The sequence below is a fragment of the Lissotriton helveticus genome (genome assembly GCF_964261635.1).
Source record: "Lissotriton helveticus chromosome 1_1 unlocalized genomic scaffold, aLisHel1.1 SUPER_1_unloc_39, whole genome shotgun sequence".
Lineage (NCBI taxonomy): Eukaryota > Metazoa > Chordata > Amphibia > Caudata > Salamandridae > Lissotriton > Lissotriton helveticus.
The window spans coordinates 1,272,980-1,345,068 of record NW_027611680.1 but is presented as its reverse complement, the minus strand read 5'-3'; the positions used below and the strand labels follow the sequence as shown (position 1 = coordinate 1,345,068).

At 48.1% G+C, this 72,089-nt stretch overlaps 1 protein-coding gene across 1 annotated transcript; it reads left to right on the top strand.

Moving 5' to 3' along the window:
• Positions 1 to 24,447: 24,447 nt before the first annotated feature.
• On the top strand, positions 24,448 to 71,459 carry LOC144806000 (uncharacterized). The gene is made up of 4 exons (XM_078672459.1): positions 24,448 to 24,526; positions 54,562 to 56,814; positions 56,900 to 56,989; positions 70,933 to 71,459. The coding sequence occupies exons 2-4, from the start codon at positions 55,698 to 55,700 to the stop codon at positions 71,457 to 71,459; spliced, it is 1,734 nt and encodes a 577-aa protein (XP_078528585.1). The 5' UTR covers positions 24,448 to 24,526; positions 54,562 to 55,697.
• The last annotated feature ends 630 nt before the right edge of the window (positions 71,460 to 72,089 follow it).

Genomic DNA, 72,089 nt, shown 5'->3' with positions numbered 1-72,089 from the left:
AGGCTGTTTTCGCAACAGCGAGAGAGCCCAACGAGGATCGTTTGGCCATGGCCAAATCCTGCGAAACCCTTCGTTCCGGCAGGATTATGCCCTGGTCAATTGCCTCGTTAGCCCTGGTAATAAATTGGTCAATTGGGCCAGTTATCTGAGCAGCACCTTGTGCTGTTTTACTTCTGGTACCTCTGGTTGTCATGGTCAGATTGCGAAACTATCAGGGATGGTACAATATAACAACAGATGTAAGAATGGTAATTGTCCAATAGTGATAGACAGAATGTTTTCGCAATGCAAATGTTAATAAGGTGGCCCAGTCCAGTCTTACCCGGTCTTTAACGGGCTTAAACGGGCCCGCCCTTGGCCCGGGCTTCGCCCGGCGTCCCGCGAGGCGGGGCTTACACCCTTCTTATGCGCCTCCTGGCGCTGTCGGCTGATGTCACTGCCGCAGAGGATGCCGGGAATGGTAGTCCCCGCCCGAACTCCGCTCGGCGGTCTCGCTGGTGAGTTGTTAGGACCAGCGGGACGGCGGGAGGCAGGCAGGGGGGTCAAGCAGCTTTGGGAGGAAACTTGTGGCACAGACGACCAGCGTCCGTAGATCGATTCTGAAACTTTGCAAGAAAGAGGTCCCAATCGCCAGGGGCTTACACCCTTCTTATGCGCCTCCTGGCGCTGTCGGCTGATGTCACTGCCGCAGAGGATGCCGGGAATGGTAGTCCCCGCCTGAACTCCGCTCGGCGGTCGCGCTGGTGAGTTGTTAGGACCAGCGGGACGGCGGGAGGCAGGCAGGGGGATCAAGCAGCTTTGGGAGGAAACTTGTGGCACAGACGACCAGCGTCCGTAGATCGATTCTGAAACTTTGCAAGAAAGAGGTCCCAATCGCCAGGGGCTTACACCCTTCTTATGCGCCTCCTGGCGCTGTCGGCTGATGTCACTGCCGCAGAGGATGCCGAGAATGGTAGTCCCCGCCCGAACTCCGCTCGGCGGTCGCGCTGGTGAGTTGTTAGGACCAGCGGGATGGCGGGAGGCAGGCAGGGGGGTCAAGCAGCTTTGGGAGGAAACTTGTGGCACTGACGACCAGCGTCCGTAGATCGATTCTGAAACTTTGCAAGAAAGAGGTCCCACTCGCCAGGGGCTTACACCCTTCTTATGCGCCTCCTGGCGCTGTCGGCTGATGTCACTGCCGCAGAGGATGCCGGGAATGGTAGTCCCGCCCGAACTCCGCTCGGCGGTCGCGCTGGTGAGTTGTTAAGACCAGCGGGACGGCGGGAGGCAGGCAGGGGGGTCAAGCAGCTTTGGGAGGAAACTTGTGGCACTGACGACCAGCGTCCGTAGATCGATTCTGAAACTTTGCAAGAAAGAGGTCCCACTCGCCAGGGGCTTACACCCTTCTTATGCGCCTCCTGGCGCTGTCGGCTGATGTCACTGCCGCAGAGGATGCCGGGAATGGTAGTCCCCGCCCAAACTCCGCTCGGCGGTCGCGCTGGTGAGTTGTTAGGACCAGCAGGACGGCGGGAGACAGGCAGGGGGCTCAAGCAGCTTTGGGAGGAAACTTGTGGCACTGACGACCAGCGTCCGTAGATCGATTCTGAAACTTTGCAAGAAAGAGGATACTCAAGACCTGGCTGTTCGATCAGTAGCGGCCCCCCTCACCTCCCCAGCGCCTTGAGGCCCTTGCGGGTATGTAGTGCGCTTTACAATTGATTCACAAACCCTGCAATAAGTGGTGATCATAGTCAGTGGTTGCGCTATGCCCAACCAGGCGAAAAGAGCCAGCCGTCCAGGAAAGAGGCCACGGCCACCACAGGACCCAGCACTCACCGTTAACTCCATGACCGACAGGACACAACATGCCACCACGAAGGCGGCATGTCAGTCCCTACATGCAGCCTTCGTTAAAAAATTTTACTGCTCCTGAGCAGAGCTGCCCTGTTCTGTTATGGGCGGCATAGGGGCAGTCGCGCCCAGCAGGCACAACCTGCATTGTGGGCGAGAGAAAGCTGCAGAAAGGACTGTCCTCTGTCCCGGCGCACGAGCCGAGCGAGTCACCTAAAGGCAGGATGTGGTCAGCACAGAGCCGGCACCTGGACCGTGCCCCGACCCTGCAGCCACCTCACTCTGAGAAACAAAACTGCAAGCACATGGCTCCCCAAGCAAGCACACGCACCATAACCCGTGTGGGCTCCTTGGATGGAAAACAGGTCCGCACGGAGATTGGTTATAAACAGCCAATTACCTGCATCCAAACTGCCTCCCCAGCTGACAGCCGATCCTCCCAGTCTCCCCAATGTGAACGATATCTTAGAAATAGCCAACTCCCCCAAAAGGACACAGGGATTAGAAGTCATATGCCCAGAGTCCCAGGATGCGGAGGCCGAGGCTCGGTCCTGGCCCCCCTGCGCCAAGGTGGGTAGTCTTGGCAGTAAGGCCGTATTATCTCGCTCATTGGTCGGCTTTCTTATGAACTCAGATATTGCATCATCATACCGTAATATGTTGCATACCCTCTATTAAAGATAGGATTTAAACGATAAAGCATTTCTTTAATATATAAACATACTGCATCCGAGGATGAAGCACCGCCCAGACTTTTATTGTAGGCTTAATCAAGTGATACCGACAACGGGATACAAAAGTTCTGACCTGGAGCTGCACAAGGCGACACATACATAGAAACGACCAATATTGCGCAAAATTGGAACCAGCATTCGCCAGCGCTCCGTTACACATGAGACACACGCTAAGGACCGCAATCCTATCACAGAGACGACCCACATGTCAATGGTAAATGTTCGTTCTCCTCCCTGGCTCTGTGAAACTAGACGAAGGCTAGGCAATCCTGGAGCCCCTCCCCCCTGCCGTTCAAAGCGATCAAAGAAAAACAAGCATTTGCAATGCAATAGGTCTCGCATTTGCGAGACTTTGAGCTACTGGTACTTGTAAATGGCAAACCTTTTATCTATGTGTTAGTTTTGAAAACATAAATAAAAGGCATTGTCATTTACAATGCCAATAGCTTAAAATTTCGCCAATGCGGGACCTATTGCATTGCAAATGCTTGTTGCATCCAGTAAGCTGTTAAGGACAGTGGATCTGATCTATTAAAGGGATTTGGAATAACAAAGCATGCAGTTCCCCAAAACATAATCAAGGCCAGCAGTATATAAAGCGTATATATAAATTACCAATCGCAATTGCCCTTCCAAGTGCAATTCCTGGTGGTTTGAAAGGAGGGGCTCCCAAGGGAGGGTGTCTTGCCTTATGACTCCTCCCAGGGGGTGGAATGACCATTCACCAACCGGAAGCTGTCAGTGAAGAGCAGCTTCACCTTATGAATGTGTCACGCGCAGCAATCCAGAGGCCCTCTGCATTCGCCCCAGTGCTCTGGGATCCTGATTAAAGGGACAGCTGCTGCAATAAACATGTTAAAAATAGCATTATGCGAATGTGAATGCAGGCATAGAGCTGTGTTGTTCCTCGCAGGCCTACCTGCCTGAATTCACAGACCTTTTGGTTGGATTCGCGTTGCTTTAGTTCTAAAATTTTAAGTGCCGGCGCCCAAAGCGCTACCCGGACAGACACATGCAGCCTATAAAATGCCAACATGCCGAATACTCCTGAATCCACCTCAGGCCTCTTTGATTCGTTACCAGGCACTCCCTGCCCTGTTATATCACTGCTGAATCCACCTCAGGCCTCTTTGATTCGTTACCAGGCACGCCCTGCCCTGTTATATCACTGCTGAATCCACCTCAGGCCTCTTTGATTCGTTACCAGGCACTCCCTGCCCTGTTATATCACTGCTGAATCCACCTCAGGCCTCTTTGATTCGTTACCAGGCACTCCCTGCCCTGTTATATAACTGCTGAATCCACCTCAGGCCTCTTTGATTCGTTACCAGGCACGCCCAGCCCTGTTATATCACTGCTGAATCCACCTCAGGCCTCTTTGATTCGTTACCAGGCACTCCCTGCCCTGTTATATCACTGCTGAATCCACCTCAGGCCTCTTTGATTCGTTACCAGGCACTCCCTGCCCTGTTATATCACTGCTGAATCCACCTCAGGCCTCTTTGATTCGTTACCAGGCACGCCCTGCCCTGTTATATCACTGCTGAATCCACCTCAGGCCTCTTTGATTCGTTACCAGGCACGCCCTGCCCTGTTATATCACTGCTGAATCCACCTCAGGCCTCTTTGATTCGTTACCAGGCACGCCCTGCCCTGTTATATCACTGCTGAATCCACCTCAGGCCTCTTTGATTCGTTACCAGGCACGCCCTGCCCTGTTATATCACTGCTGAATCCACCTCAGGCCTCTTTGATTCGTTACCAGGCACTCCCTGCCCTGTTATATCACTGCTGAATCCACCTCAGGCCTCTTTGATTCGTTACCAGGCACTCCCTGCCCTGTTATATCACTGCTGAATCCACCTCAGGCCTCTTTGACTCGTTACCAGGCACTCCCTGCCCTGTTATATCACTGCTGAATCCACCTCAGGCCTCTTTGATTCGTTACCAGGCACTCCCTGCCCTGTTATATCACTGCTGAATCCACCTCAGGCCTCTTTGACTCGTTACCAGGCACGCCCTGCCCTGTTATATCACTGCTGAATCCACCTCAGGCCTCTTTGATTCGTTACCAGGCACTCTCTGCCCTGTTATATCACTGCTGAATCCACCTCAGGCCTCTTTGACTCGTTACCAGGCACTCCCTGCCCTGTTATATCACTGCTGAATCCACCTCAGGCCTCTTTGATTCGTTACCAGGCACTCCCTGCCCTGTTATATCACTGCTGAATCCACCTCAGGCCTCTTTGACTCGTTACCAGGCACGCCCTGCCCTGTTATATCACTGCTGAATCCACCTCAGGCCTCTTTGATTCGTTACCAGGCACTCCCTGCCCTGTTATATCACTGCTGAATCCACCTCAGGCCTCTTGGATTCGTTACCAGGCACTCCCTGCCCTGTTATATCACTGCTGAATCCACCTCAGGCCTCTTTGATTCGTTACCAGGCACTCCCTGCCCTGTTATATCACTGCTGAATCCACCTCAGGCCTCTTTGATTCGTTACCAGGCACGCCCTGCCCTGTAATATCACTGCTGAATCCACCTCAGGCCTCTTTGATTCGTTACCAGGCACGCCCTGCCCTGTTATATCACTGCTGAATCCACCTCAGGCCTCTTTGATTCGTTACCAGGCACTCCCTGCCCTGTTATATCACTGCTGAATCCACCTCAGGCCTCTTTGATTCGTTACCAGGCACGCCCTGCCCTGTTATATCACTGCTGAATCCACCTCAGGCCTCTTTGATTCGTTACCAGGCACTCCCTGCCCTGTTATATCACTGCTGAATCCACCTCAGGCCTCTTTGATTCGTTACCAGGCACTCCCTGCCCTGTTATATCACTGCTGAATCCACCTCAGGCCTCTTTGATTCGTTACCAGGCACTCCCTGCCCTGTTGTATCACTGCTGAATCCACCTCAGGCCTCTTTGATTCGTTACCAGGCACGCCCTGCCCTGTTATATCACTGCTGAATCCACCTCAGGCCTCTTTGATTCGTTACCAGGCACGCCCTGCCCTGTAATATCACTGCTGAATCCACCTCAGGCCTCTTTGATTCGTTACCAGGCACTCCCTGCCCTGTTATATCACTGCTGAATCCACCTCAGGCCTCTTTGATTCGTTACCAGGCACTCCCTGCCCTGTTATATCACTGATTCGTTACCAGGCACGCCCTGCCCTGTTATATCACTGCTGAATCCACCTCAGGCCTCTTTGATTCGTTACCAGGCACGCCCTGCCCTGTTATATCACTGCTGAATCCACCTCAGGCCTCTTTGATTCGTTACCTGGCACGCGCTGCCCTGTTATATCACTGCTGAATCCACCTCAGGCCTCTTTGATTCGTTACCAGGCACTCCCTGCCCTGTTATATCACTGCTGAATCCACCTCAGGCCTCTTTGATTCGTTACCAGGCACTCCCTGCCCTGTTATATCACTGCTGAATCCACCTCAGGCCTCTTTGATTCGTTACCAGGCACTCCCTGCCCTGTTATATCACTGCTGAATCCACCTCAGGCCTCTTTGATTCGTTGCCAGGCACTCCCTGCCCTGTTATATCACTGCTGAATCCACCTCAGGCCTCTTTGATTCGTTACCAGGCACGCCCTGCCCTGTTATATCACTGCTGAATCCACCTCAGGCCTCTTTGATTCGTTACCAGGCACGCCCTGCCCTGTTATATCACTGCTGAATCCACCTCAGGTCTCTTTGATTCGTTACCAGGCACTCCCTGCCCTGTTATATCACTGCTGAATCCACCTCAGGCCTCTTTGGTTCGTTACCAGGCACTCCCTGCCCTGTTATATCACTGCTGAATCCACCTCAGGCCTCTTTGGTTCGTTACCAGGCACGCCCTGCCCTGTTATATCACTGCTGAATCCACCTCAGGCCTCTTTGATTCGTTACCAGGCACTCCCTGCCCTGTTATATCACTGCTGAATCCACCTCAGGCCTCTTTGATTCGTTACCAGGCACTCCCTGCCCTGTTATATCACTGCTGAATCCACCTCAGGCCTCTTTGATTCGTTACCAGGCACGCCCTGCCCTGTTATATCACTGCTGAATACACCTCAGGCCTCTTTGATTCGTTACCAGGCACGCCCTGCCCTGTTATATCACTGCTGAATACACCTCAGGCCTCTTTGATTCGTTACCAGGCACGCCCTGCCCTGTTATATCACTGCTGAATCCACCTCAGGCCTCTTTGATTCGTTACCAGGCACGCCCTGCCCTGTTATATCACTGCTGAATCCACCTCAGGCCTCTTTGATTCGTTACCAGGCACTCCCTGCCCTGTTATATCACTGCTGAATCCACCTCAGGCCTCTTTGATTCGTTACCAGGCACGCCCTGCCCTGTTATATCACTGCTGAATCCACCTCAGGCCTCTTTGATTCGTTACCAGGCACGCCCTGCCCTGTTATATCACTGCTGAATCCACCTCAGGCCTCTTTGATTCGTTACCAGGCACGCCCTGCCCTGTTATATCACTGCTGAATCCACCTCAGGCCTCTTTGATTCGTAACCAGGCACGCCCTGCCCTGTTATATCACTGCTGAATCCACCTCAGGCCTCTTTGATTCGTTACCAGGCACGCCCTGCCCTGTTATATCACTGCTGAATCCACCTCAGGCCTCTTTGATTCGTTACCAGGCACTCCCTGCCCTGTTATATCACTGCTGAATCCACCTCAGGCCTCTTTGATTCGTTACCAGGCACGCCCTGCCCTGTTATATCACTGCTGAATCCACCTCAGGCCTCTTTGATTCGTTACCAGGCACTCCCTGCCCTGTTATATCACTGCTGAATCCACCTCAGGCCTCTTTGATTCGTTACCAGGCACTCCCTGCCCTGTTATATCACTGCTGAATCCACCTCAGGCCTCTTTGATTCGTTACCAGGCACGCCCTGCCCTGTTATATCACTGCTGAATCCACCTCAGGCCTCTTTGATTCGTTACCAGGCACGCCCTGCCCTGTTATATCACTGCTGAATCCACCTCAGGCCTCTTTGATTCGTTACCAGGCACGCCCTGCCCTGTTATATCACTGCTGAATCCACCTCAGGCCTCTTTGATTCGTTACCAGGCACTCCCTGCCCTGTTATATCACTGCTGAATCCACCTCAGGCCTCTTTGATTCGTTACCAGGCACGCCCTGCCCTGTTATATCACTGCTGAATCCACCTCAGGCCTCTTTGATTCGTTACCAGGCACTCCCTGCCCTGTTATATCACTGCTGAATCCACCTCAGGCCTCTTTGGTTCGTTACCAGGCACGCCCTGCCCTGTTATATCACTGCTGAATCCACCTCAGGCCTCTTTGATTCGTTACCAGGCACTCCCTGCCCTGTAATATCACTGCTGAATCCACCTCAGGCCTCTTTGATTCGTTACCTGGCACGCGCTGCCCTGTTATATCACTGCTGAATCCACCTCAGGCCTCTTTGATTCGTTACCTGGCACGCGCTGCCCTGTTATATCACTGCTGAATCCACCTCAGGCCTCTTTGATTCGTTACCAGGCACGCCCTGCCCTGTTATATCACTGCTGAATCCACCTCAGGCCTCTTTGATTCGTTACCAGGCACGCCCTGCCCTGTTATATCACTGCTGAATCCACCTCAGGCCTCTTTGATTCGTTACCAGGCACGCCCTGCCCTGTTATATCACTGCTGAATCCACCTCAGGCCTCTTTGATTCGTTACCAGGCACTCCCTGCCCTGTAATATCACTACTGAATCCACCTCAGGCCTCTTTGATTCGTTACCAGGCACGCCCTGCCCTGTTATATCACTGCTGAATCCACCTCAGGCCTCTTTGATTCGTTACCAGGCACTCCCTGCCCTGTTATATCACTGCTGAATCCACCTCAGGCCTCTTTGATTCGTTACCAGGCACGCCCTGCCCTGTTATATCACTGCTGAATCGACCTCAGGCCTCTTTGATTCGTTACCAGGCACGCCCTGCCCTGTTATATCACTGCTGAATCGACCTCAGGCCTCTTTGATTCGTTACCAGGCACGCCCTGCCCTGTTATATCACTGCTGAATCGACCTCAGGCCTCTTTGATTCGTTACCAGGCACGCCCTGCCCTGTTATATCACTGCTGAATCGACCTCAGGCCTCTTTGATTCGTTACCAGGCACGCCCTGCCCTGTTATATCACTGCTGAATCCACCTCAGGCCTCTTTGATTCGTTACCAGGCACGCCCTGCCCTGTTATATCACTGCTGAATCCACCTCAGGCCTCTTTGATTCGTTACCAGGCACGCCCTGCCCTGTTATATCACTGCTGAATCCACCTCAGGCCTCTTTGATTCCTTACCAGGCACGCCCTGCCCTGTTATATCACTGCTGAATCCACCTCAGGCCTCTTTGATTCCTTACCAGGCACGCCCTGCCCTGTTATATCACTGCTGAATCCACCTCAGGCCTCTTTGATTCCTTACCAGGCACGCCCTGCCCTGTTATATCACTGCTGAATCCACCTCAGGCCTCTTTGATTCGTTACCAGGCACGCCCTGCCCTGTTATATCACTGCTGAATCCGCCTCAGGCCTCTTTGATTCGTTACCAGGCACGCCCTGCCCTGTTATATCACTGCTGAATCCACCTCAGGCCTCTTTGGTTCGTTACCAGGCACGCCCTGCCCTGTTATATCACTGCTGAATCCACCTCAGGCCTCTTTGGTTCGTTACCAGGCACTCCCTGCCCTGTTATATCACTGCTGAATCCACCTCAGGCCTCTTTGATTCGTTACCAGGCACTCCCTGCCCTGTTATATCACTGCTGAATCCACCTCAGGCCTCTTTGATTCGTTACCAGGCACGCCCTGCCCTGTTATATCACTGCTGAATCCACCTCAGGCCTCTTTGATTCGTTACCAGGCACTCCCTGCCCTGTTATATCACTACTGAATCCACCTCAGGCCTCTTTGATTCGTTACCAGGCACTCCCTGCCCTGTTATATCACTGCTGAATCCACCTCAGGCCTCTTTGATTCGTTACCAGGCACTCCCTGCCCTGTTATATCACTGCTGAATCCACCTCAGGCCTCTTTGATTCGTTACCAGGCACGCCCTGCCCTGTTATATCACTGCTGAATCCACCTCAGGCCTCTTTGATTCGTTACCAGGCACTCTCTGCCCTGTTATATCACTGCTGAATCCACCTCAGGCCTCTTTGATTCGTTACCAGGCACTCCCTGCCCTGTTATATCACTACTGAATCCACCTCAGGCCTCTTTGATTCGTTACCAGGCACTCCCTGCCCTGTTATATCACTGCTGAATCCACCTCAGGCCTCTTTGATTCTTACCAGGCACTCCCTGCCCTGTTATATCACTGCTGAATCCACCTCAGGCCTCTTTGATTCGTTACCAGGCACGCCCTGCCCTGTTATATCACTGCTGAATCCACCTCAGGCCTCTTTGACTCGTTACCAGGCACTCCCTGCCCTGTTATATCACTGCTGAATCCACCTCAGGCCTCTTTGATTCGTTACCAAGCACTCCCTGCCCTGTTATATCACTACTGAATCCACCTCAGGCCTCTTTGATTCGTTACCAGGCACGCCCTGCCCTGTTATATCACTGCTGAATCCACCTCAGGCCTCTTTGATTCGTTACCAGGCACTCTCTGCCCTGTTATATCACTGCTGAATCCACCTCAGGCCTCTTTGATTCGTTACCAGGCACGCCCTGCCCTGTTATATCACTGCTGAATCCACCTCAGGCCTCTTTGATTCGTTACCAGGCACGCCCTGCCCTGTTATATCACTGCTGAATCCACCTCAGGCCTCTTTGATTCGTTACCAGGCACGCCCTGCCCTGTTATATCACTGCTGAATCCACCTCAGGCCTCTTTGATTCGTTACCAGGCACGCCCTGCCCTGTTATATCACTGCTGAATCCACCTCAGGCCTCTTTGATTCGTTACCTGGCACGCCCTGCCCTGTAATATCACTGCTGAATCCACCTCAGGCCTCTTTGATTTGTTACCAGGCACGCCCTGCCCTGTTATATCACTGATTCGTTACCAGGCACGCCCTGCCCTGTTATATCACTCAAATGTTTTTGCTTCCTTCCTTGTTAATTGTTTTTTCTGTATTTCTCTTCCTCTGTCCTTCTGTTATGTGTGGTTTTCCTTTGCTTTCTCTCAGGAAATGTCTGACGAGGAGAAATAAGTGCTGGTCCCCAAAACAAAGCTCCTGTGCCTCCCTCCGGCAACCAAATTGAGTCCTGAGAATTCCCAAATCGAATCCTGCCTCATCAATGTGAAAGAGGCAGTATTTGGGGATCCTACTGAATGGTTAGATTCGCGCTGCGACAGATTATTACATCACAGGGCAAAATATCTTCTCTGTTTGGTAGCGAGTCGATGAATAGAAAGGAGAAGCTGCTTTGAGACCTGAGAGTCATTCCTCAGGCCCTCAGTCCTGCTGCATCAGACCTTGCAAAGCAAATGTGAACAATGAAGCCATAACCACAAGAAAACAAGCCACTGCGGATTCTTCATCATAAAAAGACAATATAACAAAATAACACCATTTTACATATTTCATCCATTAATACTACTCCAAGGTTAAAAAATGTGAATTCACAATGTAACACCATCACAATAATAAATACATCCATATAAAATAACATTGTCATTATTAAATTCAGTTAAAAATATATTAAACCTTTAACCCTGCAAAAAGACTTAGGACATACAATCATTGTCATTGGCTATTGATGCTGTTAAAAAGCCCGCTATAAAGTGCAGTAGTAAAAATAAATGCCAGGTCCTTACATGTTTACTTTACCCACCCTTTTTGGCACGCAGCACCCATGCCCAGCTCAGAAACTTGGCAACTCCTATAAATACATAATCAGAGGAGTCGAATTTCAGAAATCTCTTAGCCACCATGGCTGATCTAGTGCCCAAGAGTTTACAAACAGGTTTCAACCAGGTGCTTCTTGGATTATGGTAGACCGGGCATACAAATAAAAATGGTCTATATCTTCTATCTGGTCTTTACAGAACTGGCACTTATTACTAGTGGAGGTGGCCCACTTACTTGTAAGCCACCTTAGGGGTAGAGTGCCAACCCTGAACTGATGGAATAACTTACGATCTAGTCATTTCGTTACTAGGTCCCAATAAGCCTCCAAATGAGGTTCGTCCCTAATATCAAGGTAATCCCTTGTAAATGACGAGATAACATGGGTGGAGAATCTTTTTTCTTTCATCAGCTCCCAATATGCTGCTTTGAAGAGCTTTTTTGTGGGAATTCCGCAGTATCAGGGTGATCCCAAAGATTCTTCATTCCCATGTCAATTAACAGCGATTTAACGCCAGAGAACCATGGGATCCTGTGGGAACGACTTAGCCCCCTAACTTCCAACAATGCCCTGGCATAAAGATTGAGCTCTGGAGCAGTCCAAAGGCACCTCTAGAATGCCAATGGTCTATAACGGGCGACATTTTCCAATGCCTGACAACCGAGATCGTAAAGCAGTGGAATTCTAGGGGAAGATTGTGGCAGTCCCACTATGGATCTCATGATTTTGTTCTGGGCTGTGGAGAGTGTGGATAAGTTGTTAAAGCTCCAGAGTTCGGCTCCGCATAAGATTGCTGGGCAAATTTTAGAAGCATAAATATTAACCATCGGAGCTATTGGTTTAGAGAGGGACAAACTATGTTCCTTAAGCAAGGCACCAGCTAACTGGGCATGTTTTAGAGCCAAGGTATCTATTTGGGGCTTCCAGCACAGTTTGTCGTTGAAAGTGACACCCAGGTAGGTGAAAACGTCCGTCTGCTCCAAGGTACACCATCCATAAGGACTCAAGCTTTTACTGCCTTTGACCCGTGGAGCACCATAAACGTAGTTTTCCCTACATTGACCACCAGCTCATGCTCGCGGCAAAACACCTCAAACCGTGACAAGGCCAGTTGTAGTCCCTGTCTCGTTTTTTATATTATCAGCGTGTCGTCCGCGAACATGAGCAGGGGCACTTTCATGCCTGCCAACATAGGCGCGTCTGTTGGGTAGTTTGAAAAGTACTGGACCACCCGTTAATAAATATTGAAAACAGGGTGGGAGCCAGCACACACCCCTGCCGGACGCCTTTGTTCACCTCGGACTTTTCGGTGACCTCACCTGGTTTGCCCCATCAAACTTGTGCATTTGTGTGAACGTGCAATTTAACTAGGAAAGCAACCATTTCTTTGGGCATCCCTATTTTAAGTAAAACCTCCCACAACCTTGCCCTGGGGACAAGGTCGAAGGCGGATTTAAGATCCACGAAAGCTGCAACGAGCATGCCCCCGCCTACAAAAACCTCCTTCCAGAAGATCAGGACAAATCGAAAGGCCTGATCTAGGGTGCCTATGTGGTACCGAACTCCCCCCTGTAGGGGAGACAAGATTTCCTCTTCCATCAGCCATACCTGTATCTTGCCCAGGATCAAACGTGCAACAATCTTTTGCATGGCCTCAATTAAGCTGATGGGCCTATAATTGGCCGGAGCAGAGCGATCTCCCTCCTTATATATTGGTATAATCTCTGCTCCGGACCAGGATGGAGGGATAGGAGCTCCTCGGGCAATAGCATTAGCTAATAGCTTTATGTATGGGACCCATAGCTCATGATCCTGCTTCAATAAGTCTGCAGGATTACAATCAGGGCCAGGGGCCTTGCCACTCGGGATTATTTTCAGGACAGATTCCACCTCACCATTAGTAAACTCCAATGGGCTGTCAATTTGAATAGACAGGGCGGCATCCATAGTGCTGTGTGAAGCCCTAAACTGTGATTCAAAGAAAGTTACCCCCTGCTGTGGCTCAACATAGTTACCCGGGGTTTTGGCCTGCGGGTTATTCCCCACACATAAGTAATTCCCAAAATTGCACCATATTCCTCCCTTGGCAGGCATTTAACAAATCCTTCCAGCGGTCCTCGTCCCATTCTCTCTTGGCTTGTATTAGCACAGATTTGTAATTAACTCTACACTGTTTGATACTACTTTGGGACCGTGATTTTATGGCTTCAACCAGATCTTTAAGGGCAGCTCTACACGTTATTGTACCATGATCTAGGCTTCGGTAGGTTGACCTTTTTGCGCAGATTGGTTTTAATAAAAAACCCTTTCAGCCCACTAAACAGGTCAGTATGAACTCCCAGAATGGTGGAATTAAGGACATCCTGGGACTCACAGGCCACAAGTTTGGCCAAAGACCTTGAAACCATAGACCTGATCTGGAAAACATCACTATTGTTGGCAGCTATCCGTCGCCACCGAACCCTTCTAAGATCATTAGAGGTAGTTAGGATATTAGGGCAGCCAGCTTCTTCCAAAGCGGGGGAGAAGGAGAAGCTTTTATCATCAATTTTACACACCAGAGGATTATGATCGCTTTCGAGTCTACTCTGCACTTCCATGTCTGAGACTGACGGCCATAATTCTACGTTGACCAATATATAATCAATAAAGCTTTTAGACCTACCATTGTCAAAGGTTGTGGCTCTATGTCTATCGGACTTTGTCCTGCCATTAACCGCCCTCAGGCCCCGTTCCAGGCAGAGCCCCTTTAATTGAAGGGCGGCCTCAGACCATTTCCTTATGGGATTAAGGTCCAGTGAAGGGATACCCCATACTGCATCTATATCCTCACTGAGCCTTCCATCTTCAATGCCCAAGGGTTTGAATGTGGTGTTAAAATCGCCAACAATGATCAATGTATTGGTATTAACACCCTGGTCCAAGTGATTTTCTAATAATGTAATAACAATCGAGCTCCTGCCGCCTGGTTGTCCTCTCGAATACACATTGTAGACAGTTAAGTCAAGGCCCTTTGTTGCGCTTACCCTCAAGGCCAAGATATCGGGGCTGTCGATATAAACCTCATCTATCCTAACGCCCTCAGATTGGCAAACCCAGCAAGTCAGACCTCCTATGGGTCTTCCTCTCTCACCCCTTATGGCAGCCTTAGAGAAGTTTAAATAACCTACATGGAACACTCCTTCTACAGACCATGTCTCCTGGAATTCCCAAGCATCCGAGCCCTCTATTAACTTGCACCAGTCTGGTGACACGGATTTCGCTTCGAGACCTGCAACATTCCAAGAAGACAGTGTCAAAGCCTGCCTCAGGGGGTCAGAACCAGTATTCCCAGTAGAGGTCAGAGTCTCATTTGTGATAGGCGCCCTTATTAATGAATTGCCCAAACTACATGTTCTTGTGTGAGGTTGAATCTCAGGAGTAGTAGGGGTGCCCCGCCCTTCGCTTCCCATACTTATACTCCCTAAACCACTTATCAATGTTTTCCGAGAGGAGAAACTCCCGCTTCCCTGATGGCTGTAAATGGTGATTGAGGGATTCTCTAGTGCTGTCATATTGACCTCTCTATCTAATACCTGCTTCCCTGGAAACCTTCCACTCAGTCAGTCTATATCTTCAAGGCTTGACAGGGGTTAAAAATGATTGCTGGTCAGGATAGGGTGATCTAGCCTATTAAAAGACCCTTGATGGGGCCGCGTGACCCTATTACTGGGAGCAGACCAATTGTTGTAAAAAAAAACAAGTGGGAGTGATCTAATTCCATCTGCTCCCAAGTATTGAGGGTAATATGATTCACTTGTTGTTTTGATGGTATCAGGTTCATTTTTCAGTTAGTCCGTCACTGTCACGGGTTCTGTCGTGCACGAATATTTTTGTTTGAACGCTGCAGTAGGCACTGTGGGATCCAATTCACTTGGTGGCGTGTAACCTTCTTTGGTCACTTCACTATTCAGGCTCTATTTTCTGATGCAGGTTGATTACTACCTGGCACGTTTAGATTGCACATTTTATCTTTCACAGCTAATAATCACATGGCACTTTGATATCGTTCATTGCTCCACGTTAATCATGATTCATTTTGCGTATCAGTAGACATAATGGAGTGACTAATTTGGTCCTGTGTGTGTTTGTTTCAGACCCCTGACGAAGGGTCAGATCTACATGACCCGAAATGCATTGGGTGTAATGAAAATTGACATATACATTAACAGCTCGGCTACATAAGAATGTTATTATGTATGCAACTAAAGTGCTTCGAATAATGTCGTGTTAAAATCAACACTTAAAGCATCTCTAAGTAGCTCAATAAACATTTATGAACTTGGATAAGAAACCCAGCGTTTCATTGTTTATTTCGCGCTCAGTCTGGAGGATAGATTCCACTACCCTCAATACTTGGGATTAGACTGAAAGGCACGTCCTGAATACGTGCGACGACCAGAGCGCTGCTCATAAAATTTGTATATTTATATTCTACCCAGTTGAAATTCGGAGTGCACCGGGATAACACTTTGTTTCTTTCTAATTCCATCTGCAACAGGTGGAAAGTGCCCGGCGACTCAAGAATATGACGAACCCAGAGGGGTGACCTAAAGCTTACAACCACACAGTCACCAACCAGTGGCACACCCAGTTAACACGACAAACCATTTTAAATTCATCAAAGAGCTCATGGCGAATCCCAGTCTTCTTACTCAAAAAATGAAGGGCATTGTTTTTGAGTGTTGACCAGTGCTCGCGTGTACCCGGTGGGAGGGAAGGTACATTCGCTTGGATGACCGTTTAGGGAGTGGCTTCTGGTGGCAGATGTAAACTAGGTAGCATAGCCAGATCCCCATCTAAACCTCGCTCATCTAATCGTCTGTTATCAATGGCAGTTGCCCTATGTTGCTGTATCTGGGGAGGAACACTACCCTCAGTAGCACCGGTTTGCGGAGGACAAGCTACACTCATCACTGGAGCTACCCGCTCTCCAATACTTTGTGCGTTTTGCAGACCTACCCGCTGTGTATCATGCCCTGCCCTATTAGATCTTCGAAGCGCCTCCACATTGGTGTGCGCAGGACGTTGCTCGCAGTCCCTTTGGGCACTACAGGCTAAGCGTTGTTCAATCTGATTGAGCCTAGCATCCACTGAGTCAAGACGCTTAAGTATAGGATTAATAAGGAACACAATTCATCTTGATTAAACTGTATTTGTGGTTGTACAACAGAGTTAGACCCCGTGGTGTTTTCCCCCGATTTTCCAAACAAAAAAACCCTGCTAGCTTCCTTAATGGCTGACAATGGAGTTTGTTTAGAAGTACCCTGTCCTTTCCTTTTTTTTTGTGCGTGGTTCAGCACCTATCCCCCCTGGAACTTTCCTTCCCCTAGTTGTTAGCATAAAGGGGCTGTTTGTGTTGCACTGTATTAGTGGAGATACCGGGGATAAGGGCGTGGGTGTAACACTTATTGTGTTAGGGGGAGTTATGTCACTGGCGGTTCCCAATTCCATAATCGTCTTTGATGGAGGTAACTGGGCACTAGGCAAGGAGCCGCCCCTAGAGGGTGTGGGCTCTAGTGATAGCCTGCGCTCTGTGGCCTGTATTTCGTGTATTAGGACTGACTCTGCCCTATTAAGAAAAGCATCTAAAGTTCCCACCACCCTATCCCCCACTTTCCTTTTGCTCATATTAATAACAGGCCGTGTTCCCCCGCCCAATCAAGAGCAAACGCCCCACTTGCCAACAAGTCCCTAGTCCAAAGGTCCACAACTTACCGTTCTGGTGGATATGAAAGTGTCAATAGGGTGGCCCAGCCCGGCCTCCTCCGGGCTCTGACGGGAGCGGGAGGGCCGAGGTGTTCTTAACCCCTTCCACGCTATTGACGGAACCGTTCCGTCACGCCCCTCGGGTGGGCTGTGCTCATCACGGAACGGTTCCGTCATGGCCCGGCCGCCGCGCCTGCGCAGTGCTGATTTCGCGCCTACGCGGCGGGTTTCATTAAGCGGGCGGGGCCGTGACGGAACTGTTCCGTCACAAGCACAGCTCACCCGCAAGCCGTGACGGAACGGTTCTGTCACCAGCGCATGTGAGCCGTGCGCCCCCCGCGACCATTAGCGCTGCGGTGGAATAGCTGCCGCAGCGAAGGTGTTAAGCACCTCCCAGTGCAGGCAGTGACACGGTATACTCGCGCCCGGGGACTCTGGGATTTATGGTCCCGGCGCTATAAGTGCAGGTAGCAAACGGTGCAGTCCCCTGGACTGTTACTTGGCTGTAAGATCGACGCTCCGGCAGGGCAGCAAGGGCAGCAGTAAGCGGTGAGTGTCCCCTCCGAGAATGATCGCGTCCTAGCTCATTCACACCATTTGTATTGTCTAAAGCGCTTTATGACTCTATATGTTTTTACGATGCTGGGTCTTTCGCTGCCCAGGGTGCTTAAAAAAAAACAAAAAACATTTATGCGTGTTTTCTTTTTCGAAACAGTGAAGTTTGTGCAGAAATTAGTAACATAAAATACTTCAATACTATTATCGTTTCTGGGCTTCCAAAAGGGGGAGCGATGCAATGGAAAGTAATTGACAAGTCGGAAATGGATCCACGAAAAGTGTTTTTGCTGTTAGTTCCATGGTAACACCAGTCAGTCGTCTCGCATTCGGGCATGCACAGAAGGCGGCTTTAAGCAGCAGAGCTGCCTTCTGCTAGGACAGCTGGGGAGGTTAATGCATGTGTTGCCCAGACCCGCGTAAACGCAGCAGGCTGCAGATTTCATTCCTGCTAGAAAGCTCAGTGGGCTGTATTTTTTGCGGCAGACATAGTGTCTAACTTGTACTGTGAACGCTTGAATCTTAGTAATATAGCACAGGCGGTTGAGTGGTTAGTACAGAGATCTTTTGCCCACTTGCTGATCACTGATCAGTATTTAACAGAAGCCTGGGAACTGTCTTACTGACTGTACGAAATGGATTGGGAACCAAACGCATCCAGACTCTGAGAAAAACAAGCCACAGACAGAAAACATGACATGCACAGGATCAAACAACCAGAGGGTGGAGCCGAGACTCCAAGAAGCTCCTAGCTCGGAAATTTCTGCTGTCTGCCCCCTGTCTGAGCCCGGGAGGCAGCAGAGCTCGGGTGGGCGGGGGAGGAGGCAGGGAAGCGGCTCGTAGGGAAGCGAGACTGCGTACCCTTCTCTCTCCTGATAAACAGAGGTGCGTGGTCTGAGCTTCAGCTTGCTGAACTCTCCCTGGACCTTCCGTGGACAGCCTCATCAGACAAGCTGATAAGAAAAGTATTCACGAGGCCGCAAAGCAGGACACGGTGTCCGAAGGGGCTGTCCGAAAAACAAACAGGGTGGCACCAAAAACACTACTTTCCATTGGGAAGCCAGCGTTTATCATAAACGCTGACGCTACCCAATGGAAAGGAGGGGCGGGGCTTACAGTCCCTTTTAGAAATCTTGTATTTACAAGATCTCTCGGAGAGGCGGGGCAGCTTCGCTGCCACGCCCAGCAGAGACCTAAAAACCTGTGCCTGGCAAAGCCACTGGATGGCACAAAATCATGCCGTTCACAAGCCAGCTGCACAGCACCGGCCCCCTAGCAGTCACCGCGCAGTCCCATGGCACACACCTCTACAGCACTGCGTGTCAGGCACGCGACAAGCTGCGCAGCTGGAACATTTAACGTTATTAAACAATGCCTCCTGCCCATGCTCAAGGGGGGCAGCAGACACCCCGCAAGGCACCTGGCTCACCCGCCCCCCAGTTGGTAACTCAAGCTGCTTTTTAGCAGGGGGCCCGCGAGCCACCCGCAAAATTGCCCTCCCCTCCTGAAGCCGCACTGTCTCCTAGCCAACCGGACGTAGGCCGGAGATCAAAACCGAGGTGAACAAACACTAACCCCCACCAAGGATGATCTGGGGCCTCCCAGGCTCTAAACTGTGCCCCTCAGCACCGGAGCAGTTCAGTCTCCCTGTGCATGCAGCCAAAATCTCAGTTGCCACAACGGCGACCCGTGGTGTGCGACTAACTCCGGGCTTCATGAATCTCATTAACCTTGGGGCGCACTCGCTGCTGCAAGACCCTTGGAAATTGTAACCGCTCCCCGAGCTAAGCCCCACAGTGAATCTCCCCCACACGCACAAACATAATTGGGCAGCAGGGTCTGCCCCCACTGCCCTAATGTTCCCCTCCCAGACCCGTAAGGAACCAGAAAGCTTAGAATATGGGTCCGTGCTCCGCTGTGCCCGTGCAGACAAGGAACCCACTTGGTCCGACAAGGCAGCACATGCCACAAAAAACCCGACAGCACAGCGCGGGGGGCCTCGGGTCACCCACCACGCCGCATAACTGTCCCCCCGCACACAGCACCATACTGAAGAAAGACTTGAGGGAGGGGACTGACAATATCCCTGCACTCACCGTGACTAAGCTCACAACAGCGGGGGACCGAGGCCAGACCAGGGACACGACATCGACAGACCCAAACGGCGTCAGGGTAGTGAGCAAAGAGGACGCCAGTGGGCGGGAGAGGTATTTGAACCTCACTCCTGCTCGGGTTAGACGCAGGCGAGCAGACCCCTAGGGGGTCCCCAACATTAGGCGGCTGCCTCGTGTGCCCTCATGTGGCACCAAGGCGGCCGCCCTCTTAGGAGGGTCCCCTTTGTGAACCCCGGGCAGCCTGCAGTAAATGGAGGCAGGGAAGGGCTGCACCAGCAGATAACAGCGCTGGGTCGGACCCCGGACAGGACTGGGAGGAGACAAGGGAATGGAGGCAGGAATGGCTGCACCAGCAGATAACAGCACTGGGTCGGACCCCGAACAGGACTGGGAGGAGACAAGGGAATGGAGGCAGGAAGGGCTGCACCAGCAGATAACAGAGCTGGGTCGGACCCCGAACAGGACTGGGAGGAGACAAGGGAATGGAGGCAGGAATGGCTGCACCAGCAGATAACAGCACTGGGTCGGACCCCGGACAGGACTGGGTGGGGACAAGAGAAGGGAGGCAGGAAGGGCTGCACCAGCAGATAACAGCGCTGGGTCGGACCCCGGACAGGACTGGGTGGGGACAAGAGAAGGGAGGCAGGGAAGGGCTGCACCAGCAGATAACAGCGCTGGGTCAGACCCCGGACAGGACTGGGAGGGGACAAGAGAAGGGAGGCAGGGAAGGGATGCACCAGCAGATAACAGCGATGGGTCAGACTCCGGACAGGACTGGGTGGGGACAAGAGAAGGGAGGCAGGGAAGGGCTGGGGCAGCAGATAACAGCGCTGGGTCGGACCCCTGACAGGACTGGGAGGGTACAAGGGAGGAAGGGAGGCAGGGAAGGGCTGGAGCAGCAGATAACAGCGCTGGGTCGGACCCCTGACAGGACTGGGAGGGGACAAGGGAGGAAGGGAGGCAGGGAAGGGCTGGGTCATACCCCGGACAGGACTGGGTGGGGACAAGAGAAGGGAGGCAGGGAAGGGCTGCACCAGCAGATAACAGCGATAGGTCAGACCCCGGACGGGACCGGGTGAAGAGAAGGGAATGGAGGCAGGGAAGGGCTGGACAGCAGATAACAGCGCTGGGTCGGACCCCGGACAGGACTGGGTGGGGACAAGAGAATGGAGGCAGGGAAGGGCTGGAGCAGCAGATAACAGCGCTGGGTTAGACCGCCAACAGGACCGGGTGGGGACAAGGGAATGGAGGCAGGGAAGGGCCGGGGCAGCTTATAGCAGCGCCGGGTCAGACCCTGGACAGGACAGGGTGGGGACAAGAGAAGGAAGGCAGGGAAGGCTGGAGCAGCAGATCACAGCGCAGGGTCAGACCCCAGACAGGACTGGGTGGAGAGAAGGGAATGGAGGCTGGGAAGGGCTCAACCAGCAGATAACAGCGCTGGGTCAGACCCCTGACAGGACTGGGTGGGGACAAGGGAATGGAGGCAGGAAGGGCTGGGTCAGACCCCGGACAGGACTGGGAGGGGACAAGAGAAGGGAGGCAGGGAAGGGCTGCACCAGCAGATAACAGCGCTGGGTCAGACCCCGGACAGGACAGGGTGGGGACAAGGGAATGGAGACAGGAAGGGCTGGGTCAGACCCCGGACAGGACTGGGTGGGGACAAGAGAAGGGAGGCAGGGAAGGGCTGGGGCAGCAGATAACAGCGCTGGGTAAGACCCCGGACAGGACAGGGTGGGGACAAGGGAATGGAGACAGGAAGGGCTGGGCCAGACCCCGGACAGGACTGGGTGGGGACAAGAGAAGGGAGGGATGGAAGGGTTCCACCAGCAGATAACAGCGCTGGGTCGGGCCCCGGACAGGACTGGGTGGGGACAAGAGAATGGAGGCAGGGAAGGGCTGGAGCAGCAGATAACAGCGCTGGGTTAGACCCCCGACAGGACCGGGTGGGGACAAGGGAATGGAGGCAGGGAAGGGCCGGGGCAGCATATAGCAGCGCTGGGTCAGACCCTGGACAGGACAGGGTGGGGACAAGAGAAGGAAGGCAGGGAAGGGCTGGAGCAGCAGATCACAGCGCAGGGTCAGACCACCGACAGGCCTGGGAGGAGACAAAGGAATGGAGGCAGGAATGGCTGCACCAGCAGATAACAGCGCTGGGTCGGACCCCGGACAGGACTGAGTGGGGACAAGAGAAGGGAGGCATGGAAGGGCTGGACAGCAGATAACAGCGCTGGGTCAGGCCCCGGACAGGACTGGGTGGGGACAAGAGAATGGAGGCAGGGAAGGGCTGGAGCAGCAGATAACAGCGCTGGGTTAGACCCCCGACAGGACCGGGTGGGGACAAGGGAATGGAGGCAGGGAAGGGCCGGGGCAGCATATAGCAGCGCTGGGTCAGACCCTGGACAGGACAGGGTGGGGACAAGAGAAGGAAGGCAGGGAAGGGCTGGAGCAGCAGATCACAGCGCAGGGTCAGACCACCGACAGGCCTGGGTGGAGAGAAGGGAATGGAGGCAGGGAAGGGCTCAACTAGCAGATAACAGCGCTGGGTCAGACCCCTGACAGGACTGGGTGGGGACAAGAGAAGGGAGGCAGGGAAGGGCTGCACCAGCAGATAACAGCGATGGGTCAGACCCTGGACAGGACAGGGTGGGGACAAGAGAAGGAAGGCAGGGAAGGGCTGGAGCAGCAGATCACAGCGCAGGGTCAGACCACCGACAGGCCTGGGTGGAGAGAAGGGAATGGAGGCAGGGAAGGGCTCAACTAGCAGATAACAGTGCTGGGTCAGACCCCTGACAGGACTGGGTGGGGACAAGGGAATGGAGGCAGGAAGGGCTGGGTCAGACCCCGGACAGGACTGGGTGGGGACAAGAGAAGGGAGGCAGGGAAGGGCTGCACCAGCAGATAACAGCGATGGGTAAGACCCCGGACAGGACAGGGTGGGGACAAGGGAATGGAGACAGGAAGGGCTGGGTCAGACCCCGGACAGGACTGGGTGGGGACAAGAGAATGGAGGCAGGAAGGGATGCACCAGCAGATAACAGCGCTGGGTCGGACCCCGGACAGGACTGGGAGGAGACAAGGGAATGGAGGCAGGAATGGCTGCACCAGCAGATAACAGCGCTGGGTCGGACCCCGGACAGGACCGGGTGGGGAGAAGGGAAGGGAGGCAGGGAAGGGCTGGAGCAGCAGATAACAGCGCTGGGTCAGCCGAGTACTAAATTCGGCAGGGAGGTGGGGGGTGGGGAGGTTATTTAATTGAGGCGCCTGGCACAGGGTCCTCTTCCTCTGGGGAATTTCCACGAGAGAAGAGGTGCTGCTGCTCCATAGTGTGAGGTGAGGGGGGGTCCGGGGAGCAGTGGGCCTTGAGCGGGATGGGGAGGTGAGATGCTGCTGCAGGGGGGTTGTGGCTGGACACGCAGACAGCAACCTGGTTTATTTAGTTTGTGAGAATGCTAATGTTGTGATAGAGGGGAAAGGTAATGTGTCACCAGGAACACAGGCCAAAACTCAAAACGTGAAGTTACGGAACTTTAATCCATCCAGACTGTAGCAAACATAAGAGCGCTGACACTTCTAACTGTGTTTGAGGTACAATGAAAGGATTCAAGTAGAGCACAAGGCGCGTGCACTGGTACAGACTGGAGAGGATCGACAGCAGCACAAAGACACGAGTGGATGAGAGCTTCCCTGAGCAGAGCCCGCGCCGGATCCGGAGTCAGAGCACCGCATCCGATCTGGGGGTGCGTGTTCGGAGAGGGGGGGGGGGGGGGGAGCGGCGGGGATTGAAGTGCCATTCATGAGCGAGGGGGGTGCGGGGCTTTGACCACCAACAGAATAGGCAGAGGAGGACCATGCAGGGATAGCAACGGGGGTACCGATGCGAAGGGGATGGAGGGGGGTGAGAGGCAGGGGTGTTGCCCGGGGGCACGCTGGTGAGGGGGGCTGGCTGTCGGTGCTGAGGTTCAGTGAGGGCTGCGTGGAGTCCATGACAGAGAACAAAGGGGGGCGGGGGCGGGGGCGGCCCCTGGGAGAGCGGCACAGACAGGCGGTGATCCTCGGCAGCTAGCTAGGACAGTGTCCTCCCCCCGCGGCAGGCGAGCTGCTCGGGCCTGGGGGGTGTTCACATTCAAAGTGGTCGCAGGAGTGCGGGGCAGAAGAGGGGAGGGGGCCCGAGGCTCTGGAGCAGGGAGCGGAGTTTGAATCTCGGCGCCTCTCAACCGCCTGTGACCCTGGGCGGTCGGTGTGTCTCCCAGGGAGGGTGTCGGTTGGAGGGGGGGCGAGGGGGGCAGGCAGAAGACATTTCAGTGTGGGCAGCCGAGAGGGGCCGCTGAAGACAGGCTGAGGCCGGGCCAGGCTGCCCCGGGGGAGGGTTTAGCAGACCAGAAGAATGGGGGCGTTGGAGGTGACGGGGCACCGGCGGTCTGTGAGGCGGTCACGGGGCGCGCGACCCAGGGGCTGAACCTGACAGCTGCGTGGCCTGGAGAGCGTGTCATGACCGATGGACCTATGAAACGGGAGAACACGCCCACGTCACAGGAAGAGAAGAACCCGGAAAGAGTAAAGCACGAGGCAGCGCAGACAAGTCAGCTGTCCACCGCTGACCCCAGAGACGAGGGGCGCGCGAGCCCGACGTTACCAAACTGACCCCCGAGACGAGAGGCGCGCGAGGCCAACGCCGCCACGCAGCGCTCCGCCACGTTCCTACAGACGCGCGACTGACGCGGGTACGTGCGAGGCTGTCAGGGGGAGAGGGGAGAGGGGGGGGGGGGGGGGCGGGCGAGGAAGCATGGCGCTGGAGCCAACAGCGAGAGTCTTCAAATCTAGTCTTCCATCCAGGGTTAAGAGTCCCGGGTCGGGGTGAGCCCCAGGCCCTGGATCCGAGCCCTGCTTTGGTATAATAACCATGCTTTAAATGAGAAAAAAAATAAGTGAAGGTACTTTATGTCCTTTAAAATACCTCCCTAGTGTCTGGATTCACACCCTCTTTCACTTGCTTTTTTCACTCACACACACACACACTCACAAACATGCGTAAACAAGCAGGCCAACACCCAGACACGAGCAGACAGACACTCATTCAAAAGACTTTGGTGGGATAAAGGCCATTTTACACCCCTTATCTCCCACAGCTTTCTTCATTGCTGCTATTGCTGCTGTCAGCGGGATGCCTGGATTCCAGTGTGCACACATACACACCATGGTGTGAATGTGATTGACAGCACAGGGCCTGAATGGACCCTGCTCTGTCAAACACAGCGTGTGGGGGGAACACCGGACATTATGCGAATGAGCCCTGCCGAATAGTTTAGAGGTGGCTCCGCTTGGGTTACAGAGGTGCTTTGGCTGTCAGACAGCCTCGTTCGTGCTAGTGAGCACTAGCAAACATAAACGTCCTTAGATGAGTACCGGTACTCTCCTTGGCAGCAGAGAAGTGCCAGTACTCAAAGCGATAAAAATGAGAAGTGCCGGTACTCAGTACCGGTGAGTACCGGCCCATTTAAAGCACTGATAATAACTGAAATAAGAGCTTCACTCTGAGATGCAGTGACCCCCCCCCCCCAGAGACAGCCACATGTTTAAAATAGACACTAAACGTGCAATGAGCTCAGAGTTAAATGTTTAGTCAAAGCTGTGCAGTCGCCCCTCTGGGCCGGGCCTTGATGAAGCTTAAGGGTCCCCATTGCTCCCTGAACCCCCTCCTCTGTAATGGGGCTCCCAGTGACCCTCTCTGCGCCTCCGTTACTTGAGGAGGAGTGACCTCATCCAGATATTCAACATGGGTCTCTCCCTTCGTCTCCTCTGTCGTGTACAAGGTCTCGCAAAAGTGACCAAATATGTGCGCCTTTTAGATGTCCGACACTGTAACACCTCCCGTATCCCCTCTAATTTCCACAATGTATTCCTTTTCCCTCTTAACCCTCAACTGCCATGCGAAGTGGGTGCGCACCTTTTTTTTCTTTTTTTTTTTTCGAAAGTGAAAAATTAATGGGAAAGTTTGAGCTTTTTAAAATTTGCTTTTATTGCTAAAAGACATAACAATATTGTTGACTATCATATCAATTTGTCTATTCTGTTGTCTCTTCTGTTCCTATTGCATCTTCTCTTTTTTTTTAAGTGTCTGAGTATTTATTTAATATATTTGTCTGTTTATTGGCATTTGAAATAATACTTACAATTTCACTGCCATGAACAATCATACAACCATTTGTGACTGAGTTTTACCCCAACAGTGTTCAAACAATACCAGTATTTGACTCATCAGCATTTGCAGTGACCAATTAAACATATCATGTGGCAGCACATCATTTGATTATATTAGTAGTGACGCTTATCAAACTGTGTGTCAGTGGAAGCCAGACCTAGCAGGTATTGGCATAGAGGTTCCCATATATCCCTGGGCCTTGACGTAGCCAGTAGCTCCTCTACATATAATACAAGATTTTCATTACAATAAATCATATCGTTTACCCAACACTTAGTCGTAGGAGCCAATGCACTTTCCCAGTGCAGCGCAACTCGGTGCTTGGCCAATAACAGCGCAGCGCGCACAAAATTTCCCATTGCACCCTTTACGTGAGGTACATGGCATAGCAAACATACTGACGGAACGCACTGCAATACAATCCCAGTCATTTCCTGTAGGTATTGCAATACCCCTTCCCAGAACAACATCTCTCGTCTGCACCCAGACACCAGATGTAAGAAGTCAGCTTCCGGCTTTCCTCATCTTTTACAGTTATTAGTTTCTCTAAGGCCACATCTGTGTAGTTTAACAGGCGTGTGGTAGACTTGGTGAATGTATTTGAAATGTTTGATGCGCAAGTTACCTTTGGGTGTGAGGGCACCGGTCAGCTTGCAAATATGGTCCCATTATGTTTCTGGTAGTGGTGGAGTTAAACTGCTATTCCCTCGGGTAAGACTCTTATCAGATCCAAGATCTATCCCATTGTACACCTCTGTCTAGAGTTTTGTTACTAGTTTACGAATAGTAGGTGCAACCAGTAGCGTTTGCAGCGCCGGCAGCACCGGGGGTTCAGATCGGTACGTCGCATAGTGGGCATTGATTGCTTGCCGCAGCCTATGAATGGTAAAATTAAACAACGGTGAGGGATTGGTTATGTAACTCAGGTCTTCTGTCATAAGGAAGTGCCCATCTGGGTATATGTCTTGCATAGTCATCATGCCCTAGTGGTGGTCGCACCCTCCCAGTAGATTGTCATTTAGTCTGTCAACACATGGGATGTGGTTTCCTTCCCAACCAGGTCTTCTAGAATGTCTGCCGGCATTTGCCATGTTCTGGGTAGGTGAGAGGGGGGTGACCCAGTGTGCCACACAACTGATCAGGGCATGATCAGACAGCAATCAAGCCAGATGGGTCACCTCCACGTTAGGAAGGCCTCCATCCCTGACACCAAGACCCTGTCCAACCTGCTGTGTGTGTTATGGGCAGGTATACAATTTCTGCGTTGGGTGCCTATCTCTCCCTATGTCCATTATTCCCAAGTCCTCCATTACCTCCCGATGCCTCTTGGTCATCTGCGGCTTATTTCCCTGTCTAGGAGGGTGCCTGTCCAAGTTAGGATCCAACACTCAATTTAAATCCCCCATCCAGAGAAGAGGAGCGTCCAGGTCCGGGGCCAGTATGTTTTGTATAGACTGATAAAAGCCCGGATCGCCTATGTTTGGGGCATAGATATTTAGGATAGTGATATCCCGTCTGTCAAGTATCGCCCTGAGTAGGACATAGCGGCTGTTCACGTCGGCTTTCATGTACTGCAAGACAAACGGCGTCCCAAGAGCCACCCATATCAATACACCTCTCGCATAAGTAAAATAGGATGAGTGAAATATCTGGCCTCTTCATTTTTTTTTTGTCAACTTATTGGCTCCCGCATCATCCAGGTGGGTTTCTTGCCAGCAGGCCACTCAGACGTGGTGTCGCTTAAGAATTATATCATGTGCTGCTCCATTCGTTGCACTGCGTCCATCAGTATGCCTGAACTCAGAATAATAAAATACACCTTTTAGTGAAGTTTATTTTAATTTTCTGTGTTTGCAAATAACACTTTTAGAAAATAGGTATTTGCTTTTCTAACCATTCAAACCTGCCTCTGCTAGGATGTGTATTCCTATGTCTGGTTTCATGAAGTGACAGGGCTGGGGAATTCCAGGAGACAGGCTGAGTCACCCAGTGGTGAATAGAGAGATCTGCATCTTGAGGGAGGAGTGCACCTGTACTCTGAATAGGGCTGTGCCTGCCTTCCACAATGCTGGCTCCACCCCTGGGGAGCGGCTGATGTCTCTGCCCTGCACACTGAAAGAAGTGAAGGAGTCCTGTCAACAAAGTGCTTCGTTTGTTAGTAGTTGTTATATGCAGCACATGTGGAATGTGGGTGGAGTGCACAGCTGGGGACTGGGACAACACCAAGCTAGATATCGCTATGGCAATGGAGGTTAAATTCCTTAGTTGAGATGTAAGGGGATTGGGTACAAAATTGTACCCAATCCCCTTACATCTCAACTAAGGAACTTAACCTCCATTGCCATAGCAATATCTATCTTGGTGTTGTTCCAGTCATCAGCTGTGCACTCCATCCACATTCCACATGTGCTGCATATAACAACTACTAAAAAACAAACCAAACTGTGCCATGCTCCCTCCACCCCCAAAGGACCAGTAACGTGCAACAGCGCTATCGTCAATGCCCTCCCCATGCTTGTTCCAGGATGTGCGCAGCTTCCCTCGCAGCCCAACAGGGGCCACTGAACTTCCCAAATTAACCAGCCTCACAACCTAGCCCGCCCATCACAATACCTACAAAATGCCCGTCAAGGGAAGTGTAGTCCAGCGGGGGTCCCCAATAAGGTTGCAGTACTCTCAATGTTACATTTGGATTGTCGTTACCCTCTTGCCACTCCAGGCACCCCCCCCCCAGTAGTAAATGTGTGGCCCACATGCACTTCATTCTTTAATTATTATAAATGTCAGAGCAGCCAACAGTAGTTCAGTTCCTGTGTGAATGTCCCCTTTTCCATGGAGCTTCCGTCGCTGGAACTGCTTTCAGGATGGTTTCAAGGACTATGTACATCATCGGGTTCAGTGTTTCCGGAGTATCCTCTGTGTCAGGCCCAGATTCAGTGTTCGGTGAGGAGGAGGCACCCAGCTTGATGGTTTTCAATGCATGGTGCCGTCCTCGCCCATCGTAATTCTCTATTCATCTTGTGGGTTCCCGTCCGTCTCTCTTGCAGCCCAGAGGATACAGTCGCTATCTTGATAGATCAATATTTTGGCGATTATTACCTGGGAGGGAGTCCGGGGGGAAGTACTGGGGGAAGAGGGGGCGGGGGGGGGCGAAGGCACCATGGCTCTGTGTTCTCTGTCCACTGCAAAGAGTTCGGATAAGCCTCACGGACGCAACTGGGTGCATATCCATTGCTCCAGGAATTGCTTCTCCCTGTCCTCCTCAACTTGCTCAGGGAACCCTAGGACTCTTATGTTGCTGTGCCTTGCGCGCCTCTCCGCAACTTTGGCCCGGCACTCAAGGGCCTTTGTGACTGGACGTCTGGGCCACGTGCTGCTTAAATGCTGCCACCTCTCCTTTTAAGTCCACTATATCTCCCTCCGCCGTGGACACTTTATCTGCTACATTACGTAAATCGGCTCTCAATATGTTCACATCAATAGACACGGTCTCATTTTGTCTTTTCAGGAGATTCCTGGAACCCTGGATGGCCGCCAGGAGCTCCACACATGAGGGTTTGCAAGTTGCGCCATCTTCCCCCTCATTGCCAGTGCCGGTTTGTCTTGTAATTCTTTACGGGGGTGTCGAGGGGTAGTATACTGTGTGATTGTGTTGGCCCTAGCAAAGCAGGCCGTTTTGTCCTTGTCCATCGTGTGCACACCAGGTGCCCCCGTGCTCTAGACCCGGGTTGCGTCAACCACCTCAGTTCATCAGCCACCAAAGGCTTCTGCGGGCACTGTAGTCACTGTATTATCCTCTCTGGAGTGTGGTGGGGAGGACAAAGAAACAAGAAGAGGAGGCAGCTCTGTCTGACACCCTCCCAGGCCGACCTAAATGGCCTGCAGCAGTAGGACCAGGCCACATGCAGCTCGACAGCAAACCCTTTGTGTCAAATGTGTTGTAATTGCCTGTGATATTGTGCAGCATCCCATGCACCGCATAGCACCCTCAAGGAGAATTCGGTCTCCAGCACCCCAGGAGATTTCCCCCTTGGCCTTGCTAGGCAGCAATCAAGGCCCCACCTCTCCGCCCACAGTCCAGGGGGCCACAGGGGTCCAACGACAACTGTTCCTTGACTCCAGCAAGGTCAAGAATGTGCAACTGCACAATCTGCAGCCACCGCTGAAAAGGGAAATCGCCCTCGAGCTACAGGGAGAGCGATGTTTGGGACAAAACCGTCTGACTCACAAGCTCAAGAATTTGGGGACAAAATAGGATCCCTCAGATGCATGGACTGCCTTATTGACATCGCGCAAGATACTGAATCCCTTTGTGGGTTGGATCGATCACCACAAAAGAAAGGTCTTTATCAAAAAGGACATAGCCTTGAGAAAGTCGTGGGACGATTTCCCTTTGTAAGCAATGAAATACTTGGCTGTCTGAAACAAGACCAAAAGAATAAAAAAAATAATAATACTTGAAATAACTTGTGTATAATTTGTGCTTACATCGTGCACTTAACAAATTGTTGCTACACCTATGACTGTGTGCTGAGGATTTCTTTGTCTATTCAGTTTTTGTATTTCACCCACAACTTGAACACCGAAAGACGTAATCTAAGATTAGCAGAAAGAGCCTGGAGATCCTCTCCATCCTTAGAACTTCTAAAACGCTTAAGATCAACGAGGAACACATACAACAGAAGTAAGTAAGGCAAGTGAAAGCTAATTTCTTTAGAGCACAGTTTGACCAAGCCAGAAATGCAGTCAAAAACTATTTGAAATAGTCAAGCAGCAGTCACGCCGGAACCAGCACCCTCCCAGACTGTGAAGAACTGGCTGCCTTGTTCATGGAAAATACCACAAAGATAGAGAATGAGCTACAACTAGTGAATGAACTACTACCGGTTTCCTCACTCAGTTTTTCACTCACCACCCAGTATACTGAAGGTAGTGATCCATCCAGGCACCCTTCCAAAAACAATGCCTCGTGCCACACCTTCTCCACAATCAACGAAAGTGACATTTACAAAATCCTTTCATTATTAAACCCATCTAATCACTTCACTGACCCTCTACCTCCATCTATATTCAAAGAGATCAAAACCTTCATTCTACCGATGGTCTAAGATAGTAAATGCCTCGCTACATCAAAACACTATCCATGATTGCCTAGAAGCAGGACACCCCAACTTAAAAAAAAACAACTCGCTGACTGCTCTGATCCTAATAACTTTCAGCCTATCTCCAACATCCCTACTCTTGCCAATCTCTTAGAAAAATGTGTATAGATCCAACTCTGCAACCACATAGACAACTTTTAACTCCTTGACCAACACCAATCAGTTTTCCGTCAAGGTCAGAGCACTGAATCTGCACTTACTTATTTTGTGGATGACATAGTAATGCTGGACCTAAATGAATCATCCCCCATGATACTGCTCAACTTTATGGCTGCCTTTGACAGTTAATCACGATAGACTACTGAAACTATTGGAACAAAGGATGGGCTTATTAGGGGTCGTATTGCAATGGTTTTCTTGATTCCACTAAAACAGATCTCAGAGAGTCCAAATGAATCCATCTCTGTCTAAGCCCTATACGTTCAATCTTGGCTTTCCACAAGGATCTGCTCTCTCACCCATTCTCTTCAATCTATTCCTGGAAACACTGGCAAATCACTTACAATCCGCTACCATCCAGTATAATATGTACACTGATGACATTCTGCTGTATCTCAAAATCACCTTCCCAGACATTATATTCCTCAATTCCACCTTGCAAAATACACATCACTGGCCCACGGATAACCATCTCAAACTCACTACTACCAAAACGTAATTCTTTCTCATCTCACCGCCGAATAACATCCCCAAGATTGATCTTTGATTGAAACCTCTTGCAGCCCTCACTTGCTCTCTTCACATCATACACTCTGCTAGATCCTTGGTGTGAGAAGTTGGCCTGGTAGGGGATGTTTCCAATTCTGGAACCACCTACTACCTGACCAAACAATCCCTTATGGTGTCTGGTTGTAAGTCAACCTTATTAGACAAGCTATCCTAGGGGTAGCATGGACTAAGCAGCCTAAAGGCTTAACTTAAGAGGTCGTGTTAAGCGAGCTGTTTTACCACATACAATCCTGTAATACCAAATGAAAGGATACCACACAAGTATATATTATAAAAATATATGTGTTTATTACTAAAAACAATCCCCAGTATTCTTTATGAATAAAAGGGCACAAGCGTTAAATCAAAAGCACTGTTTAAACATACAAGTTGCACAATTATGGATGAGGGCGGGGGGCCACTCAAACCATATACTAAACAAGTGGTATAAGAGAGGCCACTCGAACAGTGGTTAGGCCTAGGGCCTAGGGAATCGCTGGGAGCAGTCAGGACAAGCAATGCTGAAGTCGGGAATGGCCCTCGGGATTCGGGAGATGTGCGGAAAGCGCACGCATGCACCAATGTTAACCAATGGTGCGTAAAAGTCAAATAGTTAAAGTTTAAGGACACTTCCGCTGAACCTAGAGGAACAAAACTTAACACACAGACCCTAGAGGTGTGCACCAGTGTGGGAACACCGGCGGAGCAAAGTTACCTCACCCACAGGAAGTGGGTGCACAGGGTCGAAGTGGCGTCGGGTTTTGACACGCAGGCTCTTGGTGCTTGGAGCTGAAAGGGCTGCAGGCAGGGTGAAGACGAAGTGTCCGGTGGAGTCCAAGGGTGGACTCAAGTTTGTAGAGTACCTGAAAGCAGAGGGGACAGAGTCTGGGTCACTCAGCAGTGACCAGGGTGGAACCAGGACGGAACCAGGCAATGTCGGGCGCAATCAGGTGGTCGTCGAGGAGCTTCTCTCCGCTGTCACGTGGGCTCTGGGGCATCTGCGACGTCCAGGAGCAGGTCACGATCTGTCCCACGCAGGCTCTCACCGTCGGTGCAGTCGGCTTCAGGTTTGGAGCAAACAAGCCTTGGTAAGAGCAATCCACGCAGGATCGGAAGATTGCTTCTCACTCGGACCAGGAAGGTCAGAGTCGGGGCTCCTTTTCAGGGGAGCTGGTGTGGATCTGGAGCAACCAGATTCACGAGTCTTCTTTGGTAGTTCGTCGGCACAGGGACCACAAGCCAGCTGGCAATGACCGGGCCAACGCGTTGAGCCAAATCGTGCCAAAGGGCCCCACGCAGCACTCGTCGAGTGTGGAGGGCTGAACTTCGGCTCAGGAGTAGCTCAGGGTGGGGGCTTCTCAAACCCCGGTGTACAGCTTCGAGGGTCACTCGTGGGCTGCACGGTCAGCGTCTCGTGGTCACTTCAAGATGGCGTGCCCCACGCTTCCGGTCGCCTCCACGGGTCTCAGCTTTGCATGGACTGTGGATCGGGCTGTTAGAAGCTGGGCAGGCTTGATCTCGTCGATCCCAGTCGCTCGAGTTCCGGCGGGAACTGCAACTAAGTAGACGTCGAGGGCTGGATGGTGCCTGCTGCTGCAGGGTGGTCACTCCTTGACCACAAGGGAGATTCTTCGGGCTTCCACGTTGAGATGGAGGGCGAAGGGTCCAGAATATCGTTTCAAATGTTTCTTCCAGGAAATCTGATGTGCATTGGCACTGCTCCCACTCTTATTCGAATCTGGTGGGCGTGATTACCTGCTAGGTCCCCTCCTATGGGTGGGACCCAGGAAGTGGGTGGATACACCCCCTTCCTTTGATCCAGGCCGCCCTGGCACGAGGGCTGGAGTGCCCCAGAACCGGTTTGGCCGGATTATGCAAGGGGCAGCCTTGTGCGCCCCAGGCAGTGTCTGGTTTCTTTCAAACCTCCCTGCTACAATACACTATCTCCTGTCTGGAGGGCGGTGACACCCTCCTGTGACAGGAAACCCTTTGTCCAGGACCCCCTTGACTGGGTTTCGGTCAGCTCCAGGGGTCCAGACATTTGTCTGTGGCAGAGGCATCCATTTTGTGGATCTTAAGGCCTTTGGAGAAATCAACCGCATTAAAGTGAAGTAACATGTCTTACCCCTCTAGAGGGGTGGAATGCCATCCCCGTCGCCAGAACTGGCGAGGGGATGGTATTCCAAAGCGTATGACACCTTACACGACATGTTTTGATAAAGCCAAACCAGAGTTGCTAAATAACCGCGAGGATTATAAGGCACTTAATAGTATATGGTATGGCATTATCCTGAAACAGCTTAGGGATTTGTTCCCGACGGCTGCAGACAGGCTCAGCTCATGCTAGAGCTCCATCTCACATAAAAACCATGCACCCAGCCTCCAGGATTGGTGAGGCCTGTCTATAGGAGTGGCTCACAGGTTTACATGTGTCCAGATATAGGTTTAGACATAGGTATACTATATCTAAGCAAGGGGTGTGTACACCACCTTACCCCAGCTGAGTGATCAGCCAGTTGTGTCAATTTAAGAGCCAGCCAGGGGTGGCAAAAGATATGCTGCAGCCCCTGGTAGGCCTTAGTGGCTCCTGTGCCCTGTGCACCTATAGTGCATTCTACAGGGGCTGACAAGGAGTCCATTTCCAATTTGTGGTATGTACCTAGGGTACATGGAATCCATTTTACAGAGAGAGCAGATGGCCTGGGGCCCTGATTAGCAGGGAACCAGGTCAACTAAGTCAAAAACCAGCTAAACACAGGCAAAAAAATCCGGGGTAACCATAGTCAGGTAGTCACCTTCCTACATAACCCCCCCCCAAACAAAAGGAGATAAGGCTATCCTTGGCCAGGTAAGCCTATATTGCCTGAGTGGCCATATAAGGAAGTACCTGCACTAGCATGGGTACCCCCTGTCTCATGGTCCACTAAGCAGTCCCTCACCCTTTGGGTATTAGAGGGTCTCCACCATAGGGAATCACTACCTTGGGTGTGTTTATGCAAAGTTAAAGGCTGGTTTGGATATGGAGTTTTGAAGTGAGGCTCTACTAAGTTAGGGCTTGGCTTCCTCCAATTATCTTCCACCATGTGTGCCTTTCTTTCTTTAACTGAGTTGCACTGTGCTCTCAGGGTCAACCTCTGGCTACCTAAAGCTGGAGGCTGGGTCCCTCTGTTTGGCTTGCTGGAGGGACAGTTCAGGTTTGGGCCCTTTGGGTCCCAGGTTTGGCTGTGCCCAACAGAATCCATCTGTGGGAGGTCCCTAACTGTTTTTAAGGGGGCTCCCTTAGGAGTTTTTAAAGTTTTCACCTTACTAGGGCTACTAGTTTTGGTGCACCTAATCTTTTGATGGGGGTGCTTTATTTGACAGGGGGCCCTCTGGGTCTCACTGTCCTTCTTGTCCTCTGCAGCCCTGGGCTGGCTAAGGCAAGGTAGAGAGGGGCAGGTTACCTGCTCCAGACTGGGTCCCACCTGAGAAGGGTCCACTGACATCAGAGGTTCTGTCAGGCTAGGCCCAACCACCTCTGGGGCAGCTCCTTCATCAGGGGTAAGATCAGTTCCCTGAGGAGGCTGATCCTGTCCTAAAGTCTGGTGAGGGGGAGATTTCTCTTCCTCCTCCATGCTCTCAGTTTGTGTGGAGTTATCCATCATTTCAGGTTTCACAACACACATGTCAGTTTGAGTTTGGGCTGTGGCCATCACAGCCCCACCACCCTTTTCAGGAGGAGACTCAGTTTGGGTTTCTGCTGTTATCATAACAGCTTTGCTATTCTGTTCAGGAAGAGCTTTTACTAAAGATGGGGCAGAGAGTTTCTCAGCCCTACCAACCTTTTCAGGAAGGACATCTTGGATTGGGGCTGTAGCCAGTACAGCCTCACTAACCTTTCCATGGGAATTCACCATTCTAGAATGGGTTTCCTGTTCAACCTCAGCCCAGGCTGAGATTTCTAAATCATTCCCCAGTAGACAGTCTACAGGCAAGTTTGGGGACACTGCCACTCTCTTTGGGCCAGTGACACCTCCCCAGCTGAGACTTACTACTGCCATGGGATGATTTGTTTGGATGCCATCAATGTTTATTACCTGGTATGTGGCACCAGGTAAAAGTTGCTTAGAGGGGACTATGCCATCAGCCACCATGGTGATGCTAGCCCCTGTGTCTCTAAAAGCTTCAACTCTTAAACCATTGATGATGGGTTCTTGTCTATACTTGCTCAAAGTATTTGGGCAAGCAGAGAAGTTGGCAAACCCCATGCCAGCCTCATAAACAAGATCATTGGGTGATGGGGACCTGGATAGGCCAGGGTCCACCTGATTTCCAAAAGTAAACCCACCCAGATTCCTGGGTGTGCTTCCACTTCCTGGGGGATTACTGCTGACAGTAACAGGAGGTGTTGAAGCTGGCTTTGGAGGTATATTTTCTTTATTGTTATTCTTGGGACAACAGCTGTCTGTTTTGTAATGCCCCACCTGTTTACAGGGATAACAATAGGGCTTTTTCTCAGTTGAAGAAGTGTCTTGGGACCCACCCCCATCCTTGGAGTTTTGGGGCCCTGGGGATGTCTTTTCTTTACTTTTATCCCCACCCTTATCTTGAGGCTTGGTAGACTCCTTCTTCTGGTTACTGTCCTGATTCTTAGGCCTAATCCTGGTTCTGACCCATTTGTCTGCCTTCTTTCCCAATTCTTGGGGAGAGGTCAGATCAGAGTCTACCAGGTGCTGGTGTAAGAGCTGGTTCTGACAATTACTTAGGATCTGCTCCCTCATAATCAAATTATACAATCCTGTAAAGTCATGTACTTTGCTGCCATGTAGCCAACCCTCCAGAGCCTTAGTAGCACAATCTACAAAATCAGTCCAATCCTGAGTCTGTGTCTTCTGGGTATCTCTGAACTTCAACCTGTACTGTTCAGTGGTTAAGCCAAACCCATCTATCAGAACACTCTTCAGGACTTTGTAATTGTTTGCATCCTCATGTCTAACAGTGAGGAGCTTGTCTCTCCCTTTCTCTGAAAAGGAGTACCATAAGATTGCTGCCCACTGTTCCTCAGGAACCTGCTGTACCATGCAGGCTCTCTCAAGAGCAGTCATCCATTTGTGGATGTCATCCCCTTCTTTGAAGGGGGGCACAATCTTTGTCAGGTTTCTACTATCATAGGACCTGGGTTTCTCTTTAGGAATATTGCTGCCACCAGTGGCATCTAAGCCACACAATTTTTTCTCTCTTGCCAAGGCAAGTTTAGCTTGGGCCATGCTAAGTTTAGCTTGAGCCAAGGCTACCTCCTCCCTCTCTATTTGGAGTTGGACAGCCCTCATTCTGGCCCTATGCTCAGCTTTCTGAGAAGCACTCATGCCTCTCTCTGATTCTCTGGAGGCACTAGAAATATGAGAGTCCCCTGAGGGAGATCTCACTCTTCTGTTGCCTGGGAGAATCACATGTTGGGTTCTGGGGAGGTGCTGGCCCTCTCCATTCCCCAGTAGGTCCAAGTTGGCCTGGCTAAGCCTACCAACTGGAACCTGGCTACCCTGATCCTGTACTTCTAAGTCCTCAACCTCTGAGTCCTCATCCAAGTCATCATCATCCTCCTCTTCAGGGGGATCAACTACAGGGGGGTTCCCTCCAGTTCCTGTATCTAGGGAAGCTGCTTTTGCCTTCTCTAAGTCATCCTGTTCTAGGATTTCTACCAGGATTAGGCAGGTGGGGCTTCTGCCCCTTTTTAACCCTCTTGCTTTGCACAAGGCAATCAAGTCTCTGCGGGTTAATTTGTCATATCCAAAAGTTGCCTGGGTAGGGTCAACTGTCACAGGAGTAGACCCTGAGGCTTTTCCTGTGTCAGACATGGTTACTAGTGAGGTGTAAGTGGTGCACTTACCTACACTAAGTGTTTTCCTACTGGACCTTCCTAGTGAGTTGTAGTCAGGGGTGTGCTACTCCCTTCAACCTACAACTACTAAGTTCAGTAGAACTTAATATGCTAAGCTTTTGATTTTATATGTACCTAGAGGTACTTGATGTGATCTTTCAATTTGATATAAAGATTGCAATGGTAAAACAACAGCAAGCTCAAATCCGCACCGCTGCTCACCAATGTGAGAAGTTGGCCTGGTAGGGGATGTTTCCAATTCTGGAACCACCTACTACCTGACCAAACAATCCCTTATGGTGTCTGGTTGTAAGTCAACCTTATTAGACAAGCTATCCTAGGGGTAGCATGGACTAAGCAGCCTAAAGGCTTAACTTAAGAGGTCGTGTTAAGCGAGCTGTTTTACCACATACAATCCTGTAATACCAAATGAAAGGACACCACACAAGTATATATTATAAAAATATATGTGTTTATTACTAAAAACAATCCCCAGTATTCTTTATGAATAAAAGGGCACAAGCGTTAAATCAAAAGCACTGTTTAAACATACAAGTTGCACAATTATGGATGAGGGCGGGGGGCCACTCAAACCATATACTAAACAAGTGGTATAAGAGAGGCCACTCGAACAGTGGTTAGGCCTAGGGCCTAGGGAATCGCTGGGAGCAGTCAGGACAAGCAATGCTGAAGTCGGGAATGGCCCTCGGGATTCGGGAGATGTGCGGAAAGCGCACGCATGCACCAATGTTAACCAATGGTGCGTAAAAGTCAAATAGTTAAAGTTTAAGGACACTTCCGCTGAACCTAGAGGAACAAAACTTAACACACAGACCCTAGAGGTGTGCACCAGTGTGGGAACACCGGCGGAGCAAAGTTACCTCACCCACAGGAAGTGGGTGCACAGGGTCGAAGTGGCGTCGGGTTTTGACACGCAGGCTCTTGGTGCTTGGAGCTGAAAGGGCTGCAGGCAGGGTGAAGACGAAGTGTCCGGTGGAGTCCAAGGGTGGACTCAAGTTTGTAGAGTACCTGAAAGCAGAGGGGACAGAGTCTGGGTCACTCAGCAGTGACCAGGGTGGAACCAGGACGGAACCAGGCAATGTCGGGCGCAATCAGGTGGTCGTCGAGGAGCTTCTCTCCGCTGTCACGTGGGCTCTGGGGCATCTGCGACGTCCAGGAGCAGGTCACGATCTGTCCCACGCAGGCTCTCACCGTCGGTGCAGTCGGCTTCAGGTTTGGAGCAAACAAGCCTTGGTAAGAGCAATCCACGCAGGATCGGAAGATTGCTTCTCACTCGGACCAGGAAGGTCAGAGTCGGGGCTCCTTTTCAGGGGAGCTGGTGTGGATCTGGAGCAACCAGATTCACGAGTCTTCTTTGGTAGTTCGTCGGCACAGGGACCACAAGCCAGCTGGCAAGTGACCGGGCCAACGCGTTGAGCCAAATCGTGCCAAAGGGCCCCACGCAGCACTCGTCGAGTGTGGAGGGCTGAACTTCGGCTCAGGAGTAGCTCAGGGTGGGGGCTTCTCAAACCCCGGTGTACAGCTTCGAGGGTCACTCGTGGGCTGCACGGTCAGCGTCTCGTGGTCACTTCAAGATGGCGTGCCCCACGCTTCCGGTCGCCTCCACGGGTCTCAGCTTTGCATGGACTGTGGATCGGGCTGTTAGAAGCTGGGCAGGCTTGATCTCGTCGATCCCAGTCGCTCGAGTTCCGGCGGGAACTGCAACTAAGTAGACGTCGAGGGCTGGATGGTGCCTGCTGCTGCAGGGTGGTCACTCCTTGACCACAAGGGAGATTCTTCGGGCTTCCACGTTGAGATGGAGGGCGAAGGGTCCAGAATATCGTTTCAAATGTTTCTTCCAGGAAATCTGATGTGCATTGGCACTGCTCCCACTCTTATTCGAATCTGGTGGGCGTGATTACCTGCTAGGTCCCCTCCTATGGGTGGGACCCAGGAAGTGGGTGGATACACCCCCTTCCTTTGATCCAGGCCGCCCTGGCACGAGGGCTGGAGTGCCCCAGAACCGGTTTGGCCGGATTATGCAAGGGGCAGCCTTGTGCGCCCCAGGCAGTGTCTGGTTTCTTTCAAACCTCCCTGCTACAATACACTATCTCCTGTCTGGAGGGCGGTGACACCCTCCTGTGACAGGAAACCCTTTGTCCAGGACCCCCTTGACTGGGTTTCGGTCAGCTCCAGGGGTCCAGACATTTGTCTGTGGCAGAGGCATCCATTTTGTGGATCTTAAGGCCTTTGGAGAAATCAACCGCATTAAAGTGAAGTAACATGTCTTACCCCTCTAGAGGGGTGGAATGCCATCCCCGTCGCCAGAACTGGCGAGGGGATGGTATTCCAAAGCGTATGACACCTTACACGACATGTTTTGATAAAGCCAAACCAGAGTTGCTAAATAACCGCGAGGATTATAAGGCACTTAATAGTATATGGTATGGCATTATCCTGAAACAGCTTAGGGATTTGTTCCCGACGGCTGCAGACAGGCTCAGCTCATGCTAGAGCTCCATCTCACATAAAAACCATGCACCCAGCCTCCAGGATTGGTGAGGCCTGTCTATAGGAGTGGCTCACAGGTTTACATGTGTCCAGATATAGGTTTAGACATAGGTATACTATATCTAAGCAAGGGGTGTGTACACCACCTTACCCCAGCTGAGTGATCAGCCAGTTGTGTCAATTTAAGAGCCAGCCAGGGGTGGCAAAAGATATGCTGCAGCCCCTGGTAGGCCTTAGTGGCTCCTGTGCCCTGTGCACCTATAGTGCATTCTACAGGGGCTGACAAGGAGTCCATTTCCAATTTGTGGTATGTACCTAGGGTACATGGAATCCATTTTACAGAGAGAGCAGATGGCCTGGGGCCCTGATTAGCAGGGAACCAGGTCAACTAAGTCAAAAACCAGCTAAACACAGGCAAAAAAATCCGGGGTAACCATAGTCAGGTAGCCACCTTCCTACACTTGGGTATTAGACAAACATCTGAATATGCAGGATCACATTACAGCAGTCACCAAAGGAGCAAATTAGGAGCTGAGCATTCTGCGGAAACTTAAACACTACCTTCCACATGAAGACCTAAAACAAGCGATTGTAGAAGTAGACCTCAGCAAGGCCTACCAGTGCTAGGGGTTTGCCCTTCTCTGCACACAAGTCCTCAGACCAGCAAATAGAAGTTAGCACGGAAACTGAAACGTCAAGAAAACAATGTATTAAACCTCATGAGGTGTAACTACATTCGCATAACACCCTTCGGCAGTGTGGATCAAGTAGCACAAGGAGTAGAAGAACCATGGGTCTTTTATAACCACACAGGAGCTCAAAAGGAGGCGGTACGAGTTCACATATGAAGAGTTTCATACATAGGTGGTCATATAGAGAATGCACAGTCAACAAAGAAGGAGGGCCGATAAGTTGCTGATCTCGGTTAAAACAGCCTATTAACAGACTATAGCAGGTGCATGGGCAGCTACAGACAGAGCATGTGCAAAGTAGCAAGGGCTAAGTATAGCCAGTTCTTGAGCAAAGCACAAGGGCAAGCAACAGCGAAGAAGGAAAGAGCACATGGTGAGCACATGCTCAGACAAGGTGGCTGCCGGAAACAAGATGGCGTCAGCTCAATGCTACTAAATGACGGGTTGAAGTGCACACCTTTAACTTGCTGTTTTCAAACTTGAATCATTTCAAATTGTGTGCATCCCGGAAAAGTGGTCCGCCCATCGGCTAACAGCGATCTCTGCCAAATTTCCTCAGACGTCCCTTTTAGGATTAGCTGAAGACATCTATAATCTAAGAGAGTCTAAGTATACATCATGTACATCGATCTGCATCATTTCATCAACTTCTTTGTCTAGTACACGTTGGGCATTCATTTGTTTAACATCACATCTGGCAGGTGTACAAGCATTGATACAGATGGAGCAAAGAATTGGACCACATTGTATACATAAACAGCATGTCAATAGAATTTCAAGCAATATATACAAACTGTTAACAGTTTCCTGCCCCGGGTGACAAACAATGTCCATAGCCAACCGGTTAAAGTTCATGTTCCAGTATCGGGGTGAATCTCAGCAGCAATCTTATGTAGTTTAGAGATCGCATCAGAAACTGAAGGGGCATGATCTGGAATGTACACGCAGCAACTACTCCAGATGAAGCGACATGCACCACCTCGATCAGCCAGGACTACGTCCAAGACCATACGGTGTTGGAGCGCCACAATCCTCGCAATCTGTAGTTCCTCTGTGATGTTTCCAAGTGCCATAGCTGTCTGGTTGGTCACAGCCTCTACGACCCACGTCAAACGTGTGATTTTCCTACAGTTCAGGGCAGCACCAACAAAGAACAGCCTCAAATTAAAATCAACATATTGCTGTAGTGTGGTGTCAGTCTGATCCACCTCGTCGTGATTTGCTGTCCTCTTAAATCTGTTTTTGGAAATGTCATTAAACAGTTTTGAGTCCTTGTGATATGATGCAGGAGCCAAAAATACAGGTGGCAATAAAAAGGACAGATAGCAATCTCCAGACGATCCAGCAGGTAGATGGTAGTATCCCTTATTTCCAAATATAAAATAGTTATTATGTGAAGACGTGAAGCTACTATTATTATTACCAACAATGTTCAGAACTAAAGTACATTAACTTTTCCCCACTGGAATTTTCCCAACACTACTCCCACATAAATCTGCTCAGGCTCTAGTTACAGCTATAACAAATGGTCCATTACCCTAAGCAGTTCGAGTATTTGGGTAAACATAATGTGTTGAAGCATTTCCTCGTCTGTACTCCTCCATCTCCTATTTAGTACCTTAAGCTTGCGGATCACCTTATTCATCAGGATAACATGCTTTATTAAGATAATATTTTAACCTCCCTACACCCATATCAGTAATATTAGTCACTTCATAAGCCAATAAAAGTGCAAACCAGGCTTGACAAGAACTGTTATGAGAAAATGGAAGAGGAATAAAAGGTGTTCCTCCCTTTTTCTGATGAGCTGGCATCATTCCATACACCGAGCAGTTAGTAATGTTCGTGGCATTGTGCGTGTGGTGCAACATCTGGATGAACGTGCTGTTCAGATAGCACTGTCTATGCTTCTGCTCATTGTAAGGGAGAGTGAAATAGTGGTGTTCAATGGATGCTGAAGTAGAGGCAGTCAGCATTCGTCGAGCATGAAGCACTTCCTCTACAATCCAAGTTATCACTGCCATAGTGAATGAACCCAACAATACACATAATCCTCTTGTCGCAAATCCTCACAGCGGTTGATGTCTTCTCCATAGGCATATTCATCTTGTTGTTGAAATAACAAAACAGTTGGAGCTCTAATGTCTTGATCAGTCGTTGGTTTCTTCACTGAGGGTTAAGATGAGTGTCACTACGCAAAAGACCCCCCCCCTCTTCAGCGCAGTTTCTCACTAACCCAGGACGGTTGCTCAACCAGTCGTTTTCAACAATGAAGTTTCTTTCCGGGGCCGCAGTTGATATTGAGATGCACCAGGAATTGTATGGTCCAGGAAGACTTCCTCAGGGTCTTCAGGTGATATGGCTTGGCCTTTCTCTGTGTCCAGGATATCTTGATGGTCGATTAGGGCAGCAGGTTCCACCAGGGTAGACGGCACCTTCTTGCAGTGGGTAGAATGCACCCAGTTCCTCCTGTTGGCTACTCGGACTGCAGTTCTCGTCGCTAGGAGGACTTGCTCTGGGCCGCGTCACCTAGGTTCCAAACTGCTCGATCTCTGGAAGGACCGGATCATCACATGATCGCTGGGCCGTAGTTTGTCGGCCTCACCTTTCGACCTGTCAGCAGGAAGAGCTTCTCGAACCTGTTGATGAATAGAAATCACACTGTCAGTCAACTGTGACAGGTAGTCACTCATCAAGACACAAGGTACATCATGTATGGGGCTTAGCTTAGGAATCCCCCAAATATTCATAGGCCTTCCAAATACCACCTCCATATTGTGTAAGACCAGTTCGTGAATGTGGCACTGATCTAATGGACAACATTGTCAAGGGTAGTGCGTCACGCCATTTCAAGCGTGTGGAAGCCTGGATCTTAGCTAGCTTAAGCTTGAGAAGCCTTGTACCGTTCCACTAGCCCTGCTGATTGTGGGTGGAAGGCAGTATGAAACTTCTGCTTAATCCCTAATCCTTTCAGGACATACTCAACAATTTGCCCAATAAAATGAGGTCCGTTGTCACTTCACAAAAGTTTGCAAACACCAAATCTGGGAAAGTATTCCTTTAGAAGTACCTTGGCTGTAGTAAGAGCTGTATTATCTTTCGTAGGGTACGCCTCTATCCACTTACTGAAGGCACATGCCACTACTAGAACATATTTTAGATTGTTGGAACATTCAAGCTGGATGTAATCCTTTTCAAAACTTCAAGAGAAGCAGTTGGTGTGGCAAACCCTCCTGTAGGAGTTTGTGTCCCTTTTCCAGGATTGTACTGGAGACTATTCAAGCAGGACTGCACTATCTTTTTAGCTGTGCCGGCAATTTCTGGATGCTCACAAACTTGTGTAAGCAACTTCGTTATCGAGGAGGCTCCAACATGTGCCGGCCCATGTGCCATATGAATCATAGGCTGTGGGCAGTTTCCACTTGGTCATTTCTTTATTTCTCCAACAGCCCTCATCATCCAATGTTCCCTCCTTAGACCATTGCCCATGTTCCCTCCTTAGACCATTGCCATGTTCTGCTGCATGTCTAGCATTTCCTGCCTGGCATCATGCTAACCTTCAGCCTGTGACTTCACTACGTACATAGATGTGGTGCTTCGCTGCATTGCAGTCTCACGGGCTGTGTGATCTGTGAAGGCATTACCTTGTCCGATTTTATCAGTCACTTTCTTGTGTACGCTACGCTTAACAATCGCTATTTTCTTCGGGTATGTCAAGGCAGTCAGAAGATTTTGTACCAATTCTCCATGCATTATTTGCATCCCATGGGATGTAAGAAACCCTCTTTCCTTCCAGAGCAACCCAAAAACGTGAGCCACTCTAGAAGCATAGCGGCTATCCATATAGATGTTCACAGATAAGTCAGTACTAAGTTCACACGCTCTTGTCAGTGCTATTAGCTCAGCTGCCTGAGCTGACTTCTGTGGGATACGAGCTGTCCCAACTACCGTCAGAAGTGTTGTGATTGCATATGCAGCTGATGTTGTGCCATCTGCTAATTTCAAACAGGACCCATCAACCCACAGTTCCCCATAAACATTTGAGAGGGGCGTATCTTGCAAGTCGACACGACCCTTTGTCTGTTCCTCAGTAAGAAATATACAATCATGAGGCTCTTGTGACTGAGTTGCTGGGTATGGCAACAGAGTGGCTGGATTCAGGGTTGAACATCTTTGCAGAGTGATGTGAGGAGCCAAAAGTGTCAATTCATATCCTGTCAACCTAGCACTAGTTAAATGCTGTGTTTTGGTTTGGTTCAGAAGGGCATCAACTGCATGGGATACTAACACAAACAGTCTATGTGACAAGACTATCCCTTCACTCTGACGTATGGTCACAGCTGCTGCTGCAACAGAACGGAAACACCCAGGCAATGCATGAGCAACTGGATTGAGAACAGCTGAAAAATATGCACAAGGACGCTGCTTGTCACAGTGTGTCTGTACTAAAACTGAAAGTGGACAACCATCTCTCTCGTGTACATAGAGTGTAAAAGCCTTAGTGTAATCTGGAGTGCCTAATACTGGTGCAGAACAAAGAGCTTGACGCAACTGGTGGAAAGCTTTCTGGCATTCAGTCGTCCATGGAAGGGGCATTGAAGTGTCTTTAGTCAGAAGAGTCAAAAGAGGTTTAACAATGTGTGAGAAACTTGGAATCCATTGCCTACAAAAAGAAGTAATACCAATGAATGCACGAACATCTGTCTTTTCAATGCTTGGCTGTAAATACTAGGACTCTCTGTATACCCTTGAGGAATTCTACAGTATCTAAAGGTCTGAGGAAGACGTGGTCCGTGAACTTTTGCTGGCCTTTAGGCGACTAGCCATTCCTGGCAACATGTTTGCAACAAATTTATCGACAAACCGATGCCTGCCCATACCATCTGTCAATGACTGGCCCCTAAAGTCGTGGAATGCCTCCTCAAGATGTGTAAAGAAGTCAGAGACCGATTCATCTGCCTTTTGCTTACAGGATGCTAACACAGTCCAATCTATCTTTTTAGGAGGCATGAGAGATTTCAATGTAACTAATATATCCTTTGAAGGTCTAAAAGTTCTTGTTGTGGTTTCTGTGCGGGTTCCCTTTCTGCATCTATCCTCTCTAGTGCCTTCCAAACATCCCCAAAAGTTGGATGATCATCAACTTTACGAATAGACCTTCACATATCAGAGGGTAGATAATAAGCCCAAAAAACATATCAATATCAGATAAAGTCATGGTACAAGACCGAATGGCTCCGTCAACTTCTTCATAGAAAGCGGCCGGATTTTTCCGTGGGTCAGGCAAAGCAGCTTTAAGAGCCATGACATCTGCTCTACTCCAAGGAGTATAGACCCAATAATAAATAAAATAACCCTTCGCATCAGTGGAATCTTTATTATCATCTGTTCTCGTACTCCAGGAGGGACATACAAAGGTGCGGCTTCCCGCATGGGTTTCCCATGAGCTACAATATTCTTATCTGTCCCTTGAGTGTCATCCTGTGGCACGGTGGTCTGAATTGTTTGTTCAGCTGCAGCAGCTGCCTTTTTCTCCTCTCAAACGGAATGCATCAGTTTGTGGTTTAACCACATGTCTAATTAAGTCAGCCACCTGGGAAGGGACAAAAAGACCGTCACGCAATTTTTTATAGTCATCTGCGATATCAACAGGCTCTAATTCTGTGAAATGCTTTCTAAACGGTTCAATTACTTCTGTGGTAAACATCTCTACAAAATATAACTGCTCTCTATCCAGCCATTGTTGTACATCGGCTATTAGATCTTAAGCAGGAGTGTTACCAAGGGCTGCTTTGCCAGCAACAGATCTAAGAGTGGCTGCACAATCAGCAGTCAGAAAAGAGCGAGTTTGACTTTGAGCATCTGATCCTGACTGATCCTGATCTGAAGGAAAAATATCAGCATCAGAATCAACCTTAGGGGCAGAGGGAAAAGTATATGGAAGCGGGCAACGATCTAACAAAATGGAATCGTCCTGTGGTCTATTAAATAGAGGGTAAAGGGGGCGCCGGACAGGGTATTGGCCATTTACCTGTAAACGACGCTCCCTATCCTCTCTCTCTTTTATCTCCTTCATTTCTCTATTTTTCAGCTCCAGCGCTTTCGCATGGATATTTTTGCGTTGTTCCTTTTCTACCAAAGCTTGCTCTCTTCTCACTCGTTCACACACTTCTTTCTCCCACATTCGTACACAGTCAAATATATCTTGTCTACTTTTGTGCTTAAACATAGATTGTTCCACATACTGAATTTTTCTAAGATCAAATGACCCATTTATAGGCCATCGCAACTCAGGATCATTACTAGTATATTTATTCCATAGTGTGCTGTAGGTTATAGAAGGAGTACCATTTTTAATATACATGTCCCTATTTGGTGTACCCTTGGGGGGAGGGGAGACAGCTGATTCCGTTCTAGTTCCATATTGGTACCTACAAGAAAGCAACACATTCTACGAAGTGTGCTAGGAACAGGCATGCCAAGAATATTGCAGCATATACAATATTATTTGCCAAGTGGCACTTACTCAATGTGTGCCGTTCAAGTTTTAAAAAAGTTAGAGAAAAATCTCCTCATTACCGGTCTAATAAATTGCAATTCATATATATCCAAGCAAGTTTCAAGATTTTGGTCAAACAAACAAGAAGTGTCGCATCAAATGACCTTACCAAGCAAGAGTCTCCAGATTCCAAGTGCCAAGTTCTGAATCGACCAAATGGTCTCTGCACGGCGAACACCAGAAGGGATCTCAGTCGAGGACCGGCACCACCTGAAGGGTCAGATCGGGAAGAGTAGAAAAACTCTGTGACTGCCAAGACACGGGCCTCCTCAGGCAGTAATCATCCGCAGCGAGATTCCAACCCTCCGTCAAGACCACTCCGTCGGGTATCCGAGTCGCCGATGAGCCACACGGGTGGGCGCCAATTTGTAGAAGTAGACCTCAGCAAGGCCTACCAGTGCTAAGGGTTCATCCTTCTCTGCACACAAGTCCTCAGACCAGCAAATAGAAGTTGGCACGGAAACTGAAATGTCAAGTAAACAATTTATTAAATCTCATAGTCAAAAGTCAAAGTCAAAAATATCTTTATTTAGATATAAAACAAATATCTTTAAAAGAGAATTTCCGGTTCACATTATTCATAACAATAAAAACGGTACAAGCAATCAATTGCTAAAACTTCTCCCCTGAGCTGCGAGTCCGTACATAAAACCACCCCATGCACGTGGACTACTATTTAAACCATTGTTAGCATTGTTTTCCCAGTACTTTGAGGTTCATTAAAATACATTGTTTAATTTAAAACAGGTAAAGGTAAAGTAGTGGCAGGCTGATTTTGTTTAAAATTGCGATAAGCATACTGGATCAAATTTGTCAGTCTTATGTTTAAGTCTGTATTATCTGGACTCAGTGCTGCAATAATAGCTTGCCTACAGGTCCAAACACCCAGCCGATTCCATTCCCCCCTCAGCTTAGCCCTGCATTGGAGGTCAAAGGCGGGGCAGATGCAGACCACATGCAGTAGCGTTTCTGCTACTTCGCCACACCCTCTACAGGTTGTATCCTCCTTCACGCGACGCCAGGGGGGAATATTTTGCAAGAATCGCCAGTCACCCATTCTAATAGTAATGAAACTGCGTTTTAAGTACAGTGAATAAGGACTGGAAAAGTAAGTGGCAGGGGTCAGTCGATTGTAGGAATTAATAACTGCCCACGCATGGCTTCGTTTTGTAAATAGTGCTTTGTCACTAATGAGTGATAGCAATCTTACGCATTTTTTGATGGCAAGCTTAAATGCAGGCTGACTAGGATTGAGCGCCCAGAGGCCTTCTGCTGAGATTTGTTGGATGTAGTCCTTAAATAGTCAACCAAATGATCCTCCTGGATTTTTTTCAGTTATTTCTTGCCAAACTAGGGTCTCTAGAGTGCCTGGATTGGATTGTCGTAGTTTGTGGCATAGGTTAAGAAATACCCCAATACAGGAGACGTCCTAATTCAGTAGCCCCATCTCTAATCTGATCTGTGGAGGGGATGCAGAGTATGGCAAGTGGAAAACCTTTTTATAAATTTTGATTGTGTGCTGATTTAGAGCACTGTTCAGTTTTCCCTTAAAGATCCCTATTCCATAGGACAGGGTGGGACCGATTTTCGCTTTCAAGACTTCCAAGAGAGAGGACAGCGTGGGGCCTGAAAGGTTTCTTGAAAGCTTAGCCAATGACACCACAAGCGTCATTGCTTTGACCGCAATCTCTTTGCGCTGCTTTATAAGGTTGCCCCTGGAGTCCAGATGGACCCCAGGTATTTGTACGACTGGCCAATGGCGAGGCTGTTGTTGTTAAAGGACCATCCGCCACCGGTATATCGCTTCTTCCCGAATGGGACAACTTGAGTCTTCTTCAGATTGACTTCTAATTGGTTCTTGATCGTGTATTGCAGCAGTGTGTCAAGCAGCCTTTGCAACCCCACCCTGCTGTGGCTAAACAAGGCTAAATCGTCGGCATATAAAAGATTGCTCGAGGCCGTACCTCCTACTTTTGGCGAGTGGCTATTTACGCCATCCAGGGTACTAGACAGGTCAGCAATGAACAGGTTGAATAGGAGGGGGGCCAGCACGCATCCCTGCTTGACCCCTCTCGTTGTGAAAATTTTTCACGAGAGCTGCGTGCCGGACCCCAACTTCACTCGAACCCAAGTGCGTGAGTGCAGTTGGATAATTGCATTCAGTAATTTGTCAGGGATTCCCCACTTCCTCAGCTTTTCCCATAGGGCCTCCCTGGGGACCCTGTCAAAAGCGGCTTTAAAATCGATAAAGCAGCAAAACGCAAACCTAGATGTTAAAAGGGCTTTGTCGACAATGGATGACATCACTAGTAAGTTGGTCATGGTCCCCGAGCTGGCAGTGAACTCGGTTTGGGTCATTGGGACAATGTTGTGATCGTTTGTCCATTGCCTCAGGTCTTCCAGATGGAGCCCTGCGTAATGTTTCGCCTCAATGTCCAACAGGGCTATGAGTCTATAGTTGTTAGGGACATCTCGCGGGCCTAACTTATAAATCGGATGAATGATTGCACCCCGCCACGAGTCTGGGCTTGTTGCGGTTCTCAATGCATAATTGAAAAGATTAGTTAACAATCCAGACCAAAAAGTTACGTCCGATTTGAACAAGTTTTGTGGGGGGCGTTGGGGCCTGGTGCTCTGTCTTGTCTGGCCTTTTTCACGGCTATGATAACCCTGTCTTCGGTCACCTGATGAGCCTCGTCAGAGAGTGGTGTTGGGTCGATGGGAGTGCGCCCTTTAATTCCAGGCCCGGGGCCCGATTCTGAAGGCAATTCTTGTCCTACTGGATCTTGATGGACTTGTGACGTGAAATGATCCGTAAGATAGATTGCCCATTCTGCTTCTTGTATATTTGAGTGTTGGACTTGACCCTTCTGGCAGGTTCACCCCTAGACTTTTTGCTTTTAATGGTGACCTGGTGATGGTGATTTTTGGGTTCTGCGCACTTTCACTGTGTCCCAGTGGAAAGTGCGTGCGCAATTTGAGTGCATGTGATGAGATAGGCCTGCCCTCCCATAGGAATGCATGGGGAATATATGTGTCCCTAGTAGTTCCTGATGCGTGGGGTGTACAGGCTCGAGTCTGGTATGTGCAAAGTGAATGCTTCGCAATGCTGTATGTGGCATGATTGTGTCTTGTGCGGAAGTGCCACTCCTAGGAGTTGGCATATTAGTGTAAAATATTTCTGGCGTGTGATTGGCTGGAGCTGGCTGGTGAGCCTGGCTCCAGGAAGTCTGGATGGGTCTGCCCGGTGGTGAGTGTGAGATTAGCATGCTGATGGCTGGGGAGGGCTGCACCTGGTTCCTGAATGGGCTGGGCTTTCCCCACACAATGCTGGCTCCGCCCCCTGTGGTGCGACTGATGACCCTAGTCCTGCCAGTGAATGAAAAGGGTGATTGAGCACATCAAGAGTGCTCACCAACCAGCTGCGACTGGTTTCTCCCCCACCCTGCACCTACAGACAAAGGATTTACTAGTATAAGAAGGGGCTGTGTCCCCTAACAAAAGGTTCTGTTCTCTGCCAGGATCCTGCCTGAGGGGGCTGCTGCTGTTGCTGGGGCCAGGAGGACCGCCACTTGGATTGTCTCCCTGCCTGGAGACCCAGTGAGCTGGCTCTGGGCCCAGCCTTGCCCCCTGCCTGCTGCATTTCTTGAAGGGCTCTTACTGTACTCTTGGAGCCTCCAGCGCCTGGAAGCGCTTTAGTGATTGCCTGCTAGCGCTCAGAGCGCTTTGTTTTCCACTTATAGGGCTTGGGAGCGCTGTATTCACCTGCCTAGCGCTTGGGAGCGCTTGATCTTGGGGCCCCAGCGCTTAAGAGCGCTTTATTTTGTCTCCAGCGGCTGCCCACGCCGCATTTCGAGTGAGGAACCGCCGGTGCCCACCCAGCATTTGCCCCGGTGATTTGCCGCTGTTTTTATATTTTTCTAATTTAACTCGAGGGAGCCCACCCCTCGGTTAATTATTCCCCAGCCTACAAGTGACTGAAACGGCCCGGAAGTGGTTGTCAGGCCGGCCAAGAAGAGCCGCCGGGCAGAGGAGACGCGCTACTCCATTAGAGGAGACTGCGACCGAGGAGAGTCCGGAGGAGCAGGAGCTCTCCAGCCAGCTGCCACGAGACCGGTGAGTGCACCCAAGAAGGAGAGGAGGGGGCGTCGGGGCACATTGCCGGAGCCCGCCCCTCCCCTCCAGAGCAAGGGGCCGTTGTGTCGGAAGGCCCGTGGGGCCTTACTTAAGTCAGAGTCCCCCGAGAGGGACCCTACAGTAGAAGGGGGCAGTATCCTGCGTGTGAGAGCGGCCCCGGAAGGCAGCCGGCCGCTCCCCCCCCCCCAGCTATTCTCCAGCCCGAGGCTCCACAAATGGGAGGTGGTTCACAAGCCCACGAGGGGCTCCCGAAGGGCACAGGTTCTTAGTCCAGAGGCCCACGAGGGCCACGGGGGCATTGTGTGTGCAGCTCCAGAGGCTGAAGGTGGCCCATTTTGGTTATTTAGAGCCCACGAGGCTCCAGGGTCCCACAGTTGTTCTTCGAGCCCAGAGAGGCTCACAGCCCCCATTGTTTGTTTAGAGCCCAGCGAGGCTCTGGAGGGCCACATTAATTTCTTAGGGCCCGGAGAGAGGCTCCAGGCGCCACAGTTATTTTGAAGAGCCCACGAGGCTCAGGGGGGACATTTCCTTTGTGCAGAGCCTGAGAGGCTCCAACGTTGTCCCCACCATCATTGCTTCACAGCTGCCCAGCACTTCGTGGGCAGCTGCCACGTTTAGGCCCCTGACACTGGGACACAGTGCGTCCTAGCCCTAGAGAGGCCAGTTGGTCTAGGGACAGTCACAGGTGGTGACTTCTGTGAGTTTGGCGCAATTGTTCTTGTGCTGCACCTCTGAATGTGTTTTTATGCGTCATGTGCCTTGTTGATACCCCGCTGAATGTTTTTAGGCATCATGTGTTTTCCTTCCTTGCACCTCTGAATGTATGTTTATGCATCATGTGTTATGTGCTTATACCCCTACAGGTATTGTTGATACTTAGGTGGTTTTTCTCCTAGTGCAGGTGGTGCTAGTGAGGTCCTGGTTCCCTGCGCGACCTGTTCCTAAGGTGGTTAGGATTGCGTAGGTGGTGCTTAACCGTTACCAGTAGTTACTGGTTGTGTACTTTATGTTCTAATTTGTGATAAAGTGATTTATATTCTAAGTTCTAAAAGTGCTGATTCCTGACAGTGGTCCAGGTGGCCCTGTCTTGTACATATCCCCTGTAAATTCTGCCCATGCCTGTTGGCACGTTGTAAAGTGTGTGTTTTTATCTAATGTGTTTTGGTGTAATACAAGGGCTATTTTTATACATAACCTTGTGTGGATTTTCCTTTGGGGTGGGCCTTGGGTGTTGTTGCTGGGGTGCGTGCGCAAATACTTAACTCACATCGCCTCCAAGTTTAGCCTTGCTGCTCGCACCACGTTACCTAGAGGGTGAGCAGGGGTTATCTTGACGTGTAACTCCCTTGGTGGTCTCTGACTGACTTTGGCGCAAGCCCTGGCCAGCCAGGGATCCCATTTCTAACATTGAGGTTCCAAAATTTGAGGAACTCGAGGTTGATTGATTGATTAGGGCCCAAAATTTCCTGGCGTTTTTCTTCTTATTCTTTGAATATTCTCCCAGATCATTCAGTTGGTCCTCAGATCTTACCATCTGAGGACCAACCGAATGATCTGGGAGAATATTCAAACTATCCCCATTGATCACTGATTAGAACATTTCTGCGGAGTGACTAGTGACTTGTGAATGTGATTGCAGCATTTATCTGGATGTGAGAAGTATGTATGTGTATGTCTGGTGATACTAGCTTGTGGTTTGATGTGTGGGCCTTGGTGAGAACACATTGGTTTTTAAATTGACGTCATGTCATATCCTGTTCTAAGAATTATATGCACTGTTGCGTTATTTTCTTTACTATGAATTCTATGTAACCTAGCTGTTTTTATGAAATGCATGATTTGAAAAGGTATTTGCTTTGATAAATAATTAAATAAATAATAAAATACGCAATTTATCTTGATATGTTGCTAAATACTGTTTTTTGAACTGCTAGTGTGGCTTGAGGCTAGTGCAAATATATTTGGACCTCTTCTGAGGCCACCTTGCATGTCGATAGGCAGGTATCTTTCTTCCTCCTTGATATGTATTTTCCCCGTCTACCTGCCTAGCATTGATGTGGGGTCCCCCTTCTTTTTGAGCTACCTTCCTCATGGACAAGTAGATATTTTATTAAATTCCACACCTCTGGTCTAGATTATGTGACTGGATGGGGTCAGCTATATCTTTGGCCTATTTAGCTGCTGATTGCAGTTGTGCAGTAAGCTTTTCAGTGTCTTTTTAGGCTATCTTTTTTCTGTCTTGATTACCTGTGATGAAGGGGATCTGTCTTACTTTTGGGAGGTTTTTAGTACAAGCTATGACTCATTGCGCCAGAGAAGTATTTATAGCTATAGTGTGTATTTTATAAGTTGTTTGTGTGGTGAGGGTATGTTATGTAAGATTGGCAAAGGTCATCAATGTCCACCTCTAACATCTGGTTTGTTGTCCTGTTGAGGCGTATAGTTGTGTTTGGCAAAGGTATTTCAATTGCCAGCTTAAAGTTGGCCAAAATATTCTATAATTCTTGTCTAGTGTCGACTCTTAAGTTGTTAACACATGCTTGCTCGGGAAAAGTAGCATTGTTTGTGGTGCTGGGAAGGGGAGACTGTTACGAGGATGGGCATGCTTGTTCTTTGAGATATTGCTTGCCTGGTTTAGGGAGTTGTGCGAAGAAGTATACCGCACAGTGAGTGGGAGGAATTTTGATCAGACACTTGAATAGCTTACTGATGATTACTGATGTGCACAAAACTGTTCATCAGAATTTCCATCTTTAGACCTCTTCAACCTAGTGTTCCATTGTTCTCAAGCTTTCTATCTCAAAAATGCATAGAGCCCTCTCATCCCTCTCTCAAAATGAACTCAGACTCTGAATGTCTGTTTTAGCTAATAAATGTTATTCCTTTGTTCCAGTTTGTATTCTTTAACAATCTCTGTTCTTAAATCCACAGGTGATTGAAGAGTGGGCGTAGAAGACAAAATGGTAGTCAGTAATAAGCAAATAATTGAAAACTATTAAAGGACCGATGCTAAAGAAGTAAAGTTGCTTCAGAGCTTCAACAAGAGAAAAGTATCTAATGAAAAGATGTGGTGAGAAACTTGGATTAGAGTAAAATAAGAATGTGAAAGCAGTTTATCTAAATAGACTTCCTTCTGCTCTAATGGTATGTGAAGAATGCCCTAGAGATGCTAACCCAGGGTAAGAAGACCAACTGTCTGAACCAGAGAGGACAAGCATCAGTCTAAAGTTCTATCCAGTCCAAGAGAAGATAAAACACACAGAACAAGTGGGACTTGAAGAGTTTTTAACAGACCTCGGCAAATGTAACACTTGAGCACCATATCCAGTGAATTGTCTTTATATCAAAAACAAATATCTGTTTGTCACTCATACAGTGTGAACAAAGCTGCTTAAAAGACAGGTAGTCTGCTTAGAACTAAGTTACCTGTTAGTTACGAACTAGCGATGTGGGTATATCTGGGACAAAGGGAAGGATAATGAGGGGAAAAAATGCACCTCTGTGACCAATAACCACCTTTTGCTTGTAGCCCGGGTCCACGTGCCCACTATCATTCCTGCCCATTAGATGTGACCTCGGGTACTTGTTACCTGGCAAGACCTGCAAAATCCTTAACATCCTCATTGTATACTTATATACAGACATAGGAGACATCCGTAAGAAGGGTGACCAGAAACAATGTGCTGCTACTGATACACAATAGTATTCTGAATGTTCATGCCAATACATTATGTGAATATGTACCTAGCTTTGAAATACTGAGCACCAACCAAAGACCTGATCAGTGCTGCATTTACTCATAAATAAATAAGTATGAGAAAAGGGTTAGAGAATCCACATGGATGTATTGAAGAGGCAATAATCCCACGAGAGGCTTCCCCATAAGTACCAGGGGCTGCTGATTAAGGTTGTAGGGTGAATTAGGTTGCCTGCAGAGGTTATACACTGTGAACTGCACAGAGAAGTGACCTTTGGCTAAATAAATGTCCAAGTGTTAAGTTGAACAAGTGCAGCAAATTTGAGTGGGTGATGCTAAACACATGCTGAATAAGATTTAGTATTGTCTTATGGTGTGTCTGCTAGCAAAATCCCAACTTGGAGATATTAACTTCAGAAAGAAATCTTATCTCATAATGGAATGTATACAAGACAAAACCGAACTTGGAGATATTAGCACCAAAAAGAAGTCTCATACCTGCTCTGAATGTGAGAAGAGCTTTAGTTGTCAATCCAGACTCAGTCAGCATGAGAAAATTCACACTGGGGAAAAACTTCATCAGTGCTCTGAATGCCTCAAACGCTTCACTCACAAACAGCATCTGACTCGACATGTGAGAACTCACACTGGGGAAAAACCTCATAAGTGCTCTGAATGCCTCAAACGCTTCACTCACAAAACCCAGCTGACTCAACATGTGAGAACTCACACTGGGGAAAAGCCTCATATGTGCTCTGAATGCCACAAAGGTTTCAGTTTTAAATTCAGCCTTATTCGACATGAGAGAATACATACTGGAGAAAAACCTTTTCATTGCTCCGAATGTCTGAGAAGCTTCAATTGTAAAACCCTTCTCAGTCAACATGAGCGCACTCACACTGGACAGAAACCGTATCAGTGCTCTGAATGCCTAAATTGTTACCAATGTAAATCAGATCTCACTCGACATGAGAGAACGCATACTGGGCAAAAACCTCATAAGTGCTCTGAATGCCAGAAAACCTTCAGTCGGAAAACCATTCTCACCCGGCATGAGTTAACCCATTCTGGGCAGAAATCCCATCAGTGCTCTGAATGCCCAAAAAACTTTAGTCGTAAATACCTTCTCACTCAACATGAGAGAACCCACACCGGAGAAAAACCATATCACTGCTCTGAATGCCAGAAAAGATATTGTCTGAAAAGTGGTCTTAAATTCCATGAGAGAACTCACACTGGGGAGAAACCATATAAGTGCTCTGAATGTCACAAAAACTTTACAGCTAGAACTAGTCTCACTCACCATGAACAAACCCACACTGGGCAAAAACCTTATCAGTGCTCTGAATGTCTAAAAAAATTCAGTTATAAAACCAGTCTCATTGTACATCAGAGAACTCACACTGGGGAAAAACCTTATCAGTGCCTTGAATTCCAGAAAACCTTTAGTCTGAAAAGTCACCTTACTGTTCATGAGAGAACACATAATGGGGGAAGAACCTCATCAGTGCCTTGAATGCCAGAAAAGCTTCAGTTATAAACTCAGACTAACTTTACATGAGATAACTCACTCTGGGGAAAAACCTTATCAGTGCTCTGAATGCCAGAAAACCTTCAGTGTGAAAAGTCATCTTACTGTTCATGAGAGAACACACAATGGGGGAAGAACCTTTTTGGTGCTCTGAATTCCAGAGAAGCTTTAGTTATAAAATAATTCTCATTCCACAAATAAAAGCCCATCCTAGCTAAAATAATGTATGAGTGTTATGAAGGCATGTAAAGATTCAGTTGGAAGGTCAAAGTTATAAAGGAAAAGTGTTTATTAGTATTTTGAATGCCAGAAAAGCTTTATTCAGAAAATTCATTTCAATGAACATGAAAGAACGCGTCCTGTGCCAAATCCTTATCACTGTTCTGAATGTCAGAAACACTTGAGTTGTAAAATGGATGCCCGTCGACATGAGAGAACCCCCACTGAGCGAAAAACCTTAAACATATACCTTTTGCCAGTGTACTTGTCACACCCATTGCAGTGGTTGTAAACCATCTATACTAAGAGCAAAACTGGTTTACTTCCAATCTCAAAAAGCTGACACTGATAATTCCTCAAATAGATCTTTGGTTCTCCCAAGCACAGTTCACAGGCCCCTCTTCTAAGATTCATGGGTTACCTTCGCTACAGCTTTTAGAATGACTTTATGTTTTCCTTTTTTCTTTTAAACATATCTTTGTTGCACATTTTATAGCTCATGTTTTAACGCACCTCTCCACGTGGACACTCCATTCTTAAGATTAATTCATGTCACGTCTTATACACAGATCAAACATGTATACATATATTGCTATCTTTCCCACGTAGAAGACACCTGCAGAAAAATGTATCCAATTGACCCCCATTCCCACATCTTATAGTGAATAGAAAGGTGCTCTACTATCCCTCTTCTAGTATACCCACCCACCTGTCAGAGGTGCCAACACCCTTGACCCTTTTCTCCTTGTCCCCTCTCCTTCTTTTTGCAAATATTGCCACTTCCGTATGATAAATAGCCATTAGACGAGCGAGCCATTGTTGGATCGATGGTGCTGAGAGGTCTTGCCATGCCGTAGCCAAGCTTAGCCGAAAATCCAGCATTACAATAAACACAAATGCCTGTGCCTGGCTAGGGATTGATTCATTACTAATCCCCAGTAATATAAGTTGCGGGCTCTGTACTATACTTAGTCCCAGTCTTCCCTCCAGGAACTCAGTAATGTCCCCAATCAGGCCACCTAGGGCTGGGCAGGTTGCAAACAGCGTATCAAATGCGCCCATGTGAATGGCATTGGGTACAATGTTCGTTTCTGGTTCCACCCCATTTAGCTAATTCCCCCTGAGTGTAGTACAACTTGTAATCTGTTTTAAAAAGCTGTACTTGAGAAAAGCAAAACTTAAGATTGTCTGTGCCAGATTTCTGGAATTCGCGAGGATGTCTGTTCCTGCTTGAACCTTCTCTTCCCACAGCATTATCTGCTTTTCTATATCATCTGTCATGAGCTTATTCAACAACTGATAAAGCTTCCCGATGGGGGTTTGCTAATCGACTCTATCCACCAGTTCAACCGTATATATACCTTTGCCCCTCCTGCTTTTTTCAGTAAAAAAATAAATCACAGAGCTGAAGATATTTTAAAAAACTTGTGATGCCCCAGATTAAACCTGTGCCGTGGGGTCTCAAACAATTCATATAAGAGTCCCAAAAAATTAACGGAGATTATACTTTTTGTGTAATGCAGTGTAGAAGTTCAGTCAACCCAGGCCTACTTTCTTCTGGACCTTGGCCCGTATTTTGAACAAACAATGGACCGTCTTAAATCAAACTCTTTTATAGTATCCATACTAAAGCTGCCTCCAAAGTACACCCCATGCCGGATCCCATATCAGAAGCTTGTACGGGATTAGGACTTTGATAAGCCTCTCATTTTATCCCCAACAAAATAGACATCTGTTGCAGGGCAGTGACCCTGTGGTAGATTGTTATATTAGGTACTGCTAACCCCCTGCGCTCTCTCAGGAGGGTTAGATATTTCAGCACCATTATAGGCCTAGTATAAGCCCACAAACTTTGAGAGATCGTCCCATCAATAACCTTAAACCATTGGTTCCCTACTTCAAGAGGGATGGCCCTAAAAAGTAGAGTATTTTAGGGTTCTTGATCAAATTGATTCTACCTATTAAAGACATTTGTAAGTTGTTTATTCTGCCAAATTCTACCCTTGTACTTTTTATTAATGGATCCAAATTTGCCTGTATAATTTTATCTACCTCAACTACGATTTTTACCCCCGAATAGGTAGCCACCTCTACCACTCGCCAATCCTCCCAGTCCACTTCAGTTTATTTAACAATTTGGTTCTTATCCTGATTTAATGGATATCCAGAAAATCTATCTGCTGAACTGCTCAGCCTCTTCATTTATTTCTCTTAATGCTTCCTTGGGATCTGTAGTAACTACTGCCAAGTCATCGGCCAGTGTTTTTCTTTCCCAATCATGCAACCTAATAGGCTGAATAACATTTTTTTTCCCTATCCTCCTTATCATAGGATCAATATACAAGGCAAATAACTAGGGAGAGCAGGGACATTCTGTCTAGTACCTCACTGTATTTTTATAAGTTCCGACTGGCCTTCCATTATGGAAATCCTAACCTTGAGATGCTGTTACAATGCTTTCAAGGCCATTTAAAGCCTAGCCCCTAAACCAATCTGCTTGATCAGAGACCGTGCCAGGAGACCCTGTCAAATGCTTTTTCAACATCCAAGTGTATTTGCACCATTGAGTCTCCCTTCACTGCTGCTGCGTCAAAGTGTAATTACCCGCCTGACATGGTCAGTTGTTCCTTGATCCGGAACAAAGCTGTGTTGACAAGCAGACACGATTTTGTTAATTGTTCCAGACAGCCTTGTAGCCTAGATCTTGGAGTAGATTTTAGAGTCACTGTTCATTAGGTTAATCGGCTGGTATGAGCCTAGTTCTAATGTAGACTTCGCTTATTTTAGGAATACCACAATATTTATTAAGGCACAAGAACCCATGTGGCGCCTCCCCCCCTGTACTATAAGCAAAAGTTCCAGCAGGTACTTGTTGAGGCAGGGGACAATATCTTATAGAACTCTCCCGTAATGAGTTCCGTTCCAGCTGCCTTCCCAGCTGCAAGGGCGGAGGTTGCTAACTCTATTTCCTCCACAGTGATTGGTTGACTTAAATATTCCTGGTCTTCCTCTCCTATATTCCCCATTATCACGGAGTTCAGATATCTTATCAAGTCCTCAGACTCCCCTCCCACATCCTTGGTGTATACCTTTGGTAAAATCTCTAAAAGGCAGCCTTTATTCCTTTCTGGATCTGAGACTTTTCCTGACACAGGAACTTAAACTTCCTGAATATGGGACGGGGTTATTTGCTGCCTAGTCCACACCGCCAACAGATGACCCACCCCTAACTATATTCAAAATAATCATATTTCTGTGCCAGAAATTTGTCTGCGGCCTTCTTTGTCCAAAAACTCACTGTTGGGGCTTTAGCCACAGCCACTTTCAGCTGTGCCGTCTGAGTCTCCATACCCAAGGCCACTGTTTCCCTCACCGTAGCTTCTGCGAGTGACAGCCTTTTATAGAGGTCACCCAGAAGGAGTCTTTTTTTGACGGGCCCAGCTGTACCAGTCAGTCTCGCCTCGAACCCCATATTGGAAGGCATCCCAGATTATCCCAGCGGGAGCACTACCCATGGTTTTTTGGCATAAAATCTGAAATCCATTCCTGCATGTAATTTAGGTATGCATCATCCAGTAACAGAGCCCGTTCAAAAGACCAACCCCACGACTGACCCAACTTATCTAGATGAGGGACCTCTAGTACCTACGGGTTATGGTCTGCCGTGACCGTGGGATATTTCTCTATTCGGCTACCCTGCAAAAGATCTAGGGAAATAAAAAAAAATAGTCCAGCCTTGCATAAACTTTATGTGGAGCTGAAAAATTAGGGAAATCGCTACTCAAAAATGGAGAAAGAAGACCAGAACAAGCTGAACCGGCCAAGACATGGATACCAACACTGCCTGCAAACTAAGATGGGACTATTCTTGATCCAAAAGACCTCCCTCTATTAAACTTATTTACTCCACCTTAAAGCAAATGAAACGGGATGCCCGGTTGAAAAATCGTTGGGCCCACTAGGCCACAAAAAATTGCTAGGATCAATTTGGAAAATCAGTAAAACCTGCTCAGAAAAGAAGGAGAGAGTAACCCTTTTGGAGGAAGGGGCCGGATTAACAGAGGAGAAAGGCGGGAAACTCTAAAAGCATAACAAGGCACATTATTCACACATGACGGATGTAATGTGGAAACTTGAGGAATTCAAGAACCAACAGCACTGAAACAATCTAAAATTTCTGGGTCTTGCAGAAAACATTGAGAGGAGTGATATCAGATGTATTATGGTGAAACTTCTGAGGTGCAGCAAGCTCATCGTTTTCCGATGCTAAGAAAAAAACAAGTGGCAGGACTACCTGAATGGCCTCTGGCAGTTTTATTTTTCTTGGGTAACTTCCTACTCCGGTAAGCCATATTCAACAAGGCAGAAGGCACGCGCACCTATGAGATGCATACGTTCTTTATCCGCCCGGACTTTTGCCACACTATCGTGGAAAGGCCATGCCGACTATGCCAGCTGATTTAATCCTTTCAGGGCCTAGGTAGTGAGGCATATCTATTAAATCCAGCCCATCTTAAAGTCCTCTCAAATGGGAGGGTGCAGATTTTTACGTCTGAAATGAAGGCTGAAGAGTATCTGAAGGAGGTCCAGGGTGCCAGGATTAGAATGAAACATTTCCCATAATATTAACTCTGTAAGGATTTCTGCAGCCGGAAGTCTATGGACTTTAAGAAGGGGACTCTTTTTTTTTTCCTTCTTCTTACTTATATTATATTTACCACTGTATTTTTCTTTTCCTTTTTGTCTTTTTTTTCTGCCCTGATTTTTACATGAGGGTTGGAGCCTGGGGGCACTTCGGGTAAGGTGGAGTGGGTGGCATCAAAAGCGGGTCAGATCTGACCTATTTGCTTGTTTGTGGTAGAGGTGGTCAGGGGGTGTGTGCTAAGGGTGGGTTGGAGGAGGGGTCGGGTAGGGTAGGGCAAGGGGAGGTTATCAGAGTAGACAGGGACAGTCATGCACAAGGGGGGTGACAATTGTTTTAACATTTATTGGTTAAATGACCCCATGAAAAGGCGTAGGGTAGCCCTTGATATGCTTTGTCTCAAAGCAGGCATCATGTGTGCAAGACACACACATTGAGGGCCCTAGGAAGACACTGTTAGAGTGTTTAGGATACCAAGTGGTAGGTAGTACTTCACAAGGAGCACGTAAACGGGGGTGGCAATTTTGACGTGGAAAGGCGGGACATGTTCCCAAGGGTTTGGGTAGACAAAAGAGGGCGCTGGGTCATCATCGCTCAGTGTCAGTTCCCCTAAAAGGGTTTTACACTTTGTTCAGTATATGGGTCAGTCTTAGATGACCCAGCGGTGTTTGTGTGTTTAAATTCTGAGTTATCATTATGGCCACTCCCCCTTATCATGTGGGGATTTCTAGATCAATTTGAATGTGGATTTGGTAGGCATGGGCCCTAGAAAGTATAAAGGTCGTACATCTACGGCCCTTCAGTCTGCTGGATCTAGGCTCCACCCATGTTCTGAGGGACGTTTGGAGAAAGAAATATACCTCAGATCCTTGTTTTACATATCTGACGTGAAGTTTTCCAATGGCAAGATCATTGATATGCTCGCTAATATAAATGTCCCATATCCGCCAGAATGAGATCATTGTCCTTGCAGATCGATGGCCCTTCTGGGATTCCTTTGCCACACTGGTTGAAAGCATTTGTAAATAAAATCATCAACAAACTAAAACCTGTTACCACCTGCTCAAAAGCCTACAGTGCCAACACCATTTAAAATGACCAATATGCCTCAGTGACAATCATCACCATATTTGTTAAAACATCTCTGTTGGTAGGAAACATCCCAGACATACATGCTATTATAATGACACCTCTTGTAAAGACACCTGCCAGTGACCTGAATGTCCTTGCCAATTATAGACTGATTTCTGGCCTGCACCAGTATTACTAAATCCTGAAGTGTCTTAGTGACTTCTAGCCAGTCATCAGGCACCAAAGACGTATTAAAACTATCCTATTGAACCTCAGGTAAGCATCCCTCCGCCAGGGAATATAGTAAAAGCTGCATATAGATCCTCTTAGTCCTGTTTGCAGCTTTATATACACACAACCACATCATTCTCTCTTCTCAACTTTAGACCTCTTTTGGACTCAAATGTGTTCGAATCCAGTGGCTCAGATTGCATTTAACTAACTGCAATGACTAGTGATGTTTCTGAGGGTTTATCTCTCAGACCAACTCTCTTCATCGACAAAGGCTCCACTCACTTCTATCCTCGACAACACCAGCAGTGGCTACCACCAAGCTGACAATACCATAATACACATTAAAATCCTAAAAGAACTAGAGAAAAAAGGTAACTGCATCATTGCCTCCAACACATACAGAAATGATTGACAAACAATTGGCTATGTGTGAATAGCAGCAAAGCTATAGACTCTGTCTAGTTCCTCTCTCCCAAGCCAATAAATCAGTTGGAAAGCTTGGAATTTTTTTCAACGATGAACTGTACGTCTTCACTTGCATTGTCTTTTTTCTTCCTCTTCTGCTGCCTTTGTGGACATCCACCCTACTGTATGGAGGGTCCAAACTCATGAACATCATGTCAAATTCAACAAACGGATGAGGATGCCAACATTTTATAAACTTTTGACAATCATCATGCTGCCAAGTTGTCGAAGCTCCAACAAGGCGATCTGGTACTTGCCAAGTCGAGTATTCATCACAAGGATGATACAGACTTCGCCCCTCAGCTTTATGTTATCACTGTTGTCCATGGCACAAGGACTACGGCTTGGTGAGATGAGCACACCATCACTCGCAACTCATCATATTTCAAGCCTCTACGAGGGGGAGAGCGTGAGTTAGTGATGAGAGATGACGTTAAAGATGACTCCAGCAACCCTGGGATACTTGATGGTGGAGGAGAAAATCACGAAGGCAGCACGGGACCAACTACCAAACAAACTGTGCACCCCTACTTTGTTTCCCAGTCCTTGACATCTTGGTTTTCTAATGGAAAAACAAGACCATAGCTCCTAGAATGAAAAGAAAAAATAAAATTAGCACAGCACATCACTACAGGACCTGAGAAACTTGGCAGTTATAACAATGGATAACTTGCTACCTTCGCCAAGCATATTGTGTCCTCTCTCTAAAAATTCACCTGCTCTGTTCTTTGTGTCCCTCTGTTTAAAACCTCTCTGTTGTAATATAATTATGTACAGATTGTTCAAAACGTAGATTTCCTTTATAAGGCATTCTTCACCCTCTATCTCCATTCACTGTGCTTTCACTCTCAATTCTCCCTTCACTTTCTGTTTGGTAGGTGTTTATTTTCCTATGTGTTTGTTTCTATTTTTCCTTTGCTCTACTGCAGCGCATGCTCCATCTCCATTGTGTGTACATAAAGAGATTCTGCCCTTAGGCTAGTCAGTTGCTGTTGTTTCCTGGCCTTGTATGTCTGCACAGGGACTGTAATTCCAGGAAACAATAAACTGCTTTTTCAAGACTTACCGCCTCTGGCACAACTCTAAAGTTTGGTCACAAGTTACTCTGCAGTCCTTTGTGGTGTCCACACCCTGCACCACAACTGATACAGGTTTTTACGTCCTGTATTCACATCAGTATTTCTCATACCTGCGCGTTCCTGCTGGCTGATATTTTCTTCAAAAGTGGTTTCCTGAAGCTTTGACTGTACCAGTCAAAATTGCCTTGTGCTGTTTATTTTCCTGATCAATGCATTTCATCAACTTGGAGGGGCTGCGCCCTGTTATTGTGTAACAGTGTCACTTATGTTCAAGTTGAATATCGCTTCTGGCAATTCATTTCAGTAAAGCTTTATGCGCACTTAAATTTAATATCTACAAGCTTTACAACTTCAAGTTGCTAATTTTCACATAAAGGTGGTCATTAAAAACATTTAGTTTAAGTGCGTGTGTGTGTGTGAACGTGTGTGTGTGTGTGTGTGTGTGAGCGTGTGTGTGTGTGTGTGTGTGTGTGCGTGTGTGTGTGCGTGTGCGTGTGCTTGTGTGTGTGTGCGTGTGTGTGTGTGTGTGCGTGTGTGTGTGTGTGTGTGAGCGTGTGTGTGTGTGTGCGTGTGTGTGCATGTGTGTGTGTGTGTGCGTGTGTGTGCGTGTGTGTGTGTGTGTGCGTGTGTGTGTGTGTGTGAGCGTGTGTGTGTGCGTGTGTGTGCGTGTGGGTGTGTGTGTGTGTGTGTGTGTGTGTGGGTGTGTGTATTGGCGGGGACTTGAACTCCTCCACTAATGGCATGTCCTCACCCTGGGAATACCACCCCTATGATGGAGCTGGACACTGTGGTAGGCACTATCCTTAGCAGCGGTGGCATCATGGCACCTGACAACTGTTTGTCAACTTGAATCACACCGGACACGGAAACTTGAATTTTGGCAGCATGAAAGCGCCCTTGTGAGCCCCTTTCTCCTTTTTAAATTGGATATTTATATTCAACAATGACCTTGTTCTCGAGCAGTAAAACTGTCCGTTGGGGACAAAGGTATTTAAAAGGAGCAAGGAATCAGATTGGGCTGGTAACCATGTTTGCATTGATTTCATTCAAATGGGCAGAAATGCGTGACATTTGCTTTTTTAAAAAGACATTATTGTGATGCCTTTATTTGCAGCTTAAGGACTTGCTTAGCAATCCGGTCCGGGTTTTACACGAGAAATGGCAAGGCATGATGGGACTTTGTGCAATGAGTTAAATTGTGTGCATAACTCTAACCAGCACAGCTAGTGAATTAATCTAAAAGCGATTTTATTTGCAGGATTTTCAATGCTGTGACTCGTGGTTGAAACTATGTAGTCTTGCAAAAATGTTGATAACTATGATTTTCCCATGTGCTTGTGTTAACCCAATTATTACAAATAATAGTGCCTCTTCTATTTCTAGTGTCATGGAAACTTTAAAATCAGCACCAATATGGCGCATTTTAGGTCGAGAAAGGCAGCGTGGCTGCCGAAACGCGTCCCTCCAGTGCCTGTTCTGTTTCTTGTGTCTGATGTGACTGACATAATAAACGGGAGAAACCCCATGATGACGAGTGCCGGCTCCTTTATTATAGAAGGTTTTGGAGACATTTATATATATATATTTTTTAATTTATTTATATTATATAACCTAGTGGTGTTGTCACTAGGAAGTTATAGATAGGTCTGTTTTCCTAGACAGAATGTTTTGGGGTGTTTTGGTAATAACTCTGACCCAATTTCCAACTTTCTAAAAAAGAGTTCATCCACCTCAGCTCCTTCCTGGAAAGTTTTGGGGTGACCCAGCAAGCAGTGGCCAAGATAAAAGGGAGGGTCACAAATCGCAAAATCCCCATGCATTTTTCATAGACTTCTTTAAGATGGGCTACAGCAAAAACTGCTAAATGGAATTACACCAAATTCTGCAGGAAGCTAGAGCTTGGTCCACAGATCGAGCTTTTTGTGATCTAATGTAAACCTATTTAGTAGTTTTTGAGAAATTAAGATTAAAAAATGATTGTATATCTGAACAGTTGGGTTTGAGGGATTCTTGCAAGAGTGCCTTGAACCCAATGTTAAAAAATAGAGAATTCATTTTGGGCAATTAGCTCTTTTCCCCTAGGGCCAGTTCACTCTGAAAAGGTTATTTTTTTTTTTTTTTAAACAAAAACAGATCTTTTGAACTTTTAAAAAAACACCGAAATTCACCAGTTATAGTTAGCACTGCTAACTATAACCTGTGCCCCCATCATGCAGTGCTTACGACCTCACATATTACATCATTCATGACATGTTGTGTAACATAATTTATGACAATACTGATGACATCTCAAATGACATAGTTGATGACATCACTGATGACATCTCTCAAAGTATGTTAGTTTTATTGTTTACACAGTGGTGAGTAGTTACCATATTAATTTTCTACCCAGTTTTGTACAGCCTGTATCTAGCTAATGGGTCTGTTTACAAAACTTGTGCTCTTAATACATCATAGGTGTGTAGTATTGAACACTTTATAAATCTTTGCACTGAAGAGTAATTCTGTGTGCAGATGACAGTTGACTGCATGTGTCCATTATGATCCTCACATTTTTTTTGTTCTACAGAGAAAGTTTCCAACAGGGTAAAGATTCTACTTAGTAAATACTACGTATTGTAAGCACATCTCAGTTGGCACCAAGGCACGCACACCGTGCTGCAGAGACTCACTTTCTTCCTTCACCCCCGATGCACACGCTAACCAGGCACTCTCACCAGTGCCTGCGGTGCACCATGACACGCACCCTGCGCGTCTGAGTCTCACTTCTCCGATACACATGCTGACCAGGCGCTCTACTCCATCCCCTGTAGTGCACCACGATATGCACCCAACGTGTTCAAGACTCGCTTCACCTTCGATGCACATGTTGACCAGGCGCTCTTCACCAACACCTCCTGTGCTCCACGACATGCACCCAGCGCGCTCGAATCTGGTTTCTCTGTGTGTCAAAAATCACAGAGCACACCTTCCGAGGGTCTCAAGCTGGCACAACACACACCTACCGCGTTGCTTGAAACTTCTCTGGAAACTTTTATATTCCTGTGTTTCCAAAGAGGGAGCCAGCTCACCCCGGGCCCTTGGGGTAACAATACACAGCACAAAACACAGTCTTCTTCAAGCAGGGGAACCCAGCGCACAAAGCACAGTCCCAACAGCCTCTTCCTTGGTTAAAACAGCAAACTGCAGACCAGCCTCAGATCACAAAGCAGGGGTTCGTCCTTCCAGCAGTCTCTTCAGTTGTTCCCTCCTTAGCAGAGGTTCCTTTTGACCACAAAATGGGTCCAAGCCTTTTCAGTCTCAATCCATTTCTATTCCAGCGTTCAGGGGTCTGAGCTCTCATAGTTCTACCCATAAATGTCTTTGAAGTTCGTTGCGCTCAGGGGTCCCTGACCCCTGCCTAAATCAGTTCTGGGTGTCTCCCTCCCAGTGTCACCTTTCTCCCTTTGATACTGGGGGTCTGGATCCTTAATCACTCAGCAGGAGATGGGTCAATTGTTTTATAGCAGCAATCCAGGCCTTTTCACTTCCTGGGCTTCTCCTCCCCCCTACTCCCCAGATGCAGGGCAGACTGGTGCCATCTCAACCCCTGCCTTGGGCAAGACCTCTCCCAGCTCCTCTCACCTCTCAGATCCAGACAGTCAATCCACATTCAGCAGAGACACACATAAATACTTAAAGCACAAAACTCAGCCACTTTCTAAAAGAGTGGCTTCTGAACACACAGTGACAAAACCACTTTCATAGAAAGATGTGTTATGACACTGTTAAACCACTTTCATAGAAAGATGTGTTTGGAAACTGTGCGTTCGTACATACTAAACTTCACCGCTCCATTTTAACACTATGGGAAACTAGGCCAACAAACACAATACCCAGCCTCCCCCATTCTGTCCTATGCGCAGGATGGCCTTTCACTACTGAAAAAACTAAATGGAGTGTTTTTCCCTGTCACGACATAGCACACACCTCAGTATATGTCCTTCCTTTTACGTACACTGCACCCTGCCCAGGGGGTACCCAGGACCTACCACAGGGGTGCCCACTGTGTACGCAAAAGGGAAAATAAGGCCTGACAAGTGGTTGCACTTGTCAGTACAACATGCTAACTTAGCAAACTGTGCGCAGGCCCTACACTGCCGGCCTGAGTTCCCTTCTCCGCGGACCTTTGCATTAGTAGCCCTGGCACACACAGTGCACATCTCTAGAGACTTTACTAGTAAGGCAAACATACCAATCATGGCCAACCAATTACCATTCCACTTTACACAAGGAACACTTGTACTTTGACACTGATCAGCATGAATTGGCAACTCTATGCAGAAAAAAAAACATTTAGCTAAACTACTGTAAAATTTCAGGTACCATTTCTTTGCAGCTGCAGCATCAGTTAGTTACGTGTTAATGTCTGCTACTATTTCCCAAACTATTCATTATGGGAAATCAGTGTAACCAGTTTCAGTAAGATTATGGGAAACAAAAATAAGCAAGCATCGGCAAAGCCAATAGGTCTGAATTTCCTGGTCAGCTTTTTAGTTTTGTCAATGTGTGAATTGTTTTGGCAAGGTTTTTGAAAAACCTTATTGGTCTGGGAGCTGCCGGGCCCCTCACCATTATAACAAACTTTGGCAAAAGCAACAATTGTTTTTGGTCTTAAATAGCATACACTGCCGCAGTAGTTACTGGTATTGAGCAAAACTACTCTGTGCTGATATCCTCCTTGTGAAAGCAGAATGCTGTCACTCACAGTGAAACCAGCCGATACAGAGAGAGAGAGAACATTTTAATAAACGCAAAGTGTCATGGTCAACACTAGACCAAATTAAGGGCTCATTTATTAAAGGAAGTCTATGTCCTTTGCATTAAGTGCAGCTATACGCCTTTCATGAATTCCCAAGAATTTGCAGAAGTAGGACAAAACATAGTACCCCTAGAAAATACTTGTGAACTGCATTTTGTTATGAGCAAATATGCATGTGTATCTTTGCTCATGTGAACATCTGAGTGTTTGCAAGTTTACTTTCCCTCCAACCACTTTTTTCCCCAACTCTGGAAGAAGGTTTACCTCTGCCATTGTAAGGAGTACATTTCCCACATTTCTCAGTATGGGAAAAGATCAGAGAAGAGTTGTTGAAAACCCTTGAAATATGCAAGTTAGTAGGTTTACACAGACTCAAAAGGGCATTCTAACCCTAGAACTATTGCTTACCACTACCTTTAGCCCCAGTCTGTAGATCTGCAGAAATGTGGCAACATAAGGGGACCGCAAGTATTCAAACACTACTCTGGTATGAGCCCTGGCATAATCAGAGAGGCTCTATCCGAGCTCTTATATAAGGAGATTGCTGCCATAATTTGTCGCCACACTTCATGGCACTAAAGGGACAAGTGGATTTTGTTACAGGGCAAGAAGATTTATGAAGCAACCTGCCCCTTGGACAAGTAGATATTGTATTAAATTCCACACCCCTGGTCTAGATTATGTGACGGGGTGGGGTCGGCCATGTCTTTAGCATATTTAGCTGCTGATTGCAGTTGTGCAGTAAGCTTTTCAGTGTCTTTTTAGGCTCTCTTTTTCTGTCTTGATTACCTGTGATGAAGGTGATCTGTCTTACTTTTGAGAGGTTTATAGTAGAAGCTATGATGATTCATTGCTCCAGAGACGTATATATAGCTATAGTGTGTATTTTATAAGTTGTTTCTGTGTGGTGAGGGTATGTTATGTAAGATTGGGAAAGGTCATCTAATGTCCACCTCTAACATCTGGTTTGTTGTCCTGTTGAGGCATATAGTTGTGTTTGGCAAAGGCATAGAGATCCATCTAGGTGTGCTTGATACTGTGTGTTTGTGGTGGTGGGAGATCTATGCGGTCTCCTAATTTTCTGAGCCATAGTTATTTCCACTGCCAGCTTAAGGTTGGCCATGATATTCTATAATTCTTGTCTAGTGTCGACTCTAAGTTGGTAACACATGCTTGCACGGGAGAAGTAGCATTGTTTGTGGTGCTGGGAAGGGGAGACTCTTTTGAGGATGGGCATGCTTGTTCTTTGAGATATTGCTTGTCTGGTTTGGGGACCTGTGCGAAGAGGTATACTGCACAGTGAGTGGGAGGAAGTTCTGATCAGACACTTGAATAGCTTACTGATGATTACTGATGTGCACAAAACTGTTCATCAGAATTTCCATCTTTAGACCTCTTTAACCTAGTGTTCCATTGTTCTCAAGCTTTCTATCTCGAAAATGCATAGAGCCCTCTCATCCATCTCTCAAAATGAACTCAGACTCTGGTTGTCTGTATTATGTAATAAATGTTATTCCTTTGTTCCAGTTTGCAATCTTTAACAATCTCTGTTTTTAAATCCACAGAAACCGTATCCGTGCTCTAAATGCCCAAAAGGTTACCAGTGTAAATCAGCTCTCACTCGACATGAGAGAACGCATACTGGGGAAAAACCTCATAAGTGCTATGAATGCCAGAAAACCTTCAGTCGGAAAACCATTCTCACCCGGCATGAGTTAACCCATTCTGGGCAGAAATCCCATCAGTGCTCTGAATGCCCAAAAAACTTTAGTCGTAAATACCTTCTCACTCAACATGAGAGAACCCACACCGGAGAAAAAACATATCACTGCTCTCAATGCCCGAAAAGATATTGGCTGAAAAGTGATCTTAAATTCCATGAGAGAACTCACACTGGTGAGAAACCTTTTCAGTGCTCTGAATGCCTAAAAAAGTTCAGTTATCAAACCAGTCTTATTTTACATCAGAGAACTCACACTGGGGAAAAACCTTATCAGTGCTCTGAATGCCAGAAAACCTTTAGTGTGAAAAGTCATCTTACTGTTCATGAGAGAACACACAATGGGGGAAGAACCTTTTCGGTGCTCTGAATTCCAGAGAAGCTTTAGTTATAAAATAATTCTCACTCCACATATAAAAGTCCATCCTAGCTAAAATAATGTATGAGTGTTATGAAGGCATGTAAAGATTTGTTGTAACTGTAGCTAGGACCCTAATTTAATATTCCTGATTTATGCCCTTATATAGTTATACTAAACCATATCCTTATATAGGCATAATATACCCATACTAAGGCATAGTTAATTATACAATAGTTCTGTCGGGTGGCAACACAACTGATTTGCAAACTCTAGTACATGTAACAGAAGAAACCAACCAACCTCTGACAAAAACACAAACCAGGTTCTTACATTTAATGAAAAGAAAGCCTGTATATGATTTGTTGTGCTTTTATATTTATCAAAATTTCATTCAAGGCAATTCACAAATGACTGTCAATATATTAATAACAAGTGCGAACAGTGAAGATAGTGAATAGTGATCACATGACAAGAACAATATATACAATAAAAAGAATTTCAATAAGGACAATCTATACAAATATATACAGGTTCTAATTACATAAAGGCCAACAATTGCTTTAAGTTTTTACAGAATCCTAGTCGTTTCATCGATGTACTAGGGTTCTGAAATTTTCAAGGCCTAGGTGGAAATGTCGA

What these genes read in the sequence shown, in the direction of transcription:
- LOC144806000 (XM_078672459.1), top strand. Translation starts at nt 55,698, where the DNA reads ATGGTGTGTCTGCTAGCAAAATCCCAACTTGGAGATATTAACTTCAGA. An exon ending in TGTTCATGAGAGAACACATA is followed by an intron (nt 56,815 to 56,899) that starts ATGGGGGAAGAA and finishes AGATAACTCACT; the next exon opens with CTGGGGAAAAACCTTATCAG. An exon ending in TGAGAGAACACACAATGGGG is followed by an intron (nt 56,990 to 70,932) that starts GAAGAACCTTTT and finishes TTTTAAATCCAC; the next exon opens with AGAAACCGTATCCGTGCTCT.